Source organism: Varanus komodoensis, unplaced genomic scaffold (assembly GCF_004798865.1).
Source record: "Varanus komodoensis strain SLA01 unplaced genomic scaffold, ASM479886v1 scaffold45, whole genome shotgun sequence".
In the NCBI taxonomy this organism is placed as follows: Eukaryota; Metazoa; Chordata; class Lepidosauria; order Squamata; family Varanidae; genus Varanus; species Varanus komodoensis.
In genome coordinates this window covers 7,747,514-7,818,897 of record NW_025336011.1, presented here as the reverse complement: position 1 = coordinate 7,818,897, position 71,384 = coordinate 7,747,514, and the positions used below count along the sequence as shown (strand labels likewise).

At 43.5% G+C, this 71,384-nt stretch overlaps 3 protein-coding genes across 3 annotated transcripts; all 3 read right to left on the bottom strand.

Moving 5' to 3' along the window:
* Nucleotides 1–13,354: 13,354 nt before the first annotated feature.
* LOC123030661 (epididymal sperm-binding protein 1-like) lies at nt 13,355–31,433 on the bottom strand. The gene is made up of 12 exons (XM_044444766.1): nt 31,322–31,433; nt 27,334–27,480; nt 23,926–24,090; nt 21,862–22,023; nt 21,134–21,280; nt 19,961–20,125; nt 19,280–19,438; nt 18,131–18,277; nt 16,719–16,928; nt 15,362–15,485; nt 15,172–15,253; nt 13,355–13,767 (listed from the first exon to the last, which is right to left on the bottom strand). Exons 6-12 carry the CDS (start codon nt 20,073–20,075, stop codon nt 13,744–13,746), a joined length of 861 nt encoding a protein of 286 aa, XP_044300701.1. The 5' UTR covers nt 20,076–20,125; nt 21,134–21,280; nt 21,862–22,023; nt 23,926–24,090; nt 27,334–27,480; nt 31,322–31,433; the 3' UTR covers nt 13,355–13,743.
* On the bottom strand, nt 20,206–33,321 carry LOC123030520 (epididymal sperm-binding protein 1-like). The gene is made up of 6 exons (XM_044444533.1): nt 33,243–33,321; nt 27,334–27,480; nt 23,926–24,090; nt 21,862–22,023; nt 21,134–21,280; nt 20,206–20,351 (listed from the first exon to the last, which is right to left on the bottom strand). The coding sequence occupies exons 1-6, from the start codon at nt 33,319–33,321 to the stop codon at nt 20,206–20,208; spliced, it is 846 nt and encodes a 281-aa protein (XP_044300468.1).
* Nucleotides 33,322–51,199: 17,878 nt separating this feature from the next.
* On the bottom strand, nt 51,200–67,944 carry LOC123030660 (epididymal sperm-binding protein 1-like). Its single transcript, XM_044444765.1, has 9 exons — nt 67,881–67,944; nt 65,282–65,440; nt 63,610–63,774; nt 62,469–62,633; nt 59,400–59,546; nt 57,766–57,957; nt 55,197–55,358; nt 53,417–53,478; nt 51,200–51,220 (listed from the first exon to the last, which is right to left on the bottom strand). Exons 1-9 carry the CDS (start codon nt 67,942–67,944, stop codon nt 51,200–51,202), a joined length of 1,137 nt encoding a protein of 378 aa, XP_044300700.1.
* Between the last annotated feature and the right edge of the window lie 3,440 nt (nt 67,945–71,384).

The following is a 71,384-nucleotide window of genomic DNA, read 5'->3' as shown; positions in this document are numbered from 1 at the left end:
TCTATGGCAATTAGTTCTTTTTTTAAAAGGAAGTTATCTGCCTGGCACTGAAAAAAGTAGCATCTCCTCTGCTGTCTGGAAGGACCAGAACCGAGTGTATGAGATTAATGAAAACATATGCTCAACATGCACTTTAAACCAGCTATCTGTCTAGAGAACTCACTTACTGTTCCATCCCTATGCTAATGCATCTCTGGCAGTAAGAATAAGACTTGCTTTCAGTTCCTGATCTTTGCATCAGTCACATCTTGTATAAAAATAAGGATATATTTTGTTAGCTGATTCCCCAGTAACTCCCGTTAGTGAGTTGTACAGTTCCTGCAATGTCACTCATGCTTTAGTGGCAACAGGCTGGGCCCAGATTTAGGTATGTGCAATGGAGCTGATGGAAGCAGCCTTCCTCAGCCCTACTCCAATGGCAACCCAGCCTGTCCCTAAAAATGCCATTCATAGGGGTCCCTGCTGAATGGGGTGAGATGTGGTACAATTCAGGAGTGGGGATCCTAAAAACCTCAATCATTCCATCTGTTCTCAATGGACTGCCTCACCGAGACCACAAAAGGGGCTTCTTGAAACTGACATTTCCTTCCAAGTGGGATGCATATTGCCTCTTTGCAATGGCCTTCTGCGCAGAATAAAATGTTTGGGTTAGGCCATATTCTGCTTCACTCTAACCTTTCTAAAACCTGCTTTTTTGTTTGAATGCTTTTGATGTATACATAGAAAGAGGCACAGGACTGTTTTGGGAGATATACTGAATTTGTACATTTTGAATTTTATTTTTTTCTTGCATACTGTTTTATTTGCATATTGCTTTGAGCTTTTAAAGATGGCAAGATTGATATTTAGTAGTGGTGGCAGTAAAAGTAGTAGTAACAGGAGTAATACAGCATCATGACTATGAGCTGAGATGCTATGTAGTGCAGAAATATATTTGGAGTTTCATCCTCTGCAGTTGATTTTCTGTTGCAATTAATCACACATGGTTCCTGAGCTTAACCACTGCATTTGAGTATTTTAAGTGCATAATCTTATGCATGTTTAGACAGAAGGTCACCCTAAAAACTTTAGACTTCTAAACATACATAGGATTGCATCCAATACATTATCCTACTTTCTAACAATTGCATCAGCAATAATGAAGGTATGAGAAATAAAGATAGACTTTTTGGAATACTTTTAATCTTCCATGCTGCCTATTTGTTTTTGCATATACTTCATCAGAGTCATCTCTTCCTTCTTTCAATACAATTCCTGTCTAGTGAATCATTTCCAAGAGGCTGTAATCAAGTCAGTAATCACATAGCAGAGTTACTTGTTGACATTTAAATGAAGCACCTTAGACTTTTCATCATATATGTTTACACCCTTGCCATAAGAAGTACAGCCATGCTGGATCAAACCAAAAGTCCACCATCCAGAGCCAGTGTGGTTGGGTGGTTGGCATGTTGGACTGGGAACCTGGCAGATCCAGGTTCTAGCCCCCACTCAGCCATGAAGCTCCCTGGGGTGTCTTTGAGCCAGTCATTCACTCTCAGCCTAACCTAACTCACAGGGTTGTTGCTGGGAAGATAAAATGGATAAGCCTTGAGTTCCTCACAAGGGGAAAAGGAAGGATATACATGCAACATAATAGATGCAGTATAAAAATAATTCTCTTCACACAGGGATGTAGCAGATGTCCCAGTGGGAAACCCTCATGCAGGCGATTAGGGCAACAGCACTGCCTGCTCATATTCCCCAGCAACTGGTGTGCATGGGCATCCTTCCTCTGGGACGTGAGTGAGCACAGAGCCATTAGGACTGGTACCATGACCCTCTCACATTGTATTCAATGAGTAGCAGGGAGAAACATGCAGAATGGTGTGCCTGTACCTTTTTACTCTTCCATTCCTGTGGGCCTTTACTGCTGTCATCACGTAGAATGCTTTATTTATCTGGCTGCCTCTCCACATTTTTAACACACATTTGAATATAAGCTCTGGGTTTGTATGATTCAGAAGTACCTGCTGTGCATGGAAGGGTTCTCTGTTATGGGTAGAGCAGTAAGGATCAAGATGCAGGGAAGGAATTCAATTCCAGGCATACTTGGGAATAATTCTACTGAACCCAGGATTTATCTTTGAGTGCAGGTCCGTCTCTTTCAGTTTTCCTAGTTTTGCTGAAGATGCTTTTACCTTTCTCATAGCAACGCTTCCACTTGTGGTCTCTGTCATAGCTGTTAGTTGTGGCACACCACAACCATCCAACTTCAGATCCATCCTTGGTGCAGGTAGAATATGTCTTGTTGTTATAGATAAATGGGAAGACACATGCAGAAAAGTCTGAAGAAGGAGAAGAGCAAGTCAGGAATTAGGCGTAGCTCTTTGAGCTTCAAATGTGGTAGCATGCATCAGTTTCACTTGATTAATACTTTCTACAGTGCTGCTCCACTATACAAAAGACCCAGTAGAAAAGAGACATTCATAAAGCTTCTTTGAATCCCTGATAAGTTATTTTTAAAACTGGTCCTTGAACTACAGAATCATAAATGCTCTTATTGTGCCATGTCAAAGAAGAATGTTTCCTTCTGCAAAAATTGGGACATCCAAACTAAACTTATAAAGTTGAAACTGTATTTGGAAAAAAAACGACTGTTCATTCTCCTTGCATTTACTTAACTACTGGAGCTGCAGGACATAAGGAGGGATTTTGCACACAAATCATTTTGCAAAAAGGCAGTGGTTTGCCTATGTAAATTGGAGCTTTCTGCCCCCATGAAGAAACAGAGACTATAAACAAGTAAGTCTGAAGATAAATATATAAACTACAAAGTTCAGAGACTGCTTAATTCAAGGAAAAAACTGTGCTTTTTTTTTTTTTTTTTTTGCCTTCTTCATGTCCAAGAAGTCTCTAAAACTTAAATCTGTTAGAGCAGGGGTGTCGAATCTTAGGCCTCTGGGAAAATCTAATTTCTAGGGTTACTTAGATAGTCACATCACATTCACCTGACCTCAGTCCTTTCTTTCAACAATCTGTTACTTGGTGGTTTCCTATCTTTCATGCAGGTTCTTTTTCTGATCTGGGCACAGTGATCCTGTTGTGCCTGGACAGCATCAAGGGGCCCCTAGGATTTTTTGGATTCCTAGATCCAAGCCAGAAAAAGAGCTCTGGCCTTGGAGATCACCCCTTGGAATCCCTTTCACCCATCCCAGCTGGAGCCAAAAGAGGTGCACTAGCCCCATCTCCAGGACTGTAAAAGCAACCTTGGAGCGGGAGTTAAGGGAGCGTTCCATGAGGCGAATAGGGGAAGACCCTGGAGTCTGGGTGATGCTCCCACCTCCTTCCATCCTTCTTTGGATCTGCTCAGCTAGACAGCCATATCCACCACTTAGCTGACTCGGAGGGCAGCAGGAATGGGAAGGCAGAGGTTGTCTTTACCACTTAATCCATCCTGTAATCCTCCAAATCTGGAGTCCATTGGATTGTGTTCTAAAAAGTTGAAATAACTCTCTCCTAAGGCTTAGTTATAGGCAGCAAGAGCTTTAAGCTAACAGATATTGCTATTTTGAGATGTCTGCCCTATCCCTTTTGCCTTTGGCACACCACTGGAATGTGTTCCACTAGAGTTTCTCCTAAATTGAACTGAGCCTGTGGGTTTAAAAAGATGTGAAAGCCTTGTTTTGCAGTCTGGGAGTGGATAGGACACAAAGAGTTGTGCCCTGTGCCATATAAACAGCACAGTGAGGCATCTGGGTCTGTTGCCGATGGCAAGAAAATAGAAAGTCCATCCCAGATATTTCATTTCATTCTTTCATTCTGTCAATTATGTCTGCACTCCCTGTAAAACAACTACTTGTTATTCCTAACCAAGAAAAGGGATGAATATTACAAAAGTCACAACCCACTCCCAGAGTTCCTATGTTTTCAATATGAGACCTTCCTCCCAGTTCGGGGAGTATGGGCAGCCCAGTGCAAACTTATCTGAAAGCAAGTCCAACTGAACTCTGTGTCCTATAGCAGACGTATATAGCATTGAACTGCTAGGCTGCAACCCTGAATGCACCCATTAAGGAATAAGACCCCTTAAACCCAATAGGACTTGCTTCTGAGTAAACATGCATTGGGTAGCAGTGAACCTTTTCAAGCATCTGTAGTCTAGCTATAGATTCCAGTCTAATCAAGCAGAAAAGCCAAAATACCGAAAGGAAAGGGGTTGCCTATTTGCAAGACGTCCTGAAGGCAGAAGGAAGATCTTACCTAGAAACGCTGCACTGGGGGGCAGTAAGAGCCAGGCACAGATTAGAAGCTGCCTGAAGGACCACATCCTTGCCATTTGCGTTTGAAGAATCCAGTGCTTCCTCTTGGTGTTCTTTGTGGAACACTCACCACACGTCCTTAATTAAAATGTTAATACGCTTGGATATGCAGGCAGCACATACGTAATCAAGGCATTCCAACCAGTCAAGGGACTCTCACCTACCTCATACTGTGACTGAAACTGGAAGCAGTGTGGCTAGGAATTTATGAGGTATCTAATGGTAGGAAGGGTGTGAAAACCTGATGGATTTTCTTAACTCATCCATTCTGTTCCAACAAAATTTTGCTAGTGTTGACTTGAGTTGAACCCTCATGTGGGCTTCTGTTTTCAAGACTGGCTGCAATGTGTATGCACAATTTTAAAGCCATGCAAATTTGCACAAAATCCAAGCTTCCTCTCTGAAATGGGCATATATTCAAGCAAATTGCAGAGCAGAGGCTTAAATTTTGCACATATCTGAAATCAAGTGACAGAAAATTTGAGGTGAGCACGACATCTGCAGGTAGAGAAGGATGCTTCTGTACTAATTGTGTTGAATGCTTGCAAGAACAACTGCAAGGATAACAATGGCTGAACTCCAACAAGCCCAGTCTGAATTGTGCAAATTGTGCTAGAAATATGCTGTTCTTGGCTCCAAATTTGCACAAATGTTTTGAGCAATTTTGTGAAAGCCACCTGCCCCCAGCTCAGCCTGGTTTTAGTCATCGCGGCAGAAATACATTGGAAGTCTGTTGAATTCAAACAAGACAAATTTCCCAGTGTTGCACAATCCTAGATGCATCAGTACCAAAATTCTACTTTACCTCAGTTGACCTAAATCATAACAGGCTGGGCTGCAGAGTTTTCCTGTATATATACTTCTGCGCAGCTTTAGTACAGGTTTCCCCATTCAGAGCCCTTCTGGAATTATACCAAGCTAATAAAGGTTAGGTCTGGCTTGTAATCCATTGCTCCCTGTCAAATTCCAGGCACTGTTCCTCAGCTTGAGAAACAATTCCATGTCATTCTGAATGACTGCTCCTAAAAGCAGTCTTTCATTCCTGATAAACCTGTTTTCATCTTTTCTCCTCCCACCACTGCTGAGAATAGTTAGCAAGGCCCAAACATGCAGCTGCATCTCTGCATCCTAACTGGCTGGAAGGACAAGATTCTTCTTAAGGAAAACCCAATGTCATGTCTGCAGCAAGCTCAAAACAATGGCATGAATCCAATTCCCTTAGTCATTAACTGCAAATGGGAACAGGGCCTCATAGTAAAAGGGATGTGACGTTCAGAGCAGTGAACAACTAATTTGCACATGTGGTTGAAGACAGGGCTGGAAATAAATGAACTATGATTTGAATTAATTCGCAATTTGCGAGCTCTGGAATTAAGCTTTCCTGTATCTGGCCCATTTATTATTTTAAGTATTATTTCAATTTATATGCTACTACAGTAACCTATGCCTGGGCTCTCTGTATAGCTCACAACAATTATAATAGTAGAACATTCTAAAATCAATAATACTAACTCAACATATTCAAAGCATATTAACAACATATTCAAAATTTAAAAACATAATACATAAAAACTAAAATATTACATTAAACATTTGTATAAAATAATTTAAACTAAAATTAACTATAAACTAAAAATGGGGTCAATTTATATCAAGTTACCTCTAAAATCAAACATTAAAATAGCTGGAAACCCTTGTTGATCTACCTAAGCAATGATAATTATTATTCCTTAAGGACTACGCCACACAATATTTTTTGTGGGTTTTTTTGTTGTTTTTGTTTTTTGTTTTTGTTTTTGCTTTTTAGATGCACACTCAAAATATTTTACTCATAAACCTACAAACAAAAAATAGAAATGTGACACAGCATTTGACCTGTGCAGACCAATGCCAAGAAAACTACACCAGCCACTGAATGTGTAATTTGCCACAGAACAAGTTGCTGTTTGTGATTCTCAGTTGTAAATACAGTCCAATGGGAGAATCTTGGCCATGGCTTTGTTGTGTTTGTTTTACCTCAAGATTGAACAATAAAATGCAGCAGCATACAATGAAATTGTAGCCGTTACAGAATAAAGCAAAACTTGAAACAGATTTAAAGGTCCCTCCTCAAGTGAATGGCAGAGGATTTGTTTTACTAGCGAAGCAAAAAAGACTTCTGGTAAGACAAGTCACAATAACATAATGGGGGTGGGTGGGAGAGAGGTTATTTCTCACCAGTACATACCATAGCTGAGGCTTCTTGCTATTAAAAAAAAGATTTCCAGGCACATTTTTGACATTCTCCAATTGCAGAGGAAACTGAGAGTCAGTGGATGTGGTGGTTAGTGTGTTGGACCGGGACTGGGACTGGGAGATCTGAATTCTAGTCCCTACTTCATTATGAAATGTCCTGGGTACCTCTGGACCAGTCAGTGAGAACAAAGTGGAGAGAAAGAGAACAATGTAAGCCAACTTGTGTTCCTTGCAGGAAAAAAAATGGGATATCAATATAATAAATGTAATAGGTAAATAAATAATGAGCATATTTCTAGACATTTGAGAATGCTAATGCATACAAATTATACCATTTGGATTCTAACTCAAGCTGAGCTTAACAAAACCAGCAGGCAAAAACAGACCTGAGAGCAACTTTGCCCACATCCTACCTGAAACTTATTTATTAGTACAGTTCTGCATTTAACAATCTGGTTGCCATAAAAAATAAGGAATCCCATGCAGGTAAGTTTGTTGGGAGGCCCACTGAGGATGAATCAATACCATTCTTAGTTTCTATGGCTGCTGAGAAGGGGAAAAAATGATCCTTGAGCTGTCCCCTTCTCTGCCAGCCCATTGGATTGAATGCCCCAAAATTTTACCTGTCTGCTAAATGGCTGGGTATTCCAGGCTTCCATGCAGGACGTGGCTAGCAGCATGTTGGTTAATCCAACATTGTAGGCTAGCAACTTCCATGACCTAATTTCAGGGCTGTGTGTTCATGTCGGAAGCTGTAAATAGAGAAAAAGGATCTGAATGAGTTTCAAAGGGAGTCATTGGTGTTGAACATATAAAGCTGGGAGGGTCAGTGTGTAAAAACTTTTAAGTACTGGATCTAACCCATACTTTAGATCACACCCATAGCCTTCCATGGGAGTGAGCCTACATAGAAGGTTTAAAATATCAAGGGATGCATTTGAAGGGAAGAAGACAGTTGAGGAATTAAAAGAGAAGGAAAATATACATGAGGGGAGCTGTTTAAGTTAAATTTAGTGACTGACAACTCTGAGAGATCTGTCACGTTCATTTTGTGCCTATTGCCTTCCTACAGATTTCTGGTTGGATTGAAATCAATGCATTACTAAAATGGACTTTTAAGAAAAGCAGCAGCAGCAAATCTGGTCCAAAAAGTCAGGTCAAGAGACCCAATCAAGAGATCCAGGTTCAATTTCTGAAAATAACCTGTGGGAGATGAATGTTGAGAAAAATCACAGAATCAAGGCTTCCTTTGGTCCACATTGAAACTCAGAGTAACCGTGGTCACCCCAAGTGCCTCCTCGGAAGTAGAACTTGCACAGCTCCATGGTGTACCCTCGAATTGAAAGGGATAAAACAGAACAGGAGGTGGCTTGAGGCCTCCTACTGGATACAGTCAAGCCTTGATAAGAGCCTATAATCAGGTATACATAGGGTGGTGAGAGCAGCAAAGAAACAGCATCGCACTGCCTCTGTTCAGTCCTGTATTTGCCACTCAACAGCAATCTTCAGGCTCATCCAGGTCCTACTACTTTTTGACCCTAAAAAGGTGTTAGATTCATCTGAGGCCCAGTGAAACATACTTGCTAGATGCTGGTAAGACAAAATGTCTTGCATCCATTTGACTTAGAACCAGCTTTCAAGAAGTTGAATCTGTTAGTTCATAGACATAACCTGGTCTAGTTTTCTTATCCTGAGTTTCATTTGGTACAGCTCAAGAATGTTGACAAGGTGCTTGGACAGGTTTGGGCAACCATCTCTGTTCTGGATCCTTGCTCCTCTTGGCTAATAAAAACCAGCAATCAGGGAACAGCTGGCTGTGCCAGGGAGGTGATCAACATCTCCTTTGATTGGGAGTAGTTTCATGCTGCCAGAAAAAGGTGATGGGGATACCACATTTCAAGAAAACTTCCTTGGACCTAGAAGATCCTGACAACTTCAGGCCACTGACAAATGTTCCCTTCCTGGGCAAGGTTCTTGAGCAGGAAGTGGCAAACCAACTCCTGGCACTCTTGGATGAGACTGATTGTCTGGATTCACTGAGGTTCTGGCTGGGTTTTAGATGCCCTATATGATAACCTATGCCAGAGAGAGACAAGAGGAGTGGGACCCTGTTGTTACTCCTGAATTCTTCAGCAGCTTGACCCATGGTATCTCTGTGGAGCAACGATCTGAGCTAGGAATGGATGGTGCTGCATTGCAGTGTTCGACATGGATAAATAGCTCCAGAGAATGGTACTTGGGGACTGTTGTTCAGCCCTGTGGATTCTCCAGCATGGGGTCCCTCAGAGGTCAGTCTTATCCCCCATGCGGTTTAATATCTACATGAACTCTGGAGTTTTGGGGTGCACTGCCATCAGGACACTGATGACAAACAGCTCTGTTTCCCTTTTACATCCTTAACAGCTGAGCTTGTAGATGTGCTAAAAGGGTGCCTGGGGTTTGCTTGGTTCATAGCCCATTTCTTGCAATCCTTCCAAGCAGTTTTCTTCCTCTTCTCTGGTGCCTAATCTATGTTTCTAGAAACAGAGTCCACCCCCCCCCCCGCCTCCTGCCTGCACTATCTCGTGACCTTTTCTGCCCAGATGAATTTGTTGCTTTGCTATCTAAATAGAGCTTCAATTCCTGTAAATAAAGAAGTGCCTTGTGGTTTTCCAGCTGTAGGGAGGGACAAGACTGTCAAACTTCACATTGTTTTTCCATTGCCAGCCTTCTTCCATTCTAGTTGCAAATGAGATCCTGAACCCCATGGACAATAATTTATACAAACTTATATGCACACTTTTTAAAAATTGAGGATTTTTATGTGCATGATTCAAATCATGCTCACTCACATTTTATAAATGAACACCTATTTGTTAAGTATTTCTTTTTCCCCAGATGAGTGCCTGCTGCTGCATACATTTTGAGATAGTCTGATGGAATACAAGGTCAGAAATGTATTCTGGTCTGCTTTTTGTTCTTGGATGTACAAATGGATGTATAAAATCCTAAAAATCTTGTAGAAAAATGAAAAGTGGGAAGATTTCTCACCCACCCCTCATTGGGAGGAAAGCGACTGGTGGCATGGTAGGGGCAGGGAGAATACAGGAGAGATTTGAAGAGCGGGGTGAAAATACAGTCCTTTCTTCCTATGTGCTCCTTCACTACTATCAATTGCACCACTCAGCCCAGTTTTCATATTTTCAGCTGGGATTCTGGAAGCTGTGCTTCTTCAGATATTGTGCAACTCTATGTACCATCAGCAGTCAGCATTGGTCAAGCTAGAGACAGGAGTCGGACTCCAAGGCTTGGACTCTCCGGAGTCCAAGAAGAGCTCAGGAGTCATAGTTTCTCCATCCCTGGTTTAAACAGAATGCCATAACATGCCAACCTATAGACACATGTACAGGTTTCCTCCAATTGCAGTGACCTAAACAAAAATTCCATCTCAAAGCACATTCCAACATGAATCTGTGTCAGACTGCAAACTATTTTTCCTTTTCTCAAGAAATCCTGTGCATATTTCTATGAATATTTTCCAATATACACATCAATTGTGTGCGTCTTTGAAAAGTGCATATTCTTTTCCCATTAGTTCAAGCATGTTATGGGAGGTTTTTTAAATGAATACATGCTGTAAAATGCATTTTGGTTTCGATCCATAAATCCCATTGCAAGCTTAGAAAGACACAGATTTCAACCACAGTCTGTGGCATAAAGCCACTTTTATTACATATCCTATTGGCATATCCTACAGTGATCTAAACAAATTTCAAAGCAGTTACTGCTTTTAACCAAACATGCAAACCACTAATAAAATAATGTAAATGCAATTGTGTTTTGTGGGCATGACTGTTAATCCTATTCAGAGTTAACAAGAAGTAAGCTGTTGAGTGATGATTGCTTCTTAGGTTCAACTTGAAAACCCACTAAGTGCTGGATTGCTTGAGCCATGATTTGTCCTGATAAGATCAAAACCATAGAAAGAGTTTTCTCAGAAAAGGCTTTAGAAACTCAGAAACGCTTGTAGAAATCCAGTCCAAGTTAATCCCATATTTAAAAAATAATAATAACCTTACTCATGTCACATCACAGAGTGTTTTTTTTTTTTAACTCCAGCAAATAGTGCCTGAGGCTACAAAAATGCAAAATCCTAAAAATCTTTGTTCTGGCTGGAACTTTTCCTCCAGGGATTGCAATCAGCATAAGAATGGTTTTCAGCTCTCAGCAAGTACAGACAATTAAAGGTTTAATTCTTCCTGAGGCTTTGCAAAAGGAGAAAATCTGCATAAAAATAGAAGGTCCATTGACTTTTTATCTGCTTGACAAGTTTGGCCTACTAATTTAAAAAATACTCATAGCATTCAACTTTCCCTGAATAGACTTTCATTACGTTTGCTGGAGGTTTTAGCTAAGAATCTTAGCCTTAAAATGAGATAAAGATGATCAGAATTGAACCTTACTTTATAGCTTCTTGGTGAGCCTTTGTTAATAGGGTAACAAAAGCACCCAGCACAGCTATTGCTCTGGAGCGTAAACTCTGGGCATGTTTCCTTTTTCTTAAACCATATACAACAGGTAGGAAGCTGAAATGCAGCAGTGTTTTAGAGAATGCACTTCCTGTCAGTGTCCTAAAAGAATGAGTCAGGAATGTTTCTTGTTGTTTAGTCGCAAAGTCATGTCCTAAACTTCACGACCGCAAAGACAATATTCCTGAGGCTCTCCTGTCTTCCACCATCCCCCAGAGTCCACCCAACCCCACACTGGCCTCCTCAGTGAACAACCTCAGTCTCTGCTGTCTCCTTCTCCTTTTGCCTTCAATCATTCCCATCATCAGCATCTTCTCATCAGCATCTTCTCCAATGAGTCCTTCCTTCTCATTAGGCGGCCAAAGTATGAGTCAGGAATATTCATGTTTAAATTACAGTACAGAATGTGAGTCTGAAGTACTACAGTCATCCCAGAATGCAGGATGAAGCTTGGCTGCCCATCCAGAGCTGCCGTTTGTTGAATTGAGATGGGTGTTATTGTTAGTCACGACCCTCCTGGCACTAGATTAGCATAACAGGATTAGCACATCAGGATTAGTATAACAGGATGTTTATTAGCTTGTCAAAGGCATAATGGGCAAAGCTTGTAAAAGGCATAAAACTTAAGAAAATAGACTAACTGCTAAACCATTCTGCTTCTGTATCTCGCTTGCTCAACTTGATAGACCACTGCCTACGTGACTTTGTAATTTTCTATTGTTCGCTCACTTGACTGTAAGTTGATTGCAAAGGTATAAAACCACCATTGTTCTTCTGCCAGGCCACTGCATTCTTACTAGAATGTTGGTCCCTGCAGGTAATAAACTTCTCTTTAATACTACCAACTGGTCTCTGGTCTCATCTGCAAAACCGTGGGACACAACAGTTATCACAGGGTTATTACATATGAACAGTATGAGCACTACCAAGATTTATTTTGAATCAGGGTTCATCCCAGAGGAATCAATGTTTCTTGCCAGGAATCTGTGGTGTGCCTCTGAGTATGTGAAGGCTGATTTTTCTTCACCAGTGAAAAGCCTCTCTCTCACAAATGCATGGACTGAGGAAGGTCGTTCAAAGCAAAAGTGTTCAACCTGGCACCACCATCTTACCCTTTCCTTTTACCCAGGTTCATCCATGAAGCCAGTGCCAGGAAGGGCTATACCAGCCTTCCCAACTTGGTGCCCTTCTACTGAGCATAAGGGCTGGGAATTCTGGAACCCCTGGTCCAGTATTTGATCTTCAGCCAGCTTTCCATATCTGCTCATGCAACCTTCACTGATTTCCCACACAAGTCATGTTGTATTATGCATGGACCCTTTCAGGCCAGAGTGATGGTCCAAAAGCTCTTGAATGAAGCTGAGCTATGGAAACTAAGAAGGGGTGGGTCAATGAAATACCTGAACAGAAGACCACCTGAACATCCCATGGATTCACCTTTGAGTTCTACAGAAGGATGAAAGGATGTAAATAAATTGCTGCTTGTTTGAATTTTAAGTGCCGTGGGCAGGACTGCCATGTTCTTTTCCCAAACCTAGAGCCGCGAAGAGGCCCTGAGAGCCAATGTGGAGGGATGCTTTGTTGTGCTATTGTGACAACACATCGACAATATTGCACCGTACAACTGTGCTGATGGCCACGCAGCATAGGAATCCATGCAAGAGCCAACATGCAGACAAGAAGGGGGCATATCAGGATGAGACAATTGCCCTCTCTACCCTTGGGCAGTAAGCAGGGCTGCAGTGCTAGTGGTGATGCCACAAAGTACACAACCAGGCTGCAGAACATCATGGCAGCTTCAGACCCACTTGCCATTGCTCAGCAGCTCCCTTGAAACTGCTGTGCTTGGACAGTGGAGAGACCTGCAGCCTGAAAGGGAAGGGAGGATATCCTACTCCAGGAAAATATCCTCAGGCAGAGGGAGTAAAGGCAGTCCCAAGGCTAATGACTGGGTTCATATGACCACCAGCATAGTTAGCAAGTCACAGGGGCTTGCAAGTCACACTGCAATTGCCTGGCACACACTGGCCAGATTTGCTGAATTACTTTTGCCAGAGCAGCTCCCTGTGCAAATCAAAGCACAAGAGGGCAGGTTGCTGCCATGATTAATAGGCAACCCTAACTGTGTGTTAAATACCAAAAGAGGCCACAGCATAATTGATATTTTCACTGCATTGCACAGCAGTAGCCCAAGATCTCTTTCCTGGTTGGCCCCTCTCCTGTTGCAAACCTATCAGCATACAAGTAGATTTTGCACTAGTGAGCATATGGTATGATCATCAGACATAAATCCACAAATCCACCCCACAGATCAAGATCAGAATAGTTTATTTTTGTATAAACTGTGAGACATTCCTCTGTTAAACAAATATACTTTCCAGTTCAGAAGAATAAACTCCTGTTAGACTGTGTACTTTGGCATCCTTTGTATGTTCAAAGTCCTTTGGCCTCACAGCCGGTAGAAAACAGAATTGGCGAATTGATAGATGGCGATTCCTAGTCATTACAAAGTGCAGTTTCAAGATTATCATATTACATAATAGCGCAAAGAGCTATTGCACTGATTGAGAATTCAGCTTTTAAGGGCATCCAGAGCTACTCATTCTTCCACCTTTATGCTGTCTGGTATCTCCTCCTCTCTCTTCATTATTAAACAGCAGCATCTTCTACTACAGTCCACGCAGAAGATCGTTTTCGGCAGACTACTGATGAGTCTGATAAAGATTCTGCAAAACCCAGAAAGAGAGTGTGAAACGGCAAAGTACTAAGCAATGAAGCTTCATGGCTGCCAGGGTGTGAGAGGGGGGACTCAGCTCCAGCTGATGAAACGAGGTCAAACAGCTGCATGATTCTCTGTGCAAGTGCAGAGGGACCAGGATCAGACCTGCAGCTGCATGGAAGGACCACAGCCTGCAGTACAGATGGGCAATCTGGGAGGGTCCCCAAAAGGCTTTCCTGCGCTGCTCAGCATGGACACAGCATCAGGGGCCTGTGTGCTGGTTATTTCGTCTCCCTAGTCCTGCCTCCATCCTTGCCTCGTGCCTTCGGCCTAGCCTTGTCTCTGCCTGACCCTTGCCTGCTCCTGGTCGTGCCTTTGCCACCACACCTGCCATGCCCTGGCGGTATCTGACATTCCTTGTGCATGGCTCTGCCGCTGCCTTTCCACCTGCCAAGCCTTGCTGGCCAGCAAGTGGGTGCCGCACTTGTTCCTGACTCTGCCTGCGCCTCTGGTCCTCCTGTGTTCCACTGAGATCCACATCCACCAGCAGCACCCCTGTCCTGCTACACCAGACAATCAGCCCTGTTGTGGAGGCCCTGAATCTGGCAATTTGGCCCTGGGTTGTCTTAGTCTGAGAGTCCAACCACTGTTCCACTACTGCGAATTAGAAACAAAATAAATAAAACCCTATTTTCCTGTTCACCTTAATGGCCACTGCTTACAGTAGCCCTGGTTGAATAACAGCACTTCTAGGAATTGATTGTCTTTACACCTAATGATTAATCCAGGTATCCTGGATTAATACATGTATTAATTAATAACTAATGAATCGAGGGAAATTACTGGGCTAATGTGACTGAGCTGTGTGTTGATCACAATACCGCTATTTTGCATCATTCTTGTACCAAGCCTCTAAATAAACTAGGAAGGGAACAGCTTCATGCAATGTCCAAAGAAAAGATTATGATTCAGTGTGCCCAAGAAAGCCAGGTTTCAATGCGGGTTTCCTGCTAGCTCAGGAATGACTTGGGTGGGAGGCACTTATCCATAATCCCAGGTTTCACAGGAAGCTCTCTTCCAGCACTCCCTACTGAAGACAACGCTGTGACCATGCATAGGCTGCTTACATTTTCTTCTGGGGAAAAAGCAAAACAACCCTACTCTGTATCAAGCCAATTGGAGAGTGAATGTGGCACACTATCTTCTATTCTGACTGGCAGCAGCACTCCTGGAAGTTAGAGAGGGGTGGTGCAGAGCTCTCTGGATGCAAAGACTTGAGTCTCTTGTGCCAAAGGAGATGCTCCTTTCCTTGTATCTCAGTTACGAGTGAACTCTGCACAGTGTTATTTCAACTGGGCTCTCTCTAACCACTCTTGTTCAGCCAGCTTCTCACAACAGTTGATGTAAATACCTTCTTCCTCATGGCCATCACCTTCCGGACCCATGCTGCCGTGGGGTCCAGGCAGATTTCCCTCCCACTCTTTAGGGTGGCTCTGTCCAAGAAGAAAGAGAAAGTAGCTGGAGTGATAAGGAGCTTCCACACAGCCAAAGGCTAATACAATTGATTTCTCCAATGAACAGGCTTGGTTGGGGTTGCTTACATGACTTCAGGAACAGAACACTGAGGACCCTCAGGGTAGATAGTAACTTTGCTGATTTGCCTTGGTGGAACCATCCAGGATAACGTCTGGATGCACAAGCAAGGTTTTTCAGACCAAGGGGCAGCTGCGGAGGGACCAGAAGTGAGATTCACTTAGTAAAATGCGCACCTCTCTCCCCTGGACACCACCCTCTGGGATGCAGATCTTCACATGGCAAGGGAGGTCTTCAGAGAAGTCAAGAAAAATGCCACCACAAAGTCAGGCTCTCTCACCCCCTGGCTTCTTAGCAGGGTCACCCAAGGTGGAGTGATCAAGGGTGAGAAACCACACTAAGAGCCATCTACCTCTTCAGAAGGAATGGTCACATCAGCAGGAGAGAAGGCAGATCTCTACTAGTGACGGGGCAGAGAAACTGCTGAAGGGCATCTAATGGGAAGGAGGCAGAGTTGAAGATGACACTGGTGGAGGATCTTTCACAGACAACAGCAGTGACACTCCAGCAATCTCTTGCTTGTGTTGCACAGAAGGAGGCATTGATAAGCCACTTTTGAATATCCTTACCTATGATGAAACACTCCAAAATGAAGCAAGACATAGTACCAGAGGATGGGACTCCCAGTTTGGGAGGCATTCATTGAGCAACTGGGGAAGAGCAATGGAGAGATACAAATTCAAGGGGTATTTCAACCTAGGTTGGGGAGGCTGAAAGACCAACAGGGGAACTTCTATCTAAGCAGGGTGTAATAAAGAAAAACAGCACACAGAATAGATAAAAGGATGAAAGATTCCTTTGATGAGGAAGAACCTGCAGTATTCCACCAGCCTCCCTGGAATCATTCCCTCCTCATACACATTCCATCCCACAACCATCCCAGGGGTTTCCCCCTGCAACAAAGTTGGCAAGGAGGTGCACACAATTTCCCTAGCCTCTCTCCGGACATACCACCACTCCTTTCCTCTGGGATGCTCTCTCAGGTCATCCGCTCACCACCAGTTCTTCTCTGGTATGCATTTCTTGAGTTTCTAAGAGAAAATGGTTGTTCCTCACCACTTCCTATGCAAGATGCTGTAGAGATGGGTAAGATGCCCAAAGGGCCAACCAAAAGGACCAGGGGACTGAAGTAGCTGCTTAATGCAGAAAAGTTCCTACATTTGGGTTTTCTGGTTTATACAAAAGAAACGTAATAGATCAGAGGGTTTTTATATTGTGCATGGTATACAGAGGGTAGACCCTGAGTGGAGAGAGAGGGGTTTTCTCATTTTCTTATAGTACCGCATCCTGTGATCACCCACCAAAGCTGAATTTTGAGAGGCACAAGGTTGCCTGAATTTTGTCTAGCATCTATCCGCTACTTACACTCTCCGGACAAGGATGGCAAATGAAGGGGAGGCAGGTTATAGTTCTCATCAGGACAGTAGCTCCACTCCTTATCCTGGTTGTAGTTTGCTGTTGTGGCACACCAGAATAGCCCATTCTCTGAGTTCTCAGTTGTGCAGTTGTAGTATGTTTCATTGCGGTATATGAAGGGGAAGATACAGGGCTTGCCATTGGAGCTCCCTCCATACTCTGAAAAGATGACAGGAGAAAAGGGTGATCTATCAAGGTTGGTCAGAAGTGGAAGCTCAACAGCCTGCATTCAACGACTGGCAGGAAGCTACGGAGACCACTGGCAGCATCCATCAGCTTACAGCACCTGCTATAGCTGCTGAGGCCCATCAGGGCTGCTAGCATTGAAGCCTGCCTTCGACTGGAGCCCTTCCACTTGCCAACCCCCTCAAGCCTTGGCTTCCTGAGCAGCAAGGGGTGGGCAGTTGGGAAGCCATCCAGGATGCCCCCAAACTTTGTGGAAATCTCAAAATGACTGGCAGCTCATGGGCACCACCACAAGCCACAGTGATCTTTCTGTTCACTGTGACTTACAACCCACCTAGGTGGGAAAGGGACTCTGGTGCCAGGTGGAGCCTGAGAGGCAGAACCATGCTGGTGGGGCAGTTCACATCACAGGTGGGCCTTGCACCTGGGTAAAAACCAAGCAACACCAGTTTCTATACTTGGATTTCTCATATTTCCAGTTCCCATTCTGCTGCCAGAATTGGTTGTAAAGCTGTGATTCATCAGGAAAGTGCTTTTGTTCAAATGGAGGCTTTATATCATTTGGATTTTATTGGAAGTGTTTTTTGTGAACGGTCCTGGGATATGCCAATTGGATTGACATGAATCCCTGGAGCGGGTTACTGTGCCTTCCAACTGGACCTGGATAACATGACACTTCAGAAGACAGCCACTAAAGAGCTGCTTGGCAGGAATGGTAAAACCTGTTGATTCTTTTTTCAAGTGGCTAGCAGGCAAATATCAGTGCCAGCCACCCCGAGGTGCCCAGTTGGCACTCCAGAGTCACTGGCATGTGTTTTCACCCTTCCCTGCTAGGACCCATTTTCTGCTCACTGTGCCTTGATTTTCACTGGATTTCTTTTTTAGGTATTATGAAAGCAACTCTTGTGATCCCAATTTCCCCAGTTCCGAGCATTCCTTCCTAGGGTCACCAGCCATACCACGCAAGAGCCACCCAGTCTGACTATATGAGTGTGTGTGTGAAAGCATGTGTATTTTTTCCAAAATCCATGTGTGCAAATACTATCGTAATGGATTTAGAAGAAATGCAGATCATTGGTACCCCTCTGGATACAGAGGGAAAGGACTGCAGTCAGCACATGCACTGAAGATCACAGCTGCCTGATGGAGAGCGTTGCCATCTTATGATCTCCTACCTTCAAGAGCGCACACCTTCCATTTAGTGTCCCTGTCATAGTCATCTGTGGTGGCACACCACAGTGCATTGTCACCAGCTCCCTCTCTGGTACATGCAAAGTAGGCATTGTTCTCGAAAATGAAGGGGAAGGTGCATGGGCGATGTTCTGAAAAGCAAGCAGAGTATGAAAAGGAATGAAATGAAAGCAACATAAAATAAAACAAAACAGAATTAAGAAGATGGAATATAGTCATCCCCGAAGTTTGCGGGGGTTACGTTCCTACAGAACCCGCGAATATAAAAAACCGTGAATTTGTTGCTGGCGATGGCGCTGGCCGCCAAGGCAGTGCAGGCGGGAGGCCCGGGCTGTGCTGGGCTGGGGGATGGGCTCTCGAGCATGGTGAGGCAGGGGCAGGGATGAGTGTGCGTAGAGATCCCTTTTCTCGGAGCGAATCCAAACTCGGAGGAAATGATCTCCTTGTGAGTACGACAAGGCACCAGCTTACTCACAAGGAGATTGGCTTGAACTCACCCGGAGAAAAATCCTGCGAGAGACTGAAGCCACAAACACTGAACCGCGACTTCACAGGGGTGCACTGTACTTGCCTGGGGTACAGGTTCTACTGCCTTCCACCTACATGCCATGTATGCCTGACAGCAGGGATAAGGAAGCACATGGCCCTCCAGGTACATTCAGAACCAAATATCCACCATCCCTCACCACTGGCTCTGCTCCCTAGGGCTAATGAGAGTTGTTAACAAGACTTATGTTTAAGCAGAGACTGTTGGCAAAGGGGAGGCTTCCCTCTCTTGTACCTGGGTAAGATGGTCTGACCACATCAGGCTGACGACAATGGCCAGCTCCTGCTCTTTACCCTTTCCATGGGTAGTAGATGAGGCTGGGTGGCTGTGACAGGAAGCCTCTGCTCTGAGGAAGGTCCCTGTGGCAGGAACGTCTTTCCTTGGGACCCTGCGACATCCTTCCACGTGTCACCTCCACCCAGGACATGTGCTCCACAGTTGGAGAACCATTAACATGGCTGTACATGAGCACCCCGATAGGTTCCTGTCGCAGCAGCCCTTTAACTCTCCATGCCAGCCATCCTCAGGACAGTCACCCCAACTTCCTAGAGCTCAGTTTAGCCTTACCTCCCTTAGTTTCTCCTACCTGAGGGATCGCAGTATCTCCACTGTCGGTCCTCATCATAGTTGCTCGTGAGAGAACACCAGAGCTTGCCTCCTTTTTTATCTGTTTTGCAAGTTGAGTAGGACTCACCCTGGTAGATAAAAGGGAAGGCACAGGGGCCTGTGGGCCTGTCATCTAGCCCTGGAAGATCCAAGAAAAGAGACGGAGGAGCAATAACTCCATGACAATAATATTTCCTGGATTCTACCAAACTTGCCTAACAGTCAGACGATTTCACTTATCAGCTCTTCCGCCAAATTTAATTTAGAGAAAGGACAGGTTCTTGACTGGGCTGTGTTGGGACCTGTAAGCCATTTTGCTGCCTAAACATGCATAGGATTGTGTCTTTAGAGAATTTTACACCCCTTGAAGATTCTTTGATGCACCACACCCCCAGGCTAAATGTTAGGTCCAGGTATTTTAGACGGAACCATCCAAGAGTGAGGTCAGATTCCATAGTCATCCACTGCTTCCAACCCAATGAAAAACGTGCTGAATCTATCCATGCTGAATAGGCCTACATTGTACAGCCTCTTTTCACATTTCCCATCTGTTGCAGCTCCTGTAGCAATTGCTGTAAACTGGCTTGAACTACAACTGACCCCCTTCCTAAAGCCCTACTCATTGTCTGTCTCCCAACACAGCAGCCTTCAGTGATTGTACTTGTGTCTGCGCAGTAGCTCCACTTCTTGCTCAAATCGTAGCTCCCCGTTGTGGCACACCAGAATCTGGAGTCTTCAGTATTTTCATTGGTGCAGGTAAAGAATGTCCGGCCCATGTAGCTGAAGGGGAAGACACAGGGCTGCCCCTTGGAATTCCCTTCATATTCTGAAGATGCACAAAATTAAGAGCATAGACTATGATATGGTTCGGAAGAAGGGAAGTGGCTGAAGTTTCTACCTCAAAGTTCAAGCAGGAACAGAATTCTCAAGCACACTTTTGAAATTTCTTGAACTTGGGCTTCCATCTGAAAGTCTAACATCACAGAGATGTGCACTTCCAAAAGTCTCTATAGGTACCTTTGTGAATTTGCACCTATTTGCCCAAAATTTCCCTGCATCAGTCGAAGGGAGAAACTGCACATTTCTGGTCAGGGGAAATATGCATTTTTTAAAAATGCTTATTTTCAAATGGAAATGGATCATGTCGTTTTAAAAATGCCTTTTTCCCAATTTGCAAGAGGAGTATTATTTTAAATATGTATATTCCACTGTTCCTCACATAGTTCAAAGCAGGTAGCAAACCAAGTAACGCCATATGATTAAAAGTAATACTTGGTCCCCTCTGTCTCCCCACCCTTTGTTTAACCTGGAAATTCAGTTACAAGCCAATATCACGGCTTTGAATGGACAGGTCTGTCTTGTTTCCAACCTTAATCTGACCAATCCATGCATCCACAGTGGAGGCTCCCATGGCACCGGGGCAGTAGTGGTGGGAATGTAGTCCATGATACATCTGAGGGAAAAATTATCCCCCAGACCACCAAAATTTGTTCACCCCTGTTCTAGACTGTATGACTGAAAGTAAATAGAGAAGAGAGAAAAGTCACCTTCCTGGGCAGGCAGTTCTAAAATAGGAGCAGGGCATGAGAGGAGAGCCTTCTCCTCTGTTCCAAACAGAAGGATATTTCGAACGGATGAGAAAGCCTCCCTAGATCAGTGCAATATGTGGGTCTAGGTTAGCATCAGATGTGGGGAAGTTCATATGGGATGAGGTGAGCCTTCTGTCATCTTGATTGCCCTAAGCTGTACACTTCCTTTAAACCCTTTCCAAGGGAGGTTTATGGCCCAGATGGGGAGTTTCCAAGAAGATTTTTGCCGCCCCCATGACTCTTACCTTGAGTGGAACACGCCTTCCATTTACCATCCACGTCATAGTTAGAGGTTGTGCTACACCAAAGGGTGTTATCAGCAGCTCCTTCACGCGTACATTTGAAGTACAATTTCTCCTTGTAAATGAAAGGAAAGATGCAGGGACGGTGTTCTGAAGAGGGAACAAAATGTAGGGTTGGGTGGAATAAATAGAAGCTACATCAAGAGGGATTGGTGGAAAGCATGAGGATGAATTTGTTTAATTCATTTCTGATAAGCATTCATAAAGATTCTCTGCTGTCTTCGTAATAAAGAGAAGTGAGTCTTCTTAGTGGTGAAGCACTTCCTCTACAAAACCCTTCCCCATTCAGTTTGGGGGCAAAAAAGGTGCAATGTTGCAAGTATCTCCAAATAATCATCCATACCTCCTCTGGCTTGTCAATAGAGGCAATTGATGATATGGTGTTCTTCTTACCATCCTTGTATCACTTGCTATTCCAATTTTTCAACAGTGCATTTCATACGCTTCTTAGCATTTAGATATGAATTGCTTAGTAGATCAAGATGTATATAAGCATTACTAATAAATGATCAATACATAACATATCAAGACAATACGTATCAATACATAACCAATACATTATGTATAGCTCCATAATATTTTCTCATGCTTCCTGCCTGAGTAGCACCAACAACACTAACCGGTAGCACTCCTCCTAGAATTGCCTCCTCTTCTCCCGTATTTCCACCTACCTGAAGGATTACAGTATGCCCATTTGCGGTCTACATCATAGTTGCTCGTGAGAGAGCACCAAAGTTTTCCCCCAGAGTCCCCAGCTGTTGTGCATGAAGAGTATTGCTTTTCCCGGTAGCGGAAAGGGAAGACACATGGCCCCTGGGAATTTGCCCTTAATCCTGGAAGAACAGACCAAAAAAGGAAAGGGGGAGAAGGTCAGAATCGTGCATAAGAGAACTTCCAAGATCATATCTCTGATAATCAACCGCATTTAGAAGATCAGTATTCACAACCAGTGGAGCAAAAAGGTTCCATGGAATCCATCCGTCTAGCATGCTTCTCATGCTTGGCTCCATCTTAGAAGTGACCCCAGAGGAAGTCCACCAGGATTCACAGAAGAAAGGCTGGGCAACCAAGCAGCACAATCAAGGCTGCAAGTGCATGCATGGAAGAGAGACGCTGCTTGTGTGGTATTCTCACAGGGCTTGATCCTTGCAAGCACCACATCCACGCTGGGTGCCCTGGCCAGGAACATAGTCTGATGGCTGTAACAAAGCAGACTAGAGCCAAGGCCAGGGACTCTGACTGATTCCAACATGCAAAACACGTTCCTCACTCAGCTTGCCACTTTCTCCTCTCTTGGGAGGCATCAGCGACTGTCTCCCCCAACTAGGGACAAGATTCGTAAATTGAGGGTAAAGTGGAGACTCAAGAGTAACTCAAATATCGGTTGTAAGGACAGGCTCACTGTACTGAAGGCTTCTCCATATAAAAAATACTTTCTCTGTGTAGATAGCTAACTTGTCAAGCAATGAAATGTCTTTCTTGAGGAATTTTTAATTGGGTTTGGATTGGTGTGATATCGTATAAAACCATGTGAGCCCCCACCTGCATTCAAAAGTGGTACAGGCCAGGCAGAGGGTCACAACCTAAATGAGGCCCCAAGAAATGCACATCATCATTGGAGTTTGTGGTGCACCACCATCATTCCTTAGAAGAACCATCCCTGGTGCCTGAACAATAGATTCCGGTCTGGTGTCTTTCTGCACATACATCCCTCATGAACTGCTAGGAACACAGGGAGTTGCCTTGTAGCAAGTCATGCCCTTGGTTCATCCAGCCCAGCACTGTCCACCCTGACTAGCAGCAGCTCCCTAGGGTCTTCAGTGGGATGCTTTCATAACCCTGTGAGGAGGTGCCAGCGGTTGAACCTGGGACCTTCCACATGCCAAGCAGGGCTGTACTACTGAGCTACAGCCCAAGCCTTCTCTTGGGTATATCTTGCAGCCTGGACCATTTAGATTGACCCATGGGAGTGGAGAGAAATCAGGGGCGGTGGCCAGCTCCATCTAGTTCTGTATCATGTCTCACATTCATAAGGCTCATGTTACTTAATAAGCAAATGGAGCTGCCAAGCAACACATCAGATCACTGGTTCCCTAAGCCCAGTTGACTACTCTGAGTACCCATGATTCCCCACCTTTTTTCCTAATGCTGCACCTCAGAGCCAAACAACACGTTACACTAATCATGTAGCATGTAGCTGAAGGTTAGCTTTTTCTTTGGAAGTGTGTCATGCACTGAGATGGGGAGATTAAACTTCTCCCTCTGCCACTCTTTTCTTCCTGAAATCTACTCCTCCCCTAAAGGTAATACAAAAAGAGAAATCTCCATTGACGGCAGTGGAAACTTTTTTTTTCTTTTGTTGATTTTATTGGAGGGGGGATTTCAGAAAACAAATAAGGGTTGAGCTTCAATCCCCCTCTCCTATAGCACAGTGGTGCCATTCCAAACAAGGGCCATGCATACCAACCTGCCTTAAAGAAGAAGTTAATTCTCCACCTTACACTATGTCTTTAGCTAACATGTAGTTTTGCTCTAATAGCTTTTAACTGGAGATGCCAAAGACTGAACCTGGCATATTAAGCATGTAAAATATGCATTCTACCATTGAGTTATGCTTCCTCCACTTTTCTGCACAGCATCTTTTCCACAACCTCCTCACTACCTTTGGTCTACCAATATGCATGCTTTGCCAATCACAACACTGCTTTTAACTGAAGTCCACATGATTTTCCTACTAGTATCGGCACAGTAGCTCCATTCTTTATCATTGTCAAAGCTCCCCGTTGTGGCACACCAAAATCTCCCAAGTTCAGCATCTTCGTTTGTACAAGTGTAGAAGGTCCGAGACTTGTAGACGAAGGGAAACACACAGACTTTCCCACCAGAATTGCCACCATACTCTAGATGAAGAGAAAATAAGAAATGGCATGCAGCAATGCATGTTGGCAATACGCTTCACTTATCAGAATCTTTTCCCAATATCCCCCAAGCCTTTTCCTACCAGGTAAATTTCCAGATGTTCAGTTACATGGCAATTCCCATGTCATGGTGCCATTGGCTAAACTGGCAGGATAAGGTGGGAGTTTTACCACTCCACATTTAGAAGTCACCAGGGCAGGGAATGCCATGAACCCTTTGCAAGGACAATAATGTTTCCAGCAAGATCAGAGCAGAACTGGAGAGTCCAAGGTGAAAATGGAACCCCGGTTATTCTGTTTGCCTCCATGCAGTGGTAGGAGGCAATTGCAGGGAAGATTCGGTCATTCAGATTCAGGGGAGTTCTCTAGCTTTCCCCATTTGCTTATTTCCCCAGCTCTCAAACCCTTAAAAAGAATGTGGTAAGAGTCTAGATGATGACCTTGAGGTGGAGGTAAGTATGGCGGAGTGGAAGTATGACGTCGGGACGAGACAGATGTGATTAACGGGGCTCCGTTATCACGCTGGTAACTGTCCAGTGGTGGGCTGTGGGGGCCCAATCTAAGCCCTGTAGGGGTGAAGATAGATTGCTTGGCAAAGTTCCCAGCAGGTGTTTGAATGGCAATTCTGCGCTTACTGGGAGAAAATCAAGCTTTTCTCAGCTGGATGGTACAGGAGAGATCTCAGCTCTCTGTAAGTCCTCAGCATTTTTGTTTTGTTTGTTTAGTCTACTTTAGCTATTAGCATCAGATCTACTGGGAACTATTTTTATTTCTTTTCTTTTTTTTTCTTTTTCTTTTTTGCAATGATACCCGTGCAAAAAGCTGGATTATTTGCTAATTGATATAAAAGAGGAAACAGAAAGCCCTTCGGATGGAGGAGGGAAAGAATTCTCCCCCCGACTCCACAGAATTGAAAGGTGGCAAATTACATGAGACAGAGAGAGACAGAGCTCTTTGTGAGTAAGGAAAAGATCTTTTTTTTCTTCAATCTCTCCAAGGGCAAGAACTAAAACAATAAATTAATGTTGAATTGAACGATAGAAGTAATCTTCTTGTGTGTTGGGCTACTTCCAAAATAACGGCCATCTTTGCGCTTTTGTTCCTGGGACTCTTGGACCCCTGACAAGGCTGCGAAATCACTGCCAGTATGGAAGAAATTAATATGGAAGAAATTCAAAAAACACTTTTGGAAATACAGACCTCTTTAGCAGCCTTGCAACGATCTCAACAGGCAATAATACTGCAACAGAAGACTGTTTTAATTAAGCAACTCGACTGTTTCCTAATTGAATCAAAAGTTGGCTTTGATAGGTTAGTTTTTTCTTTTAATCAAGCTTTGGCCAAACGATTTGTACCTGAGCAGAATATGCAAAATATCCAGCAAGCAGAAGAAAAATTTGAAACTGAGAAGATAACAAGTGAATTATTATGGGATGGACCTATAAATAGACAACAAGCAGATGGATATTTGGGGAGTAAATTATTATGGGATGGGCTTGTAAATAGACAACAAGCAGATGGATATTTGGAAACATCAGGAATAAATAAGCCTCCATGTGATTTGCTTTTAAGCTGGAAAAAGAGAAGATAGCTGGGCTAAAGTCTAAGACACATGATCTACTGCAGACACTACAATATTCTAATGTAAACAAAGAAGCAACGGGCGGACACGATCTATTAAATGATTTAATTCAGGCATGTTTTTTTGTACGAGTGGAAAAGTTGGCACAATCTGTGGAGCTAATCAGCATGAAGTTATTGGATTTGCTTGCTATGTTGGAGAAGGAGGAAACAGTTAACTATTTAAGAGAGGCTTTGTTTATGTGGCTACATTTGAAAATTCTACTACAGATATTACGATGTTATAATGTAAAGAAAACAGAAAGGTTTGGTAGAGGTGTAAAAAAAATCAAAGGGAAGATAAGAGAACTTTCTTTCTTGTTATTTCAAAAAGGGGTGACGCATAGAGGTTGGCATGCTCATATGTAATGTAGAAAAGCTAAGCTACTGTTCTGGGTGAAGCTTTAGTAATTTACTTTAAAGAAATTTCGGCTGAAAGACACTATAGGTATTAGTTATCACCAAATAGATAAATTAATGGTGCTTTTAAACATGCTAAGTGGATGTTTTTGATTTTATCTGTATTTGAAAATAAGAGAATTCATTATAGGTATTAATAGTCACCAAACAGAGTTGTTAAGCCATTTTTGGAGATGATAAATGGATGCTTTTGATGTTATTTGTAACTGTAAAGATTTTTCTCTTTCTTTCTCCTTGTTTCTCTTTTCATCTTAAAAAGGGATGATTTAAATAGGCTGGTATGTGCACATGAGATACAGAAAGGCTAATTTAATGTGATTGGTGAAAACTTAACAACTTAGCTTAATGAAACAGTGTTAAATGGATATCTCTGATTATATCTGAAATTGAAAATAGAACTTACTATTTAAAAAAATATGAATGATTTATATGGGTTGGTAAGTTTATATGTGATACTGTATGGAGTTAACCATATTTGATTAAATGGAGTTTAAGTTAGATGAAACATTAGTGAGTTTAAAGAAAATTGGCTTAAAGTTCTCACTAAGCAGAGTAGTTAGGATGCCCTTTGAGATGTCAAATAGACCCTTTTGAAGTTACTAGTAATCATGGTAGTGAGGAAGTTATTTTTTATTAGAAAAATGGATAGATTTTGAATTGTTCAGAAATGTTTAGATGAAATCTATTACTGAAGAAGAAAGAAGATGTTGCAATTTCACCCAACCTGGAAAAGCTTCCCTTAAATAATGGTAAAGAGAAACAGGATTTTGCAAGAAAAGATGGGATTGATTTTACCAATACAGAAGATGGAAGAAGGAAGATAGTGACTTCTATCAAATTTGGAATTACATTTTTCTTTGGCTGGAGAAACGGGACTTGGTTTTGATCTAAAGATGTTTCCATGTTATTATAAAAGGATTATAGTATGATCATAGAATGTTAAAAGACATGTTGTAGGGGCTGACCCAGTAAATCTGATGTGTGTGATGATTGATATGTGTAGTTTTAGTTTAAAATCTTAATAAAAAAAAATTAAAAAAGACCCTAAGCCCACTGGAGTGCACTCCTAGGGGACTTGCAAATGCAATCTCAGCAAGAAAATTGGGGATAGAGGGAAACTCTAAAGGAATATACAGCTAAGCATGTGTGCATGGTAGGATTCTAGTTGGATTCCACATGTCTTACCATTAAGGACACAAGACCTCCATTGCTGATCTTCATCATAATTGGAGGTTGTGGCACACCACGGTTGTCCATCAGAAGAATCATCCTTAGTGCATGAAGAGTAGACTTTCTGTTTGTAAGTAAATGGGAAAACACAGGGCAATGGAACTGAAATGGAAAAGGAAAGAAGAGGTCAAGAACAGGCGCTACAAAGAATTAGGTATGCATATATCAGCCATATATCAGTCATAGCAAACACTCTTTTCCAACAACCCAAGAGATGACTCTATACATGGACATCACCAGACGGTCAACACAGAAATCAGATAGACTATGTGCTCTGCAGCCAAAGATGGAGAAGCTCTATACCAGGGGTCTCAAACTCGTGGCGTGTGGGCCAATTGCGGCCCGTGGGACGATATTTTGTGGCCCCCACTTGATATCAAAGTTTAGTGATAGTGCAGCCCGTGTGTTTTTCTCACAAGCACCTGCGTGAGTCTTTACCCTGGGTGCAATGTTCCCTCTAAGCTGTGCACCGGGATGGGCGGGGCACAGGGAAGGGGCCCTGCGGCCTTCAAAGCGCCGGCGGCACCTGGGCCAGGCTCCGGGAGTGATGCAGGATGAGCGGCCCACCACCACCGCGGTGGAATACTTGATGCGGCCCAGTCTCACCCAGACTCTACTTCCAGCGGCCCCCAGGCAAGTTGAGTTTGAGACCCCTGCTCTATACAGTCAGTAAAAACTAGACCAGGAGCTGACTGTGGCTCAGATCATGAGCTTCTCATTGCAAAATTTAGGCTTAAGCTGAAGAAAGTAGGGAAAAGCACTAGGCCACTCAGGTATGACCTAAATCATATCCCTGATGAATATACAGTAGAGGTGACAAATAGATTTAAGGAAGTAGATCTGATAGACAGAGTGCCTGAAGAACTATGGACGGAGGTTCGCAACGTTGTACAAGAGGCAGCAACTAAAACCATCCCAAAGAAAAAGAAATGCAAGAAAGCAAAATGGCTGTCTGAGGAAGCTTTACAAATAGCTGAGGAAAGAAGGGGAGAGAAAGGCAAGGGAGAAAGAGAAAGATACAAACGATTGAATGCAGAATTCCAGAGAATAGCTAGAAAAGATAAGAATGCCTTCTTAAATGAACAGCGAAAAGAAATAGAAGAAAACAATAGAATAGGGAGGACCAGAGATCTCTTCAAGAAAATTGGAGACACGAAGGGAACATTTCATGCAAAGATGGGCATGATAAAGGACTAAAATGGCAGGGACCTAACGGAGGCAGAAGAGATTAAGAAGAGATGGCAAGATTACACAGAAGAACTATACAAGAAAGAGCTTAACGTCCCTGACAACCACAATGGGGTGGTCACTGACCTCAAGCCAGACATCCTGGAAATGGGCCTTAGGAAGTCTGAGCAACAACAAAGCTAGTGGAGGCGACAATATTCCAGTTGAGCTATTCAAAATTCTAAAAGATGATGCAGTAAAAGTGCTACACTCAATATGTCAGCAATCTTGGAAAATTCAACAGTGGCCACAGGATTGGAAAAAGTCAGTTTACATTCCGATCCCAAAGAAGGGCAATGCCAAAGAATGTTCAAACTACCACACCATTGCACTCATTTCACGTGCTAGCAAAGTTATGCTCAAAATCCTACAAGCTAGGCTCCAGCAGTATGGGGACTGAGAACTACCAGAAGTACAGGCAGGATTTCAGAGAGGGAGAGGAACTAGAGATCAAATTGCCAACATACGCTGGATCATGGAGAAAGCTAGGGAGTTCCAGAAAAAATCTACTTCTGCTTCATTGACTATGCTAAAGTCTTTGATTGTGTGGATCACAACAAATTGTGGCAAGTTCTTAAAGAGATGGGAGTACCAGACCATCTTATTTGTCTCTTGAGCAACCTATATGCGGGTCAAGAAGCAACAGTGAGAACTGGACACGGAACCACTGATTGGTTCACAATTGAGAAAGGAGTTTGGCAAGGCTGTATACTGTCACCCTGCCTATTTAACTTATATGCAGAGCACATCATGAGAAAGGCATGGCTAGATGAATCACCAGTTGGAATTGAGATTGTTGGGAGAAATATCAACAACCTCAGATATACAGATGATACCACTCTCAGGGCAGAAAGTGAAGAGGAACTAAAGAGCCTCTTGATGCGGGTGAAGGAGGAGAGCGCAAAAGTTGGCTTGAAACTCAACATTAAGAAAACTAAGATCATGGCAGCCGGTCCTCTCACTTCCTGGCAAATAGATGGGGAGGAAATGGAGGTAGTGACAGATTTTATTTTCCTGGGCTCCAAGATCACCGCAGACGGGGACTGCAGCCAAGAAATTAAAAGATGCTTGCTCCTGGGGAGGAAAGCTATGGTAAATCTAGACAGCATACTAAAAAGCAGAGACATCACCCTGCCAACAAAAGTGCATATAGTCAAGGCTATGGTTTTCCCAGTTGCAATGTATGGCTGTGCAAGCTGGACCATAAGGAAGACTGAGTGCAAAAGGATTGAAGCCTTTGAATTGTGGTGCTGGAGGAGACTCCTGCAAGTCCCTTGGACCGCAAGGCGATCAGACTGGTCAGTCCTAGAGGAGATCAACCCTGACTGCTCTTTAGAAGGCCAGATCCTGGAGATGAAACTCAAATACTTTGGCCACCTAATGAGAAGGAAGGACCCCCTGGAGAAGAGTCTAATGCTGGGAACAATAGATGGCAAAAGAAGAAAGGGACGGCAGAGGATGAAGTGGCTAGATGGAGTCACTGAAGCAGTTGGTGTGAGCTTAAGTGGACTCCGGGAGATGGTGGAGGACAGGAAGGCCTGGAGGAGTGTTGTGCATGGGGTCGCGTTGGGTCAGACACAACTTCGCGGCTAACAAGAACAACATGTCAGCAAAGCTCAAGCTTGCCAGAATTGCTCTAATTCCATCTCAAAGCTCTTTCCAACTTGAATCCACATCAGATTGCTAGCTATTTTCCCTTTTCTCATCAAAGCCTGTGCATATTTCCATGCTTCTTTCCTATATGAACACATTCATCCTGTTCAGAGTTAACACGATGTAAGCTCCACTGGACTGAGTGACGGTTGCTTCAAGGGATCAGCTTGCAAAACCTACTGAGTGGAAACAGAAGTTGGAAGGCAGCCATTAGCTTGTTATTTAAAATAGCAAGGATCATTCAAAGAACTGCTACCAGATAGACTGCAAACAGCCTGATATGAAAGAGTCAGCATCCGCCCAGTTCTCTCATCTCCTTTAAGCGACAGCACAACCTGACTGTCCCACTTTATTCACTTCTCAGAGGAAGGAGGGTCCATCCATTTCCCCGGCAGCCCAGCAGTTTACATCGCACAGCTTGCTTGACTATCATGACCATTGCGGGAGGGTTGTCTTGTCTCCCAACCCTGCCCCTGCCCCTGCCCCTGCAGCACAACCCGGTCACCCTGTGTCCATGAAATAGGAAATATTTCTTACAACTGTATCAGATTAATCATATGAGAACACTACAGCTCCATCTCATTACTACCATGGTAATTCCAGCATCACGGTGAGTGTGTATCCACTCTAAGTTATACGCTGAGATTTTAAGGCGCTCTCCATGTCACGGAGTGACTGCCTCTGCCCCCAAAAATAGAGTTTCAGCCACCAGCCACTGCAGATGGAGCCATCAGCTCCATGGCACACTTGTGCAAAGAATTATTCTTCTTGGTTTAGTTCATTCTGGTGGACGCCAGTTCATCTCTGCGGCTGATTGCAGCCCTTTACAATTCAAGAGAGGCATGTATAGATTTTCCACACTCCTTGTTTTACAAGCTTTGGTATATGGCCCTTATGTTTGCTGCTTTTTTCCTTTTCTTTTTTTTTTCCTTTTCCAAATTGGTCATTAAGAAAATGTCTATGTAAGCTGCAGTCAACTTTCAGAAAGCCTCTGGAAACTGAGAATGGTGATGTGGAAGCCTAGGTGAAATAACAGCAGTAATACATGGTGAACCTTCCTTACCGTCCCTGCTGTGAACAAAGGTAGGAGAGCCCAGACGTACAAAAGAGAGATCATGATGGAGGCCATGTTCCTCATCAGACAGTCTGTCAGATGTGAGGAACACTGCATTGACTCCCCACTTCTTCCTCCCACAATTATGAACTCTTGATGTTTGCACAGTGACCAGGGACTAAGCAAATACTGTGCTTTTACCTAATCTTCCAAGAGCAGAGGACGTTTTTGAAATAAAGCTATATTGAGCATAATCCAATACAGATTTGGGCAGAAGAAAAGTTGGCTGGGGAATGGGTGAGAGTTGGACAGCTCTTTTTCCTGGTTAAACATGTATAGGATAAACCATTTAAACAGCCAGATAAATGCATAGGAAAACTCCACATTGAGCAGTGCAAGGAGAAATTTGGAGCCTACACACTTCTCCCACATTCCCACAGGCCTTCCATGTGATGAGATTCTTTGCAAGGCAGCTAAAGGAAACCTTTCTTTCAGAAGGAATGAAGATAGGCTTTCTTTCCCAAAGATAACCTTCACAAAACCTTAACCTTTATTCTGGAGATAGAAAAGGTATCTGAAGCAGGTAGCAGCTTATTTTGAAGGCAAATGCAAAGATGAGATTCAGGGTGACTCTGAGTTCTGCCACTCTCCTCAAAGTTTCACTGAGTGTTTCTGGAGATAAGTTTCAAAAGAAGAACTGAAAAATTATTCCAGAGAAACAGGAATAGGTAAACAAAACATCCATCGCCCTTGTAGTTTCCAGAGAACTTGGATGATGTATTTCCGCTGCAATTGGTCCGACCAATTAGGTCAATGTCATGGGCAAAATATTAGGAAAGAAATGTTTGCAAGATGCTTGAGGAATATGAGATTTAGGGATGCAGTCAGGTGTATCTTGGCTGTATGCCTGGTGCTGCTGTTTGTTGTCTTTCTGTGATGTTGTGAAATGTCATTACTTTCTCTGTGCATCATGGCTGTGTTCATACAAGCCATAAAATAAGACAAGCCCTGCTGAAGCACACCAATGCACCATCCAGTCCAGCATCCAGTTTCTCACAAGATCTCGCAAGCAGGATATAAGTACAACATCATCATTCTCCCAAGCTCCGCAGCAACTCATGTACGCCACTGATGCTGGAGACAACATGAAGTCACCAGATTAGTAGCCATAAATAGGCTTCACCTCTGTGAATTCGTCCTATCCCTTTTAAAGTCAGCTCAGTGGATGGTCACCATTACATATCGTGGAACTGATTTCCTAATGTTGTGCTGTGTGGAGAAGTTCCTCCTCTTTTCTGTCCTGAATTTCCCACCAAGCAGCTTAATGAGGCACTCCAGGCTCTAGTACTATGGGAAAAGGAGAACAAAATCTCACCCCACCCTCTCTAGCCCATGCATAATTCTAGCCCTCTTTGATCACTCTGCTTATCCAGGTTTCTAAGAAACAATTTCAACTGTTGTGACCTTCCACATACAGAAGTTCTTCCAATGCATTAATCATTCTAGCTGTCCTTTTCTGCATTTTTCCAGCTATACAATATCTGTTTTTGTGTGCAATGACTAAAATTGTACACAATATTTTAAGTGCAGCCACAGCATAGATTTGTACCATCTTTGCCGGCACAGCTTCCTGTGCCAGTGCAGTCAGGTTGCCGCCATGATTAATACCAAACCCTAACTGTGCGTTAAATACCAAAAGTGGCCACTGTATAATTGATATTTTCACTGCATTGCACAACAGTAGCCCAAGATCTCGTTCCTGGTTGGTCCCTCTCCTGTTACAAACCTATCAGCACACAAGTAGATTCTGCACTAGTGAGCATATGGTTTGATCGTCAGACATTAATGCACAAATCCACCCCACAGATCAAGATCAGAATAGTTTATTTTCATATAAACTGTGAGACGTTCCTCTGTTGAACAAATATACTTTCCAATTCAGAAGAATAAGCTCCTGCTAGACTGTGTCCTTTGGCATCCTTTGTATGTTCAAAGTCCTTTGGCCCCATAGCCGGTGGAAAACAGAATTGTCAAATAGATAGATGGCCATTCCTAGTCATTACAAAGTGCAGTTTCGAGGTTTTCATATTACATAATAGTGCAAAGTGCTATTGCACTGATTGAGAATTCAGCTTTTAAGGTCATCCAGAGCTACTCATTTTTCAAGCTATATGCTGCTTTGTTAAAAACTGGTTATCTCCTCTTGACTCTTCATTATTCTACAGCAGCATGTTTCACTAGAGTCCAAGCTCCTCCAAGGTTTGTTCCACCTTGCTGATGATTCTAACGGGGATTCTGCAAAAGTCAACAAGAGAATGTGAGAAACTGGAAAGAATGTGGGCACAATTGGTTATCAAATTCCCTTTAAATCTGGGCACAAAATTTTGGATATAATATTGAGTTACAGAATGGCAAAAGTTGTGGAAAAGAAATATCAGGGTAACTTTAGCAACCTCATATAAAGAAAATCTTTATAAAATGTTTTATAGATGGTACCTATTGCCAAATAGACTAGCAAAGATGTTTCCAAATATGTCAAATGGATGTTGGAAATGCAAACATAAACCGGGTACTTTTTACCATATGTGGTGGACTTGTGATAAGGCAAACAAATATTGAGCTAAAATACATAAATGGCTTGAGGAAATTTTACAAACATCTTTATTATTTAAACCTGAAGTCTTCTTACTAGGCACTGTACCTGAAGATGTCGATAAACAAGCAACGTATTTGATTTTACATGGAATTACTGCGGCAAGGATTGTATTTTGGAGGAGTGAAGAACCACCCACTGATGAACTGATTTTGAAAAAGATTCTGGACTATGCTGAAATGGACAGACTGACTTTGTTTCTGAAGGAGAAAGAGGATACATACTTCTATCAATCTTGGAACTCTTTCTATTATTGGCTAGAGAAACGGGACTATGCAAAGATTTGAATATGTCTACGGAATGCTATTAAAAATAATAGGGGGCTGACCCAGTAGGTCTGATGTTTCTGGTGATTAATGTTTTTTAGTTTGTAGAAAATAATAATAACATTTACTTTAAAAATCCCTCTAAATCATGCAGCTAACTAGACTCACAACTGTACCTCATAAGCTGTACCTTGCCTCCTTATTGAAAAAGGGAGCAGTGCCATTAAATGGTAAGCACTTTTAAATGTGTAAGGAGGTATTCTGGCTTGGTAAACATTGTGTTTGCCTATAAAACTGTATTTATATATACCTGCACATCCATTGTTAGTTGATCTGCAGATCAATTAATAAAGCTCCCACGGTATGGTCTGAAGGCATGCAACTCAGAAACCATGCCGAAACTAACCTGGTGTGGCCCTGATCAGTGCCAGTCTTTTGTCACTACTTCTATTAGAAAAAGGAGCTGCTAATAGCCTGCTAAAAAAGACCATGAGTGCCAGCCTGGGGAAGAGGAGGCTCCGGGGCAATCTGTTGGCGACATATATGTACGTGAGGGGTGCCACACGGAGGTGGGTAGAGAGCTGTTCTGCCCTGCAGAGGAAGGCAGGAGGTGCTCCAGTGGAGCCAAACTCAAGGAACGAAGGTTCAATTTGGATGCCAGGCAGTACTTCCTGACAGTTAGGACCCCGAGGGTGTGGCATGGACTTCCACAGGAGGTGGTTGAAGCCCCACTGGTGAGGGTGTTCAAGGATAGACTGGACAGCCACATGGTAGGCATGTCATGAGCGTAGCCAGCTGGAGCCGTGGGTCCGACTAGATAGCTTGAGAGGCCCCTTCTGACTTGCTCAGTTTCTATGTTTCTCTGTTTCTCTCGGGTAAGCACCTGAAGAGTGGCACTTCTGTTAGGAACTGAGAACACCATGCAAAATTATGCTACAAGTTTCTGCTTGTCCATGTTTATTTCTATTCCAGCCTTCCACTATGGAACTTGGCACGGTTTGCCTATTGAAAAGAGGTGGAAGCGATTTTCTTTTTAACCACCACCATCCCTTTTTGTTCTCATTGCCTAGTGTGGTAAGTTGGGCTGAGACAGAGAGGAAGCCCCCACCTCAGAAGGATAAGCCAAGGCAACAAATGGAGCTTCATGGCTTTGGGTAGGGGGCGGGGAGGGGCAGGATATGAAGTCTCAACAAGCTCCAGCTGATGACACGAGGTCAAACAGCTGCATGATCCTCTGTGCAAGTGCAGGGGGACCAGGATCAGACCTGCAGCTGCATGGAAGGACCACGGCCTGCAGTACAGATGGGCAATCTGGGAGGGTCCCCAAAAGGCTTTCCTGCGCTGCTCAGCATGGACACAGCATCAGGGGCCTGTGTGCTGGTTATTTCGTCTCCCTAGTCCTGCCTCCATCCTTGCCTCGTGCCTTCGGCCTAGCCTTGTCTCTGCCTGACCCTTGCCTGCTCCTGGTCGTGCCTTTGCCACCACACCTGCCATGCCCCGGCGGTATCTGACATTCCTTGTGCATGGCTCTGCCGCTGCCTTTCCACCTGCCAAGCCTTGCTGGCCAGCAAGTGGGTGCCCCACTTGTTCCTGACTCTGCCTGCGCCTCTGGTCCTCCTGTGTTCCACTGAGATCCACATCCACCAGCAGCACCCCTGTCCTGCTACGCCAGACAATCAGCCCTGTTGTGGAGGCCCTGAGTCTGGCAATTTGGCCCTGGGTTGTCTTAGTCTGAGAGTCCAACCACTGTTCCACTGCTGCGAATTAGAAACAAAATAAATAAAACCCTATTTTCCTGATCACCTTAATTGCCACTGCTTACAGTAGACCTGGCTGACTAAGAGCACTTTGAGGAATTGATTGTATTTGCACCTAATGGTTAATCCAGGTATCCTGAATTAATACATGAATTAATTTATAATTGAAGAATTGGACTAATGTGACTGAGCTGTGTACTGATCACAAAACCTCTACTTTGCATCGTTCTTGTACCAAGCCTCTAAATAACTAGGAAGGGAATGGCAAACCTGCAATCATATACGCATGTCCAAAATTTTCTTCTAGAAAAAAAAGTTACTCTATATTAAGCCAAATGGAGAGTGTATTTGGCACACTATTTTCTACTCTCACTGGTGGCAGCACTCCTGGAAGTTAGGGAGGGGTGTTGCAGAGCTCTCTCTGGATGTGAGGGCTTGAGTCTCTTGTGCCAAAGGAGGTGCTCCTTTCCTTGTATCTCAGTTACGAGTGAACTCTGCACAGTGTTATTTCAACTGGGCTCTCTCTAACCACTCTTGTTCAGCCAGCTTCTCACAACAGTTGATGTAAATACCTTCTTCCTTGTGGCCATCACCTTCCGGACCCATGCTGCTGTGGGGTCCAGGCAGATTTCCCTCCCACTCTTTAGGGTGGCTCTGTCCGAGAAGAAAGAGAAAGTAGCTGGAGTGATAAGGAGCTTCCACACAGCCAAGGGCTAATAAAAATGATTTCTCCAATAAACTGGCTTGGTTGGGGTCGCTTACATGACTTCAGGAACAGCACACTGAGGACTCTCAGGGTAGATAGTAACTTTGCTGATTTGCCTTGGTGGGACCATCCAGGATACCTTCTGGATGCACAAGCAACGTTTTTCAGGCCCAGGGGCAGCTGTGGAGGAACCAGAAGTGAGATTCACTTAGTATAATGTGTACTTTCCTCTGTTAGACACCTCCCTCTGGGATGCAGATCTTCACATGGCAAGGGAGATCTTCAGAGAAGTCAAGAAAAATGCCACCACAAAGACAGACTCTCTCACCACCCTGGTCTCTTAGCAGGGTCACCCAAGCTGGAATCGTCAAGGGTGAGGCACCAGACCAAGAGCCGTCTACCTCTTCCAAAGGAATGGTCACATCAGCAGGAAAGAATGGAGATCTCTACTAGTGACGGGGCAGAGAAACTGCTGAAAGGCCTCTAATAAGAAGAAGGCAGATTTGAAGATGACACTGGTGGAGGATCTTTCACAGACAACAGCAGTGACACTCTAGCGAACTGTGACTTGTGCTGCACAGAAGGAGGCAATGATAAGCCACTTCTGAATATTCTTACGTACACTCCAAAATGAAGCAAGAGATAGTACCAGAGGATGAAACTCCCAGGTTGGGAGGCACTCCTTGGACAACTGGGGAAGAGCAATGAAGAGATATGAATTCAAGGGAAATTCAAACCTAGATGAGGGAGGCTGAAAGATCAACAGGAGAACATAAGATCTAAACAGGGCAAAATAAAGAGAAACAATATATGGAAGCACCATACAGAAGAGATAAAAGGATGACAGATTCTTTTGAAGAGGAAGAACTTGCAGCATTAGAAAATTATGCAAAAGTTGCTCTGAAAGCTGTAAGAAGGAATAAAATACCTAGAGTAGATAGGGTATCAATATAACTATTCCAAGCTTCAGAGACTGAATTGGTCCAAATCCTAACAAGAAAATGCTAGCCAATATGGAAAGCAAAACAACGATCCATGGACTGGAAATGGTCACTGTACATTACAGTCTCCATACAATCCCCTGGAGATGCTCAGGGGTGCAACAATGATAGGACTATTGCATTCGTTTTCTATGTAAGCAATGTGATGCTCAAATAAATTTACCCTAACAGAAGCAAGAATGCCTGATGTTCAAGGTGGATTTTGAAAAGGAATAGTCCCTCAAACTCATATTGCCAATATAGGTTACCTAAGAGAACACACCAAATAATTTCAAAAGAAAATCATTCTATGTTGTAAAGACTACAGCAAAGCCTTTGTCACAAGAAGCTATGGGTGGGCTTGAAAGAAATGGCCTTTCCTCAGCATTTGATTGTCCTTATATATAACCTGTATTATGGACAAGGCACTACAGTTAGGACAAAATATGGGGAAATGGAATGGTTGGTATAGGCAAAGTCTTCAGGCAAGGGTGTATTTTATCTTCCTGTCTGTTCTGTTTGCATGCAGAACATATAACAAGCTGAATTGGGATCAGAGGAAGAAGTGAAAATTGGCAGAAGATTCATCGGTAATTTAAGTTATACCGATCACATCATATTATTCATGGAAAGCTGCAATTTATCAAATAATTCATAATAAAAGTGAATGAAGAAATTGAAATTGCAGGACTGCAGATGAACATTAGGAAAACAAAAATCATGACTTCAGGATTACAGAATTTTGATGTCAGCAGTGAAGAAATTGAGATTATGAAAGATTTTGCATACTTTGGATCAGTCATCAATTCAAAGGGATACTGCAGCCAAGAGATTAGAAAAAGATTGAGACTTGGAAGGGTAGCCATGAAGGAACTAGAAAAGATAATCAAATGTAAAGCTGTTTCAAGATCATCCACAGCATCACATTTCTGATCACTGTGCATGGATATAAAAGCAGGGCAGTGAAGACAGCTGACAGGAAGAAAATTGATGTGCTCAAAACAAACAACTGGAGGAGTGCTTTGTAAATACCCTGGCTTCCCAGAAAGATGAACAAATGGTCCTAGAGCAGATCAAGCCAGAACTTTTCCTGGAATCCGAAATGATGAAATGGAGGCTGCCATACTTTGGGTAAATCACGAGAAGGCAAGACTTACTGGAGAAGACTATCATGCTAGAGGAAGTTGAAGGCGGATGAAGAGGAGGAAGGCCAAATATGAGATGGGTTGACACTGTAAGTCCTGTCGTTTAGTTAGGAAAACAAGCAATCAGAAAACATTCACACCATTGCTGATTTTGCAAAGGGTGCCACCTCTGCTTTGCCTCTCAGCCTAAAGCTATGGCACAATTGGGCGGCATACAAATGTTTTAAATAAGTAAATAAAGCATGACTTCACAGAGTTGGTCTGAAGCTATGAAAGGTAAGAATAAGACTCTCAGCCCAACCCTCCTCACAGGGTTGTTGTTGTTAGGATGACAAGAAGAGAATAATGCAAGTCACCTTGAGTTCCTTGGAAGGAAAAAGGCAAGATATAAATTAAATAAATAAACAGGTTTGCTCCTGCCACTGAATCCTCACAACCCTGTGAGATAAAGAATAATGTCATGGCTGGAAGGTGGTATGGGGAGGATATTATTAGTAGTCTTATTATTTATGACATTTCTATACTCCCCAATAGTCAAAATCCTCTGGGTGGTTCATAATAATAAAACAATAAGACATATAAACCTTAAAAGTTTAAAGTGGAAGAAACATAGAAACATAGAAACTGAGCGAGTCAGAAGGGGTCTCCCAGGCCAACTAGTCTGAACCCCAGCTCTAGCCGGCTCCACGCATGACATGCCTACCATGTGCATGTCCAGCCTATCCTTGAACACCCTCACCAGTGGGCCTGCAACCACCTCCCATGGAAGCCCATACGCTAGGGGTCCTAACTGTCAGGAAGTACTTCCAGGGAACCAAATTGAACCTTGGTTCCTTGAGCTTGGCTCCGTTGGAGTGCATCCTGCCTTTCTCAGCAGGGGAGAACAAGTGTCTACCCACCTCCATGTGACACCCCCTCACATACCTATATGTCACCAACAGATCCCCTTGGAGTCTCTTCTCCAGGCTGAAAAGACCCAGTTCCCTCAGTCTTGCCTCATACGGCTTTCCCTGCAATCCAGCCACCAACCTTGTGGCCCTACGCTGCACTGACTCTAACCTGGCTATATCCTTCCTTTAATGTGGAGCCCAGAACTGAACAGAATACTCCAGTTATGGGCACACCAGAGTCGTACAGAGTGGTAGTAATACCTCTCTTGATCTAGAAGTCACACATCTGGTTATGCAACCAAGGGTGGGTTCACTCTCTTGACCACCGCATCACACTGCTGACTCATGTTTAGCCTGCAGTCAAGCAGTACCCCAAGATCCCTTTCACAAGTGCTACTCTCCAGCCGCTTGTCCCCTAACCTGTACTTATGACACCCATTCCTATGCCCTAGGTGCAAGACCTTGCGCATGTCCACATTGAACACCATCCTATTGTCCCCTGACCACTTCCACAGTCTGTCCAGATCCTTCTGGCTCTTCATTTGTGGCCACTGCCCCCATTTGAGTATCATCTGCTAATTTGATCAGCAGACTGGTCACCCCACCATCCTGATGATTTCCCACTAATGGTTACCCTCTGCTTTTGGTTGGTCAACCATGCCCTAATCCATCTGACAGTGCATTAGTCTATCCCAAACCTCCTCAATTTCTCAACCAAAGTAAAAGAGAGGTGAGGAGGAGGAGGAGGAGGAGGAGGAGGAGGAGGAGGAGGAGGAGGAGGAAAAGAATGACGAAGGAAGGAAAGAAGGAAGGAACAGGAGAAGGAAGTAAAAGAACAAAATCAGTAGGAAGAAAAGGAGGGGAAAGAAGAAAGAGGAAAGAAACCAAAAGAATAAGAAATGGGGAAGAGTTTGCTAGCCTCGTCAGCACCTCTGTTTAGAAACCCCAAAGCTCAGCAGGACAGGATGGGCAGAGAGCGGCTGCATCCTGCACACTCGTGCCGCGCACCTGCCAGAGAGCGGGCCGAAGGGAAGGGGGGGACACTGCCCCGGTCCCGAAGGCGAAAGAGGCTCGCCCCGGTGCAATCGCTGAGCGGGCTTACCCAGGCTGCCCAAGCCATCCCCGGACAAGATTGGAAGGACGAGGAGAAGCAGGACGGACGCGCTCGGCTCTCGGCGGTACCGGCTCATCTCGATCTCCGATTCGGGGCTGCAGGACGAGGCTCCATCCCGCCGCGGGAGTTTTTATCTGCCCTCGGCAAGGAGGAGAGACCCCCAGGAGCGAGGGTGACTCAGGGCCTCGTGGGCGGCGTGGGCTGCCTTCCGGGGGGGGGCGGGGGCAAGGCGTTGCAGCACCCAGGAAAGACCCAAAGCCCTTCGCTGAAACCAAGAAGGGGAGAACGGAATAGCAGTGCAAAGTCCCTTGACTGGTAGTGCTAGGAGTCCTCTGTGAGTGCGGGGACGGGTAAAGGCAGAAGCGGTGCTTCGAGGGACAGAGCTTCGAGGGCTCTCACGCAAACGCACGGTGCGGATATTCAGCCGTTCTTCAACAGACTTTCTCTGCCAGGAAAGAAGACACAAGTAGTACTGCGAAAATGCAGGGCTCTAACTGGAAGACAACATTGTGCGGATCCTGTGCAAAATGAGACAGGGTGGTGGGTGCTGAAAATCATTTCTGGAGTCCCCTTTTGCCTTTCACATTTGTGCATAACATTTTGAAGTGTGCTGGCATTGCTCCAATCATCAGCCAGAGAAGGAGCAGCTGCTCCAACATTTCTTTTCCTCTTTCCTCTCTTTAGTCTTACGTATTATGTCTATTGGTTTGCAGGCCTGTGACAGCAACTGCCATACCTTTCAATATTTGTATAGCAATAAGAAAAAATCAGGTGCTTTCCACATGTTCACTCATTAACATCATCATCTGCTGTTTTTGAAAAACATTTTCTCACAAAATCTAAGAAATGAAACCAAAATGACAGAAAACCCCCCAAAGTTTAGAAAATAAATTTTCTAATAACAGTTTTCAATGGATGCATAATAAATTGTTTTTAGTAGATGTATAATCAATTGTCTATGTCCTGCCCAACTCTTTGAAAGGTGTCTTGAATCCAGATTCATGCAGAATCAGTTCCACAGACAGAAGTGAACATCCCCATTTCCTCTTTCCCATGTCAACTAGTTTCCTGTGCAGTTCTGTGACCCCAGACAGCATCTGCAGGGGCATCATATTTTTCAGATACCAAATTCTAAGGACAGAAAATTGCTTTGTCCTCAGTGTTGGGGATCTGCCTTGGAATCCCCCACAGCCAAAAGAGCCACACTTCCTGCTCCTCTTGAGATTGTAAAAGGGACCTCAGAAAGTTTTTAGTGCATGCAGGGAGAGGAGAAGACCAGGGGCACTGAGATAGGATGCATCGTGACAACACTTCAGCTTCCTTCACTCCCCCTACAAAAATACATCCTTAAACAGTCCAAATCATGCTGTTTTTCAGAGTAGGAGAAGTTTGGAAGTGACCTTCTCCATTCTTCTCCTATTCTATATAGGATGCCTGTCATACTACAAGTTTGAAGGATTCCAGGAATCCTCACAAGATCACATGCTCAAGAAAGTACCAAAAGCAACAGCAGTAAAATACAGCAGCTGAAACACAGTAGTCATTCTATGTTCTCAAAGCAACATGCAAGGAAATATTCAAACCAAGAAGACTCATTGCAGGAGGCCCACAATTTCAGGCTCTTTGGCTGCTTCTTGTGATGCTGGGCAATCCCGTCCATGTACTCATAGGAATGTCTGCTGCTGCTCCTACCAAGCTCCCCACCACCAGCACAAGGTCAGGCTTCTTGAACCCCTTTCTTAGGTGGTGCTCCTGGTCATGGAGCTGTGGCAAGGAGTCTGAACCACTTCTGACTTTAACCAAAAACAGTTTTCAGTCGATGTATAATGAATTGTCCATATCCTGACCAACTCTATAGAGGAGCCATTGAATCTAGATTCATGTAGAATCACTTCCATGGATGGAAGCGGACTTCCCCATCTCCTCTCTCCTGTGGCCTCACCTCCAGCTCCCTGAAAATGCCGCAGTCAGGGGGCCCTGCTGAATGTGGGGTATGGGGAAATCCCGCCCGCCAAGTGGGCTAAAGGGACATTCCATGAGTAGCACCCTTCTTCTCACAGAAGACAAATGGCAAATCCAATGTAATATATATATATTGTGGGGAGGGGGGCAGGTATGCAATCCAATTAAGATTTGAGTGTGGCGACAATAAACATATATGGAAAGACTTTGGTGAAGCCATTAAAAGGAGGAAATAATGTTCAAACAAGTGAATAAAGCTGGGGCAATAGTAACAATGAACAACAAAAGGAAAATCAGTACTTATTGGAGATGTGGCAGTGGCTAGGAAGTAGGAGGAGGCGGAAGAACCTTGACTGGCATAACAATACAAACCTGCATAAATCCACACAGTCCCACAGAGATTCTCCAAACACAATATTTCTAATGGGCACTAGACCAACTCTTAACAATCTCCCACAAAAGGCTGCCGTTCTCTCCACTGTGCCAGCCAACTCTGTGAATAGGACAAATTGGGGCTTTTCCCGGTCTGACCAAGCTCTTGTATGGATCAGAATCGAACTTAGATGCTTGGTGCGCAACTCCTCAAAAAGTGATCAGCCCAGAGGATGTGAGATATTGTTTCCACACCTCAGCCACATTAGCAGTGCCTTTCAATATATGGCATCCCCTTGAATCTACATAACATTGGGGCAGATGGCATGGCATTGCATCTTGCCAAAGAATACACCCTGCACTCTTGTGGACCTTTAAGAATAAAAAAAAAAAAAAAAAAAGCAGTCATTTTCCCTTTTTTGATTGAAATATGCAGGGACAGAGGGGTACTTGTTTCATTGGCAGCACTCATTCTGGAATTCTGTATCCAAGATTCTCCTTTTAATCATTTGGAAAGCTTGCTTTTTGAACCTAATTGATCAGGTTCTATACCCCACAGCTTTACTTCTTAACAAGTGAGGAGATCCCTGTTGGAAGTATGGAGTCTGACACAAAATGATGTGCCAAGCTGTCACAATAGAATATATGCACAGCCAAAACCTAATGGAGTTCAGCCAGATCATTGTCTCCAGCCAGGACTGTCCATTCTCCAAGCACAGTACTGAATAGGGGGCTCACTCTGGCAATCCCAAGATTTTCCACAGGAATGAGGATTGTGTCTGTTCAATTGTTTGATTCGATACATTTAGCCAAGCAGGGACACCATATCATACTTGGTGTATTATTTTTGCCCTGAAAACTTGAAATGCAGCTGGCACATAGCTATTCCCTCTGTTGAAACAGAACCTTATAATGGACTGAGCTGAAAGCCTAGCCACACCTACAGCCTTCTGATGATAGACCCAGGAGTTCTTATAATTAAAATTAATTTCTAACTAGTTGAATTGTTAACCTGTTCTACAGTGTTCCACTTAAATTTCCAAGATTTTTTCCCCATGTTTCGGCAAAGACCGTTACTTTGGATTTGCTGTAATTTAGTCGCAGCCCATTTTTATCCAAATATTCTGCATAGCTGTTAATCAAACAATTCAAAACTATGCGCAATTCTAACAGAATTAATGCATCATCTGCATAAAGCAGTAGTATGACCTTGCACAACTCAAGTCTAGGACTATGACGTTCTACACTAGTCAGATGGGATGCTACATCATTTATGGAGAGATTAAACATGTTCAGTGTTCAATGGCTAGGAGATGCTACGCAGAACCAGAGTGATAATGTGGAATTCTGCAGTTTTTAAAGGATATAAAAATTTTGGAGGAGTGTCTGAACCAAATGACTGAAAGAATACAAAGCTGGGGCTTTTTTGAGGGGGTAGAATAATTAGTTGCATTTGTTTAGGAATGCTTGTTTAATTAGACCTCTCAGCCTTTCTTAGCTGAAAGGTACTGACTATTGTACAGTGCACCTTTTTTGTATGCAACTTTCTGTAGTTTCCAGGATCAATCTGGCTTGAATACAGTGGGGAAGGAGAACAAATCTAAGGATTTGCAGTTCAGTGGCAAACTTGGGAAAGCTTCAAGGTTAGACTATTTGTGAGAGACTTGGTACTGCTTAAAAGATTGCCATTGCCCTAGCCTGCTTACTTCCCTTTTCTTGGGATGTGGTCTTCTCTAGAAAATGTGATCACAAAACTGTAAATGTTGCTCCTGAGGGAGACATGTAACAAGCTGGAACTTCTTGGAAGCTTGATGAAATATTTTGGTTTTTTTTGGTTTGGTTGGTCGGTTTTTGTTTCTTTGTTTTTGGGTTATTTTGCGTTTGAAGGAACTACTGCCAATAGCAGTTAGCATGGAAATACCTTTTGTGGTCTTTGATTATTTCCTCTGTACCACAGAATTAAGAAATGACATCCACGTCAGTCATGCAGCTAACAGCAAAGGTCACTTTTATTTAAACACCACACTCTGTGCCCTTGTGTTGACTTGTCTGAACACAAGTTCTTCATTAATATGAATTGCCAGGGAAGTCAGAATACAGTTCTCAGCATTTCTATGCATGGGAGCAGACAGGCTATTTTTCTGCATGGCTGGGCAGTGAACATATATGGCATGGAGGGATCTCCCCTTGTGATCCCATGGAAAGAACCCTCTCACCTTGCACTTGTGTAATCAGAGAAGGCACGGGAGCCCTTTCAAGCATTAGGCATAAATGTTGGGCATTCACCATCCTCTCTCTCAGTTCATTTAACATCTACCCAGGTGCCTAGAGGCATAGACCAGCACAGGCAAAGACCCCCTTTACGTGACTGTATTCCCGTGCCTTTTCAGGCCTTTGGTCCTTGTACAAGTGAGCATGTGGAGGGCGAAACGCCTTTCTGAGCTGTCCTCCAGCCTCTGCAGGTTCATTTAAACTTCTGCACAGAGGCTGTGTAGGCATAACCAAACACAGTGAGGTGCTTGCATGCATGATCTACAGCAAGGACCATTTATTTTATTTTATTTTATTTTATTTATTTAGATATTTGTATGCTGTCCTTTGTGAGACCCTCAGGACAGCTTACACAAATAAAATAACAAAATACTTAACAATAAATAAATTGACAACCCACTCTGGCTGCAATTAAAATACAGTAATAAAATTCAATATTAAAACTTATTAAAATATTGATTAAATAAAAATCAATATTTTAAATATTGATTAAATCTTGACCTGGCACTGAAAAACATATAATGACGGCACCAGGCAGACCTCTCTGGGGAGTGCATTCCATAGTCGGGGCACCACCACAGAGAAGGCCCTCCTCTGGGTACTCTGTCTCCTAACATCTTAGGAGTTCCCGGAAGAGGGCTTCTGCTGCTGAACTCAGGGGGCAGGAGGGCAAATAGGGAAGAAGGCATTCCTTTAGGTAACCTGATCCCAAGCCATTTAGGGCTTTATAGGTAATAGCCAGCACCTTGAATTGAGCCCAGACTTCGATGGGAAGCCAATGGAGCTGATACAGGACTGGGGTTATATGAGAATAACGCCCAGTCCCTGACAGCATCCTGGCAGCTCTGTTTTGAACCATCTGAAGTATCCCGACTGTCTTCAAGGGTAGCCCCACATAAAGCACGTTACAGAAATCTAACCAGGAAGTAACCAATGCATGTGTTACTGCTGCTTGGCAATCTTCCTCCAGGTAGGGACGCAGCTGATGGATTAGCCGAAGCTGAAGGAAAGCGCTCCTCACCACTGCTGTCACCTGAGCTTCCAGGGACAGGTCTGGGTTGAGGAGCACTCCCAAGCTGCAGACCCTGTCCTTTACAGGGAGTGCAACCCTGTCCAGGACAAGGCCCAAGTCACCTACCCAGAAGTTCAAATCACCCACTAACAGAACCTCCATCTTATCTGGATTGAGTTTCAGTTTATTGGCCCTCATCCAGTCCATTACCTCGGCCAGGCACTGGTTCAGTTCAGCCACTGCCTCACCTGGATTGGTTGAAAAAGAGAGGTAGAGTTGGGTATCATCAGCATACTGATGACTCCGCAGCCCAAACCTCCTGATGACCTCTCCCAGCAGTTTCATGTAGATGTTAAATAGCAAGGGGGACAAAATGGAACCCTGCAGTACTCCATGGCAAAGTTGCCATGGCGCAGAACCAAAGTCCCCCAGCACCACTTTCTGGAATCAGCCATCAAGGTAGGAGTGGAACAACTACCAAGCAGTGCCTCCTACTCCCAGTCCCACCAGCCTATCCAGGAGGATACCATGGTCAATGGTATTGAAAGCTGCTGAGAGGTCCAGGAGAACCAACAGGGATGCACTCTCCCTGTCTCTCTCCCTGCACAGGTCATCGTACAGGGTGACCAAGGCAGATTCAGTACCATACCCAGGTCTGAAGCCAGACTGAAATGGGTCCAGATAATCAGTTTCATCCAAGAATACTTGGAGTTGTCCCACCACCACCCATTCCAACACCTTGCCCAAAAACAGGATGTTGGCTAACAGTCAGTAATTGGCAGCCATCTCTGGATCCAGAGACGCCTTCTTTCGGACAGGCCTGATTACCGCCTCCTTTAAAGGAGCGGGCACCCAGCCATCCCTCAGAGAGGTGTTAATAACCTCCAGGATCCAATCCAACACAGGAACCAATCCCGGGTTTGGCTTTGGTCAGCGGCTATGAAGGCAAGTGTCGAGTAAGCAGGTGGTAGGACATACTTGTCCGAGCACCTTATCCACATCATTGGGCCACATTAACTGAAATTCATCCATTAATAACTGACCACATGGAGTCACTGTTGTCTCCCCTAAAGATCTGAATCAATTGTGGAGTCCAGCTCATGACGAATCTGAGCAATTTTCTCCTTGAAGTGCTGGGCAAAGTCATCACAGCAGGCCACCAATGGTGGTACAGGAACTTTCTTAGGGCCAGGGTATATCAGCCCATGTACCACTCGAAAAAGCTCTGCTGGACAGCACTGTGAGGAGGCAATGGAAGTGGAGAAGAATTTCTTCTTCACTGCCCTCACCGCCACAGCATAGGCTCAATAATGAGCACGTAGGCATGTTCAGTCAGATTCATCCCATGATTTCCTGCACCTATGCTCTAGACGTCTCCCAACCCGCTTCATTGCCTGTAATTCAGATGTGTACCGTGGAGATGGACGGGCTCTGCTTGGCAGGAGAGGACGCTTAGGGGCGATCATGTCAATTTCTCTGGCCATTTCCCCATTCCACAGTTCAACCAAAGCATCAACAGGAGCGCCAGATTTATCAACCAGAAAATCCCCCAGAGCCCTCAGGAATCCATCCGGATCCATCCAGCTCTGAGGGCAGACCATCACAATAGGATCTGCACTCTTACAGAGGGAAAGGCCAGCTCCAAGCTCAAACCTCATGAGGAAGTGATCTGACCATTACTAGGGAGTCAGACGCAAATTCCTCACCCACAAATCACCCTCTTCCTGCCCCGTTGAGAAAACCAGGTCCAGCATGTGACCACATTCATGGGTTGGACCTATGACATGTTGAGACAGCCCCATGGCTGTCATGGAGGCCATGAAGTCCTGAGCCGCCCCATTTAAAATTCCAGAGAGTTATAGATAAGATTCCTGCTTGACCAGACTCTTGCATTTGACCTTTGCCTCAGGCCTTCCTTTGGGGCAATCCCTACTTGCCTGGTGCAACTATTTGCCTGCTAAATTGATTTCCTGTAAGGAAATGCTGTAAGCATTCATCCCTGCATTTGCCTGATGGGTACGGTTTTGTTAGCCCTTTCGCAGTATCTCACTTCCTTCTGAATGATGACAGCCTCCCTTTGCTAGATACAAATCTCATGAAAAGCATCATAAGAAGCTGCCTCCTATTAAGTTAGACATTGGTCCATCTAGCACCCTGGATAACAGGAAGATGCCTCCAAGATGTTAGGCTCTGAGAGAGAATGTGCTTTACCAAGAGCCTTCATCCTTGTGGAACTGAGACTTGCTTCCTTTCCCCTAACTGTCTCCCATTCTTCTTTGCCTTTTCTTCCTAAGAACCATAGAAAGTAGCCATGTCTTACATCTTTCACTCATGCACACACCTTTAGAGGGTTCTTGTCATTAAATAGTGTTAGTCTTCCTTGTGCGTAGAAATGTTAATATATACACTGATTTGAAGTCCCAAGCCTGCTGTAGCTGTATTTATTCCCTCTAATAGTAAAGCTTAGATTACCATGCTTTTGTGGATAGTCACACCAGATTTTCTAACATAGTCCAGAGGTGCAAGAAGTGTAGTAGGGCTGGCAATGCATGGAGTCCCCTGCACTAACAAGGGAATCCCCCGCTTTGTGAGCATGAATGGAGCCCCTTGGTACTTCCTTGGGGCTAAAAAGGTCGTGTGCCCCTGGTCTATGATCAATGTCAGAACTTCTCCAAACTTTCTAAACAGGAGTTTTTCCCAACCTCACTTAGGTCGAACCTGGGACATTTTGCACATGTCCTTCCACTAAGTTCCAGCCTTTTCTTCTGTGCCCTCCTCACTTAAGCCTGCCCTATGCAGTTTTTTTTTAACCTCCTGTACTGGATCTGTCCAGGAAGCAGCCTGTAGGAGAGATTAAAGGGTGCATTTCATCCACTGAGCCAGGCCTGAGTGCTCTCTGGTGATGCAAGTCCTCATTTCGCCCCTCAGCTCCTTATTTGTCGTGGTTGTACTGCTTCTCTTCCTGCAGCCATATGAATGTATGGATACATATACAACTGAAAGCAAGATATCCTTGCATTTGAAAAGGGATGGAGAAAAGTGTCTGCAGTGGACTTCTCTCCATGATGCTTTCAGCCCAATACTTTACTCAGTCTTCTGCTTTCATTTTCTTTGCTGGATTAAGAAAAAGTCCTTTAGACATTTTTTTCTGGATTTTTCTCCCTCTCTGCCTTTCTGTTTATTCCATGAGTCCCTGGTAGTGCTGTCCTATTGTTGTGATATAACAGAACTGCAAAAATGCAGGCAATGCATACAAGAGATTAGGAAATTCCTGACTTTTCTTGCTCTCAAAAAAAAGAATGCAGCTCCAAACCATGGGAAAGTCCCGAGTAAATGATGAAATTGTGCAAAACTTCTGCAAACTTTCAGAAGTGGGGTCATGGGAGGTCACATGGACACAAAAAATGTCTTGTATGGAGCATCTCTTATTTCACAAGTCAGCAGTGCAGACTACTAGCAGTGTATGGGCCAGCACAGAAGGGAAAGTGCTGGGCTGGCTGCAGATCATTATGGCCCTCAGCCTGATGCTAACTGATGTCTTGTTCAAATAGCTGGCTAGCTCCTTCCCTGGACATATCTGCCGGCACTGCCAATATCACCGTAAAGATTGCCATGGTCTCATTCTCAGGAAGCTGTGAGAAAGCACTGACCAGTTCCCAAGAAGAGAGGAGTAGGCATTGTGAGTAATCAACGTGGAGATAAAGAGTGTCTGTAGGTACATTGCCAAAAACATATTTCATTCTTCATTCATAACTGAGATAAAGCAAACAATTTCTTCATTTCTTTGGTTTACAGTTTACAAAGTCATCCTCTTGTACAAGCAAATATGAGCTTTATTAAGTATGAAGCTGAGATTAGTTTCTTCATTTCCAAACCGCAGAAGTTCGCGGAAATCCTCCCAGTGGGATGTCATTAGCAATCAATGCTTCTCAAAAAAGCCCACAAAGTTCATCCAATTATATCAGCCACCAAGTATTATGTGAGGATGCCATTCCTACCATTCAGTCACAGCCATCTGCCACATATTTTGGTAGGTATCAACTTCACTCATGTTCCAAGGAAGTTAATTTTATTGGTATCCCAAATAACACAATCACATCTTGATGACTAGTTTCAGTCTGGTTTGCAGATCATTGCTCATAGCAACAATGAAGTATTTCAGTTTTGAGCATTCTAGTAGTTTACCCCAACAAGTAGAGACTGTAAGTGCATGATACTCCCTCCTCTTTTACAGTGAACGATTTGCACTACACTGGCATCTAACAAAGCAATGCTGCCCACTCCGATTAAGCTTTTCTGCAAGGTCATAAGGACTGGAAACTTGGTGACCTTTTAGGTCTTTGACAATTAATGATGCACCTAATATAAAAATAGTACTCATTAAGGTACTGAAATAATGGTTGCACAGAATACACACAGCTGTAGAACTGCACAGGCATCTGAAGTATGAGGAATAGAGTTGATTTTAATAGCAATATTTGTATGTGACATCTGGTGCTAATGCATAATGAATGTCTGCTGTAGCTGGCCAGGCATGGCACCATCAGATTGATGAACATTTGAGCGCAGGGCAGTTCTTCTTTCCTTCCATACTGCAAGTGATGCGTCCCCAGAGGGCAGAGCCCAAGTAGAATCCAAAGGAAGAGATGAAGAACTACCATGGTGTGCATAAAGGGGTTTATTCCTAGGGGAGGATAAAGGGAACCAGGATGAAGCTGGAGGCGCATCCCATCCCACAGGTGAATTGGCCCAGTGGCAATCACAGGTGTCCAGAACCAATCTGGAAAGGGAGGAAAACTGGTGAGGCAAACACTTCTGAAGGGCATGGGTCAGGTTCAATCAAGCCAGTGGCTCCAAGGGTGATGAACTGTTTGAATGAGTGCTCCAGTGGCAGTGTCCAGGCTGCAGCCAGGGCTGTGGGGAGATGAGTGGGAAGCAGAGCCATTGCACTGGCACTGCTGCAAGACTTCACTTTCCTCTTCCTTCCCCTTTCCTTTCTCCTTGTGTGTTATTGCAAAGCTCAGGGAACCGAGGTTCAAGTTTGGATGCCAAACTGAAGCACTTCCTGACAGTTAAGACCCCAAGGGTATGGAATGGTCTTCCACAGGAGGTGGTTGAGGTCCCATCAGTGAGGGTGTTTGAGGATAGGCTGGACATGCACATGGTAGGCATGTCATGAACAGAGCCGGGGGACAGATTAGATGGCCTGGGAGGTCCCTTCTGATTCAGTCTGTTTCTATGTTTCTATGTATTTTAGGATGTAAGCCCATAACAAGGTCTGCCTTGTTTTAGTGATTATATGTACGCTGCTCCTGCAGCTTTTTTAGCTGAGGAAGCTGACTAAAAATGCTTTAAGCAAAATATATAATGAAGTGTCTTCCAGTGAGATCTCCCAGCTAGCATCACTTTCAATAAATAGATAAAAAAGGGAGTACAGGGACAGGGCTCAGGATCTATTGTAGGGAGGCATTCAGACCCTGCTTCTGCTGCTGGGAGAATGATATTAATTTAATTTGATTATTTAAAAAGCTTGCTTGCTCAGCCCAATATCAAGGGAAGCCAGGCGCAGTGTGTTCATCACTGGTTTCTTATTCATTCTGCACAGGAAGTAATCCTGGGTATCTGTAGTCTTTCGAAGGAGACAGTATATACACTTAACAATTTGAATCCTGGCCTCACCTAGGAATGTTGGAGAAACGAACTCAAATGAGTTCATATTTCTCCAAGCCCATCCTGCAGCTTCTGAAGCAGAGCAACTTTTCTAGCCCTCTCTTCAGGGCTTGTGAACCGTTATTATTATTTTGCACATTTTGGCACAAATTTAGCTGCAAAAACTATGCAAAAAGAGACTAAATTGCAGAAATCCCCCATAGACTAAAGTGTGAAAACATGCATGGAAGGTATTTGCATACATTTGTGACCACACATTTTTCAAATGTCAGTTTGCACAAACACATACAGATGCATTTGAGCAAGTTCCTAGCCTGTCAATTGATAGATGATGGCAAAAACCAACTGAAAAATTGCAGAATGCATGCAGAGTGATTGTTAGATCATTTGTACATCCTTGGTCTTACTTTTTATACTACCACTCTATACGACTCTGGTGTGCCCACAACTGGAGTACTGTGCTCAGTATTGGGCCCCTCATAACAGAAAGGATATAGCCAGGTTAGAGTCAGTGCAGCGTAGGGCCACAAGGATGGTGGCCATTTTGCAGGGGATGGGGTATGAGGCGAGACTGAGGGAACTGGGTCTCTTCAGCCTGGAGGAGAGGAGACTCAGAGGGGATATGTTGGCGACATACAGGTATGTCAGGGGATGCCACATGGAGATGGGTAGAGACCTGTTCTCCCCTGCAGAGGAAGGAAGGAAGGATGCGCTCCAACGGAGCAAAGTTCAGGGAACCAAGGTTCCATTTAGATGCCAGGAAGCACTTCCTGACAGTTAGGACCCCGAGGGTGTGGAATGGGCTTCCACGGGAGGTTTTTGAGGCCCCATCAGTGCAGGTGTTCAAAGATAGGCTGGACATGCACATGGTGGGCATGTTGTGAGCGGAGCTGGCTGGAGCCAGGGGTCAGACTAGATGGCCCAAGAGGCCCCTTCTGACTCGCTCTGTTTCTCTGTTTCTATGTTTCCTTAAGTTTTGCTCCCTATCAGACAAATATCCACACACTTGACACAGGAGCCATGGAGCTCCATTGGTATTTATGTTCATAGGATCTGTATTTAATGTGGAACTCCATAGGATTGGGGCTCCTAATGACATTGGTATCCTAGATATGTGCAACCACACATGTGTAAGTTTCCTCTTTCTGATGTCACACAGATTCCAGTGGAAAGGTGAGATGTGGTATGAATTGAACTTACCTGTGGAAGAGGGTTTTCTGAACAGTGCTCATATATGTGAATGAAGGTGGGAGGGCGCGGGGGCAAAAGTATCAAATGAAAATGAATGAATAAAATAAACTGTCACCTTGCTGATATTTATTGTTTGCTTCTCTTCATTAGACTGCAACTGATTTTGTGTTTCTAAATCTGTTGAAAAGCAAATAATATGTTAAAGGAATGGATACCTTTATGGTAACCTTTTTTATTACCTTTAGCTTTATTATTACCAAATAACTTTACCTTTATTATTACCAAATAATATATGTTAAAGGTATGGTTATAAGCAAATAATTAGTCCAAATATTAAGACTGTTCAGGAAAAGGTACAAGGAAATATCAGGAAATGATTTTATTTATAATTCCTTTGTTGTTCTTCAAGGATATGGGAAGGAGCTTCCCAAAGATCAGAATGTGATCTTTAATTTTCTAAAGAATTGCAACTGAGTATAAATGGAAGCAAAAATGATGCTATATCAATAAGAAAAATGATAAAGCTCTGGCTGCTGGGATTTATCTTGAATCATATGACCTTTACTAGAATTAAAGAGGACAGATAGAGAAACAAATGTTTTAGTGATAATTGACCTATTTTTAGTGCAATTTTATGATTTATTGAGAAAATTTTAAGAAGAAATGTTCTTGAAAGTCACAAGGCAATATAAATAATGGTCAACCCTGGAATAATATCATCAAAAGCTCTCCAGTAGTAAAAAACATATAATTTTTACTGGTTACCTGAAGGAACGCTTACATCCATATATGCCCGGCCGCCCCTTGAGATTGGCGGGAGAGGCCCTTCTCCGGGAACCCTCCGTGAAAGAAATTACGAGGGTGGGTACTCGGAGGAGGGCTTTCTCTGCGGTGGTGCCTAAGTTATGGAATGCACTCCCCAGAGACGTCTGCCTGGCGCCGTCGTTATTTGTTTTTCGGCGCCAGGCGAAGACCTTTTTATTTAAACGGCATTTTAATTGTTAATATTATTGGATTTTTATCTGGCCAGGGCGGCTTATTTTATATTGGTATTTTTGTATTTTTAACTTAATGTTTATATTTTTTAATTTAATGTTATACTTATTTTTTTAACTTATTGTTGTAAGCCGCCCTGAGGCTTCGGCGAATGGGGCGGCATAAAAATGTTTTAATAAATAAATAAATAAATAAATAAATAAATAAATAAATAAAATTTGACGTGAAATACGTGTGTGATTTTAGGAGCTTTATTAGTCGTAATTTATATTCAAACAGAAAAAAAATTGTTGAAAATGTAGAAAAAGGAAGGAGGGCACTGTGGGAACCTAACTGTTGAAACCAAAGTTGCACTGGTTGGAGAAGCAATCCAGTCAACTGGGGAACAATGAAAACTGTTTTTGTTCAATCATAAATTAATTCCAGACTTGCACTAACCACCAATGTCTATTTCCCCGTTTTTTTATACAGATAGTCCCCAGTTCTGTTCCTAAGAAAATGGAAATTTGTCTTAAAGCCAGATTTGTATGAGAGCCAGATCACTTAGAGTTGGCAGGCATCAGGGGTTCAGGACCCCTGCTAAACTGAAAAAAACACAATTATCTCTAGGATTCCTCCCCACACAAACTTACCCCTGCCTCCTGTTTGCAGCAAGAAAAAGCCAGAGAGATTTCCCTCTTCCTTTCACCCCCACCCCTCTCCTTGGGATGAGATTTCCTGCAGTATTTTTTAAAAAATTAATAGGGTTTATGGCAATTCATTCATAAGTATGGGTTGTTCATAACTCAGATGTTCCTAACTCAGGGACCTCTGTAGGTTCACTGATTGCATTGAAAGCATATGATTTAACACTTAATGAAAACAAGAGCAATCAAAATCCAGCAATGATTCTTTCCTACCTGAAGGCTGACAGTATCTCCATCTCTTATCTCTATCATAGTTGCTGGTGAGAGAGCACCAGAGCTTCCATGTTAAAGTCCCCTTGGAAGTACACTCTGTGTAAGTCTTGCCTTTGTAGATGAAGGGGAAGGAACATGGCGCCTTAGAACTGCCGACATTTCCTGGGGTGATGGGAGAGGGAAGTGTGAGACAGACAAGCCTGGTGTTGAGGGTGAATTGCAGCTAATGGCCAGGACATGTTCAATACCCGATCCAAACATATGACTGACCTACCCAATTTTGGAAAGTAGGTAATAAATCTGTTCATGACTTCCTACTGGGAGACCATGAGTGACACTTTTATTTCCTTCTTTATATCAAGAAACAAGCCTAGCCCAGGAAGTATTTACATTGTTATTTCCTTCTTTATTTACATTCGTTCCTGGATAGCTCACCTGTGGTGTGCGCCAAAGCAGCCATTAGAATATGTGACCTCCAATCAAGATTTTTGTTAAAAGTGCATCAAATACAAACAGCAAATAGACTGGTCTAATGCTACTCTTCAACAAACAAAAGAAGGGTTTTGTAAAAAAAAAAAAAAAGATAATAATAATTATACATTATAGTTCTGATTGTAAAGAAACTTTCCATGGTCGTAAGTAGTATAAGAAATGAGTTAGAAAAAGTTATCTGATAGTGAAGTATAATGTTGCAAGTATTAGTATCTGGACATAGTTAACAAGAACTGAATAGCCCTAAAGCATGTTAAAAGAACTCCTTTATGTTGCATTTATAATTGTTGGAATTAGAGCGTATTCTCTCAGGGGAATGAATTATCTGCTCTTAGAATCATAGAATCATAAAACAATAGAGCTGGAAGGAACCTATAAAGCTATTGAGTCCAACTCCCTGCTCAATGCAGGACCACAAATTGTAGCATCCCAGATAGATGGCCATCCAAACTGCCTTTTGAATTCTTCCAGTGTGGGAGAGTCCACAACCTCCCTAGGTAATTGGTTGCATTGCCATACTGGAATTGTCCTTTGTCCTGGAATTCTACTGTCCTAGAATTGTCAGGAATTTGTCCTTATATTTAACTGGAATCTGGCTTCCTGCAACTTAAGCTCAAAGTCATCCCAAGATGTTCTGTAGGGAATGGGATAGAAAAGCTTTTAATTAATTAATTAATTAAACATTTCATATGTGTGACAGTCTTTCAAGTACTTGAAAAGCACTATCATATCTCCCCTCAATTTTCTCTTCTCAAGACTAAACATGCCCTGCTCTTTCACTCTTTCCTCAACTTTGTCAAGTTTGTCTATATCAGTGTGAATAACTGATTACTAAAATTGTATTCATAGAGCAAGTGTGCCACTGATGATGATCCAGAAAGAAGGAAAAGTATGTTAGAAGACTAATAATTTTTTCCAAAAGGAAAAAAAGAGGGGATTGTTCCGAGATGATTTCTCCTTTGTTCTTACAAATGCAGGGTTAAAGAGCAAACTTGTGTGTGTGTAGCGCTAACAGAACTGGGCCTAGGTCCAGCACTGAGCAGGGAGTTGGACTCGATAGCTTTATCGGTTCCTTCCAGCTCTATAGTTTTATGATTCTATGACTCTAATAGCAGAGAATTCATTCCCCTGTGAAAATACACAGGAACCAGATCAAGCATGAGCGTTTGAGCTGCATCTTGACGGGGTCATCCTTGGGTGGGGTGGGGTGTTAACAGAGGGAGGACAATTCCCAGCCTTGGGAAGCAAGGGACCTACAGGAAAGTCGTCAGAGGATGAAGTAAACTGTAGAAACGTTGTTCTAATTGTGTGCTGTGCAGTTCCAAGGCATTCTGCCTTACATGTGTAATAACATGTTGACAGCCTTGTGTGCTGTTTTCTTAATACATATTGCTGGTTTGCTTTTCTTCAATATTATTTGGCCTGTTCCATGCAAGATCTAACATGAGCATGCCACAGGCCACAAGGTTTGATTGTACTCTTGAACAGGTAAAGGAGAGCATGCTGGCCTTCATTCTTCTGTGCCATTTTTACGCTGGCCAGCTGCTTGATTCCCAGCTAAGCCTCGAATCAAAATCACACCAAGGACCATGATCTAGCAAAGCCAGCATCAGAGGCTGCTTCTGTTTTGCTCCATCCCTTGCGAAGGGAGAAGGGCCCCAACACACCAACCCTGCTGTTCTTCCTTCCTCACTGCTTGGTCACCTGTCCCCTCTGAAGGCCAAATTAGACCCATGGTCAATGTGTCTTTGCATCTAACATGCATGCTTGTTTGCTTCTTTGTTTTCCAAATGCAAGCTGAAGGCTTGGCAGGGGTGTCTGGAGCTGTTAATTGTGGAGATCTCAGGAGGTTGGGAGGAAGGACTTTAATCCCTTCCTCTGCTGGTGTGGAGGAGATACTTCTGAAGCTGGTATTTTCACTGGGAGAAAACACAAGCAGCAGCCTAAGGAACATTTATCCTTAGTTGAACTTGGATAGTTCCTTCCAAGGAAAAATGAACAAGATTGAGTTGCATCTCTGAAAGCAACCTCCCCCCCCCCCCACCCCAACAATCCCATCTAGGCACTGTTATGCTACCTGGCTTGACAATCTCCCCGTTGCTCATTCTTGTGTCAGCACAGAAGCTCCATTTCTTGTCCTTGTCATAGTTTGCCGTAGTGGCACACCAGAATCTCCCATCTGTATCCTCATTGGTGCATGTAGTATATTCCTTGTCCATGTAGGTGAAGGGGAAGACACACTGCCCACCATTCGAGTTTCCTCCATATTCTGAAGACACAAAGAGCACAGACAATAACATGGGGCAAAGCCAGGTTCAGTTACTCGGAATAAGGCAAGAGGCTAACACTTCCAGAACTAGAGGAAAGCAGAGCAGGTAACATTTCCATCAATGAAAGACCATTAGCCAGGTTTTCCTGAACCCAGTGCATCCAAAACTCCCACTCTCACATAGAGAATCCAACCTCAGGATTCCAATCCTTATTTTTAAAGGCCAAAGTATAGCATTGTGTAACTACAATGAGCATGTCTAGTTTTTACAAAAGTTAAATAGCAACTATGGAGGGAAGTGTCTGACAGGTTCAGGACCTTGCTGCAGGGGGTAATATTTCACCCCAACCCCAAATTCATCCCTCCATCTCCTGAAATTGTTATTTACCCTGGGAAGGAAACTTCTATTAGTACCATTGGATTGTCCCCACTTGTGGCAATGAAGAAGGGGAGGCATTCCCTGGGAGTGCAGTGAATGGGAAGGGTTAAACACCTCCCTGGACATACCCTGGTCCCAATCCCTGACCACCCTCCCAACAAACTGAACATCACATCCAGTTTAGCTTTAAATCACTCTCCTCTTTGTCTCTGGGTACTTTCCCTTCCAGCCAAGCTTATCTACTGTTCTTTCCCACTGATGACCCTTCCCACTCACATATCTACAGTTTCTTCCTCTAAAAGAAGCATTCCCTTCTCTACCCAACAAGCTACATCCCCCTTTTCCTCTTATCCCTACCAAAATTTGTTTCATCTGTAAAACTTCCCCTATCCCCTAATTTTGCCTTCTTCTATCTTGTGTTCCCCTCAATGCCACCTGATTCCCCACCAACCTATGTTCACTGCTATCCCATCGATGCTTGGCATCCCCAGCACAGCCAAGGGTTCACAGCTTCAGGTTGTGCCCACCCATGTTTCCCCACTGCCCAGCTGATCAGTTAAGCTGTGGGAAAAGACTGCAGAAAGGGGAGACAACAGAAAGAATGAAGAAAGGCAACTGCCTTCAGTGCCTTCAGGATAAACTCCATTCTTATATCCAATCAGGGATCAGAGATCTACAGAAAGAGATTTTAAACATGAAATACTTGACCCACAATATAAAATTGCAATACTTTTATGGTTTAGAATTGAGCTGTGCTTTGCTTGCCTGAAAGTTGTTACACTGAGATCTGCATCTCAAATTGTCCAAATGCATGTCCAACTTGGCTAGAATTACATTTGTGTATGTGAACATAATTATGTGTGCATGCATGCAGACCCTTGGTGCCAAAAGGTCGTGCAGTCCTTTTTTTAGATGTCAAGGGGCATATCTGCAAAATATCCAGCCCATTATTGGTAGCAGACCCGGTAACCGAAGCAGCGGCATTCTTAAACGATTTGTTGTTTTCCAAGTGGGGTGGGGTTTTTCCCACTTGCACAGCCTGGTCGCCAGCAGAACCTCCTACCTTCAGTAATACATGCCTTCCACTTGCTGTCCTTGTCATAATCTGCGGTTGTGGCACACCACAAATGCCCATCAAAACTCCCATTCATGGTGCAGTCAGAGTAGGATTTTTTCTTGTATTTGAAAGGAAAGTAGCAGGGGGCTGGATCTGAAGAGGAAACACAGCAAAGCAGGGAAAGTGTCCAAGAGGGGATTGGAATGGTAAGATGAGCAGTAACTGAAGGCCCTGATTCTGTTGCATTCTGTAGTGAGGAGCACTGGAAAACTTAGCATGCCAACCAATTACATGGAGAACTAAGTAAACTCTACATAAAGAAATACAAAAAGGCTTGGATCTAGATTAAGGTCCTATCTACATGTGATGCTAACATGCTTAGCCATCCCAAACTGCTTGCATTCAGATGAAATGCCAGGTGCGTCATTGGCACAGCAGCACATGGGGAGGGGAGAAGCAAGCATTCCCTCCCCACCTGCGTTCTCAGTTTGAAAAGAGAAAAATCCAGACACAATCCAGGCCAGTCATTAGCATTAGAGGGAAAAAACTTTTTGACACCACTGGCAAGTGCTCCTACTGCTAAATGTCATATGGAGAGTTGTCCTTACTGAGAACGAGGCTGCTTGGAAAGAATGCTTGTACCTGCGCCCTCCACCCTGCCGCCGCTCTGGGTGCTACAGTGTTGAGAACAGCCTCCCCTTGTGCCTGACATTTTATTTAAAGGAAACAGCAGTGTGATGACTAATCACAAAGTCAGGCATGTTACTGCATTAAGATTGCTTTGAACTGCCCAGAGAAGACTGAAATGGGATTCTCAGAATGCTTCTCTGGAGCATTCTGTTCCAGTAGCTACTTTTCCACCTTTAACAGCTCCTGTTCACACAGAGCTGTTAAAGGAGCTACACATGGCAATTATTGTGCTCTTGTGATTTTCAATCACTGAAGTTTGTGGGGTCTTTTCATGACATCACTTTTGTCCTTCACCATTTCTCCCATGTTTTCCTGCTTTTTAAGTACCTTGTGGGGTCAGGAGAGCTGCCTTTCTGTTTGTTTTCTTTTCCAACAAGGAAAGTCAGGTATTAAATTTTAAACCACAACATACAGGGAGAAAAGCCTGGTAAGCCATCACAAATTTACCATAGAACATCTGGACCACAACACCATTCTTGGTTGGTTCATAAAATATATTAAACAACAGAAAAATACAAAACCCTGGGGGAAGAAGTTTGCAAAGTTTGCACTTCCTACAGTGAAAACAGAAGAAGCTGCCTCAGTAATGCTGCAGGTTAAAGCCTGTATGTAGGGAAGCTCTCAGACATTTCGGCCATGGCAGCTTTCCAGGGGTGGTCAGCAGGTAGATATCCAGATGATTCCAGCTCCCATGAAGCATAGAAACATAACGAGTCAGAAGGGGTCTCCCAGGCCATCTAGTCTGACCCCTGAATCTAGCCAGCTCCACTTATGTAATACCCAACATGTGATTGTATATATTTTCTTGAACACCCTCGCAGATGGACCCCACCACCTCCTATGGAAGCACATTCCATATCGTCGGGGTCCTAACCATCAAGAAGTCTTCCTGACATTCAACCTGAAGGCTGGTTCCTTGAGCTTTGCCCCAATGGACCATACCCTTTCCTCTACCACAGAGGAGAACAGGTCACAACCCTCTACTGTTTTGACACCCCTTCATATACCTGCAAGATCCCCTCTGAGTCTCCACTTCTCCAGGCTGAAAAGTCCCAGCTCCCTCAATCTCATCTCAGATGTCATCCTCTCCATTTTCACTATCATGCTTGTGACCCTGCACTGAACTGATTCTAACCAAGTTGTCTTTCTTATAATGTGGAGCCCAGAATTGGACACAATACTCCAGTTGTGGATGCACCAGAGTCTTATAGAGCAGTACTAACACCTCTCTCAGTCTGGAAGCCACACTTCTCCGAGGGTGGTGTTCACCTTCTTAACCACCACATCACTCTGCTAGCTGATGTTTAACCTGCTGTTGACGAGTACCCTGAGATCCCTTTCACAAGTGCTTCTCTCTAGCACTTGTCCCCTGTCCTGTACCTATGACACCTATTCCTGAGTCCCAAGTGCAAGACCTTGCACTTCTCTGCATTGAACCCTATCCTATTGTCCCCCACTCTCTTCCACAGCCTGCCCAGATCCTTTTGGATCTGGAGTACCTGCTCCCCAGTTGTGCCTACCACCCCCACTTTGATATTGTCTATGAATTTGGTAGGCAGATTGGTCACCCCGTCCTCCAGGTCATTGATAAAGAGGTTGAACAGAATCAGTGCCAAAACTGAGCCCTGGGGAACTCGGCTCACTGGTTGCCATCCTGATGATTCCCCACTGATAGTCACCTTCTGCTTGCAGTCTGTCAACCATACCCTAATCCACCAGACAGTGCATCAATCTGTCCCAAAGCTCATCATTTTCTCAACCAGGATATCATGTGGCACGTTGTCAAAGGTCCTGCTGAAATCCAGATAAACCACATCCACCTCATCCCCTCCATCCATCCACCTTGAAACTTTGTCATAAAATTCCACAAGTTTCGCCCGGCAGGAGTTATTTTTGCAGAAGCCATGTTGCATGACTGCCAACCCATCAAGTTGTCTAATGGGCAAGAATGCAGTGAGCTGAAGCCAGAAACATCTGGAACTCTATCTTCTGCATACCCCTGCTCTGTTCCATACACTTCCCAAACTGATGCCCTCCAGAAATTTTGCAGTCTGACTTTCATCAGTCAAAGCCAACATGACCAATGGTCAGAAATGTGGGAAATTGTAGTCCAAAACATCTAGAGGATGCCAGGCTGCAGAAGGCCCCTCTCATTCGAGTACTGGCTCCCCACTCCTACCCTTCCCACCGCCCCCGCAACACACACACACACACTTTCTGGAATAAACCAGTTGCTAATTCTTTGAATAGTAGTTTTCATCTAACGAGAAGAAAAGTGAGACCTTTCTAGTCTGCAATACTGCACATCCTTCCACACATCCTCCTAGTCTTACATCGGTCTAAGTCCTTCCCAAGACAATACCATTTTGATCCCATTCTCCTTACCTGAAGGCTCACAGAATACCAATTGTGAGTTGTCATCATGATTTTTGCTGATAGAGCACCAAAGCTTCCCATCCTCTCTCCCAGCTCCTGTACAACCAGAGTAAGTCTTGCCTTTGTAGGTGAAAGGAAATCTACATGGATCTTCAGGGTAGTTGACACTCAGTTCTGGAAGAGATAGAGAAAAGTGAGGGGGAAGAACTATTCCTCTGAGGAGAACACTTGTTTGTTTGTTTGTTTGTTTGTTTAAAACTTTTCTACATCATCTCTTCACAGACATCTTGGGACAGTTTACAACAAATAAAATAAAGAAAAATAGAAATAAAAGTAGCAGTTGCACAGCATCCAATGTAAATATAAAACCACCAATTAAAACAGGTTAACAATTAAAATATTGGGAAAATAAAAAGGGTTTTGCCTGACACCAAAAGGAAAGATGTGTTGGCGCCAGGCAAACCTCTTCCCGTGCTCTCAGTGAACACAGCCCTATCTCTGATTCGTCACAGAATGTGCACCCTTGCCTTGATCCATTCAAAGAAGTCTTCTCCAACCCATTGCCGCCCAGGAAGTATTCCCCAGGTGCACAAAACTAAGCTAATTTCTCATAGCCTGAACAGCATCATGTCTGACTTGGAAAGAGAAATGAGACATTTCTAGTCCATCATGCGGTGCACCTTTTCCCATATTCTCCAACTCGGAGATGATCGCCACCTATCAACTGTCCACGAATTGATCCATATACAGGTGGCTCGCTTTGGCAATGTCGATGGACTTTGTCATCAGGCACCTTCCAAGCAAGACTTTAGAATCTGGACAGCCATAAGCATTACCAGCTGAGAAAGACTGGGGAAAATATGATCTAAGTTGTGCATTTTTCAGCCAATCATTTTTCAGCAAACCACCCAGACTACTAAGCTTATCCAAACAGTGGGCTGTCATCTGTCTAATGCATCTTTAAGCCCCTCTCATTTCTGCTCTTTCTGTAAAGGCCTTATAATGGTCAAAGCTACACATAAATATGGGCATAGAGAAATATTCTGTGTAACATTTGCTGTGCACTTAAGATTCTGCCACACATCTTTCCACAGCCCATCCAGACCACCCAGTCCTTGCTTGTGATCCAGCAGTCCCCCTGTTCACATACTGATGTCTGCACAGAAACTCCACTTCCGGTCCTTATCATAGCTCCCTGTTGTGGCGCACCAGTACCGTCCTTTATGCTCAAATTTGTTGGTGCAGGTGTAGTAAGTACGACCAAGGTAAATGAAGGGAAAGGTGCATGGCGCTCCATTGGAATTACCTCCATACTCTGCACAAAGACAAAAGCAGAACTTATGTATATTTATACTAATATTTTGCCTGTTTAATTCCTATATTACCCGTGTGTGTTTGTGTGTGTGGAGAGAGAGACTGCCTCTGTTTAGAAGAGGATGGGATGGGCACAAAGTAGATTCCAGATGTTTTAGATTGCAGATTACAGCATTCCTTACCACTGGCCTAACTGGCAGGGGCTTCTGGGAATTGAAGTCCAAAATATACAGAGATTTACCTTCAGCCCATCATGCCATAGAGGAGAATTAGGCTTGTTTCCCTCCTAAAATGGAGCTGTCAGGGTCTAACCACATGTTGTTATACATAAATGAATGTGTTAGATTGTTAGTGTCGCTTACAAAGGGAAAAGAGGGGAAAATAGTGTTGTAGGAATGAACATGCTGATCTTTACCTCCCAATTGTTCTATTCCTCAAGGTTTCAAACACACCCACATGGAAAACATGCAGTTTGAACAAAGGCTGAGCCAGAAAGAGAGAGAGAGAGAGAGAGAGAGAGAGAGAGAGAGAGAGAGAGAGAGAGAGAGAGAGAGAGAGAGAGAGAGAGAGAGAGAGAAAGAAAGAAAGAAAGAAAGAAAGAAAGAAAGAAAGAAAGAAAGAAAGAAAGAAAGAAAGAAAATGTCATTGTTACTGAGTGAGTAGAGGGCAAACTCCCTTACCCCACCAAACAGAGGAGAGTTTTTTTCTGAAATTTTCTTTGGGAAGCCAGACTGCCCCTACCTTACCCTTTTGAGTTTTTGGTTTTACCCTTTCCTTTTGTTGTTGCTGCTTTTGTTTTAAAGCACTACTCATGGTAGCTAGAGGATCTTTCTGCAACTTCCCAGGGACAGCACTGTCTAGAATACCTCAGGAGCAAGACAACCTTTTGTGAGGCTGTTCCAATTGTATTTTAGAAAATATGACTGAGGGGAAGTTGTGTGAAGTTTTCTCCAGAAGTTCCCACTCTATACTTCCTGGGATGTCATGGGAGCAAAATGACATTACCTGGCATTGCTCCCAAAGAAATTCAGGAAACATAGACAGTGGAAACCTACTTAGAGAACCTCACACCTCTGCAAGTGGCATGGACGTTTAAAAAACAAAGACATTTTTAAGAAAGAGAGAACCCACCCCCAAAAAACCTCATCGGCTTTGCAAATGGTATAAAATAACTACAGTCCCAGTCCTAGTGTTCCAGTCACTAAGAATACGTAGGATATCATCACCATCACCATCATCATGACCCAAGAAAGACAGACTAAAACAAGGAAACAAAAAAAAAAAAAAATCAGCTCCTATTTCCTCTTCTCTATTCCACCCCCCATTTTAGCATAACAACCTACATTGATAGTGACGCCAAATTCAGTGCAGGAACTCTCTGGACCAGCCATCAGAATTGGAACCTATTTCTTTTATTAAAAATAAACAGTGTAGACCTAATTAAATTCTGTAAGCCAACTAATTTTATTCATAGGCTGGCAGTTTCCATGGGGCTCTACCCCTCTTACCTTTGACAGCACACGGCTTCCATTTACGATCCCTGTCATAGTTTGAGGTTGTGGCACACCATGGAGTTTTGTCAGTAGAACCATATTCCGTGCATGTAGTGAAGGCTTTGCCCTCATAAATGAAGGGAAACTTACAGGCTGGAGATTCTGGATAGGTAACTGTGGAGGGTTTGGATGCAAAGGATAGAAAAGGAATTAAAATAAAGCTGACAATATCATGCTGTTCTTGTACAAATCTACAGTACAATCATACTTCAGATACAACATACAGTTCTGGTCAGTACACCCTAAAAACAGTAATGTAAAGTTAGGAAAAAGTATCAAAAAAGCAAATAAAATGATGAAGGCGCTGAAGCAACTCCCCTCTGGGGAAAGGTTATAATAGAAGGTTATTAGCAAAGAAGGGCCTTGTCTGTCATTGTGGTCCAATTATGGAATTCCTTCCCAGGATAGTTCTGTTCAGGGTCTGCACTGTTATTCACTAGGCAATAAGCAAATTCTGCCCTATTCATCCAGGCTTTTGACAATTTGAATACAAACTATAATAAAAAGTGGCACATATAACATTTACATAAAATAGAAAGGAAATAAAAGTATGTTCAGTATTATTGTTCTTTAGCAGAAGCTTCAGTAGAAATTCACTGGACTCCCAAGCTGAGTTCTGGAATTCAGACAAACTCTTGTATTACCAACAAGTTTCACAGAACGCTCACCTTGTAAAACTATCTTGCAGTAATGGCAACAGACTTTGCCCTTGCTGGCTTGTGACATCACAAGAATGAGCTCAGGCCTGGCATCTCCTGATTGGCCGCAGTGGCCATTTATGAGATCCTGAGTGATCATAATGTACTACACAAGGATAAAGGGTGCCTAGATAGCTCCTGAGGAAAATGGCGATTGGCTGGTGTTTATTTAGTCTACAGTTTATCAGCATGATGAACAAGGTACTGCACCTGCCAAGATGCTGTTTTCTGTGCTACCCTCCAATTCTGTACTTGCACTGATTTCCACTTCTGGTCCCTGTGCTTCATTCTTCCTTCCTAAGATGCTGTTGTCCATGGTGATCCAGGTCATTTCACCCTTCTTTCTAGCTTTGTTGCTCTGTTTTTTCACTTTCTTTCTTTCTTTCTTTCTTTCTTTCTTTCTTTCTTTCTTTCATTCATTCATTCATTCATTCATTCATTCATTCATTATGTGTTTCAATCAAGTCACTATCAGTTGTTTCACTCTAGTCCAGCTTTTTCCACTTTTGTCCCAACTCTCCCCAGTTGCATTTGCAGCCTTCTGTTTCTGGACCTTTGCCTCCATTCTCCATGCACATATACACTGTTTCCATGCCCTGCTGCTACCCTTTCAGGGGTCCAAAAAGAAATTTGGGATGAAATGGAAAGACATTCAGAGTGAAGAAGAGCTGCTAATGATCAGCAGACCATGCTTAACATTCTTCTCCATCTCTAGCCATATTTAAGAGGTAATCTGGGAGAGGCATTAGTTTGATTCATCATCCACATCATCAAAAGGACAGAAGATCATGAATGCCAGGGGAGATTTTTCCTGCTTAGCCTACCACTCCAGTTGTCCTCAATCATTCACATATGAACTGACTGATCTGGAGAACAGAATATCAATAATTTATTTATTTATTTATATTGTGCTTTATATCCTGCCTTTTTCCTACAAAGGGCTCAAGGCAGCTTACATCTCCTCCATCTTATCCCCACAACGACAACCCTGTGAGGTAGGTTGGGCTGAGAATCTGTGACTGGCCCAAAGTCACCCACTTGGCTCCATGGCTGAGCGGGGACTAGAACCCAGATCCTCTGAGCCCCAGTCCCATGCTCTTAACCACTACACCACACTGGCTTATAAATAGGAATTAACAATGACCATCTAGTTCAGCTTCTTGTCTTATATGTGATTCATTAAGGATCAGAAGATGGAAAACATGACTACCCTCCCTCAACAAACCAAAAGTCACCTCTGACTCTTGCTCCCTCTCCCCAGACAGCAATCCAGATGAGTCGGATCACACTGAGCAAATGGTGAATTATTAATCCAATGCAACATGGCTGCATTTGCCTGTACTAGAATCAAGCGAAGCGCTGCTCATCACGTAGCTAAAATGGCACTATCCATACGCAAGATGGAGAGGGATAGCAGCAGGTTTGCAGGGACCCCAAAGCTTAGAGAAATTTTAAAAAATGAAGATGGGGAATACTTGAGAGGGGAGAAACCCCAAAAGTAGCCCAACGTAGACTACTTCAGTGTTCACAGGACACTAACTTATTGTTGGTGGAGGAAAAAAATGGGAAACCAGCTGGGGATGAGAATGGAATGCAGGACCTTGAACAGAGGTGCTCAATGCAGAAACATGTTGTTACAAATCTCACTCATAAAATAATACATTTTATTATATTTGTGTGCCAATTGTTAAGTCTCTCTCTTGTGGGTTTTAATATATTTTTAAAAGCAACAAGCAGGTGAAAAATATATATTTAAAAAGCCAGAATAGTCAAGTTAATGATCAATTACAAGACAGCAAAAGAAGCAATCCAAGATTTGCTAACCCAGCTTAAAGGATAGGTGGGATGGTTCTTACCTTGACCTGCTGCAAGCGATAGGAGAACCCAGCTGTACACAAGGAAAGCTATGAAAGATGCCATCTGGACTCTCAGTAAGAGAATCTGAAGAAAGGTCTGAAGAAAGTGCATGATGCTTGCTTTTTTTATAAGTGCTGCTTGGCCACATCTTCCTCTCACAGAAGGAGATGTTCCAGCTCTGCCATCACTGGGAGATGAGTAAATAAACAACATGTTAACCTTTTCAACCCAAACTAGACTGCTGCTCCCTGATTAACCCTAGCAGTCAAAACCTGCACTTCTGTACAGCCTGCACTATGGATAGGCTGAGACTTCCTAAAAGGCCATGGCACCTAAGAGAGATTCCATATTCACAGAAATCAGTAGGTGAAGTTTTCCAGGGTTTGCCACTTACACATGATCACCTGATAATTGCTTGAAGATCTAGCTGTTGTTGAAAGGACTGGGTCATTTCCTAGAGTAAAGCTGATGGGTGAACATCCCCATCAGGAACACTTGTTCACCCTTGAATTTTATATTAAAACTCTAGCATTTGTTGCATTTGGGGTCATTTTTGACCCCACATAAAATGTCTCAGCTATGAAAGGCTTTTGTTCTGGCTGAATGTCTTTCAGTCTTTCAGCTCTCATCAAGTACAAGTAATGCAAGGCTTAAATCTTTATACTATATATAACAAGAAAATCTATATAAAATGGTTGGCCTATTGACCTTTTCTTTGCATAACAGTAGTTTGGCCTACCAGTATTTAAAAAATGTAGTGGAGCTTTCTGCTAATAGTTTTTAATTCTGTTTGCATAGCTTTCAAAAGAGACCAAGATGATATTTATTGAACCTTCTCACGTTCCTTTGCTTGGAACCTGTTGTACTACACATTACCATTTATAGATGGATTTGGCAGTACTTTTGGTTCCCAGACAAGTTTTGGTTTATAGAGAGAAAAAAAGCAAAAGGTAGGAGGTTGAAATCTGGGGATCTTTTAAACTAGGTACTTTATGACAAATCTAAAGCAGAAGTCTTTAGGAATACTTCTGTGTAAATCATAGTACAGAATATGAGCTGGTGGGGGATGCCAGTTATCCCACAATGAAGAATGGGTTAAAGAAGGAGAACTTCTTAGAAGATGGGCATGTCAAGGTCGGTTGGGTGGTTGAAGTCACTGGTGGTTTCTTCCCTCTAAAAATAGGGTTGCTCTAAACTCCAATTACCTAGGCTTCCCTCTGGTTTAGAGTAGAGTACTCACAATCATCAACAGTCACCTTGATCAGACATAAGAGTGTTGGTTTGGCTTGGTTTGGTTTCTGGCAGAGGGACTGTATAGTTGCTATGCTGATGATGAGTAATGTGTTTGAAGCAGGTGAGATACACTAAGCAAAGACTGCCAACATATCCAGCTTCATTCTCCCCATATCATGATGTCCTTCCTCCCTCTCTTCCACGCATATGATGAAAGATGTCCATTGCATTCCATTCCCTTCCACCACCACCACCCCTGATGAAGAATCCTCCCAATCTAAGTAAGAGGGTGTCAGAGGAAGGCAGGGATTAGTGTTAAGGTGGCCCAATGGAAAAGAAGAAAGGAAGTCCTGCACTTGTAACAGATGTGTAGAAAAGACATTTCCAGCAGATGCATACTTGCACTACTGCACATTAGTGCAAAAGGAATTGGCACTATTTAGTTATTTAGAAAATTTCTATGCCGCCCCATTCGCCGAAGCCTTGGGACGGCTCACAAATAAATCAATTAAAATATTATACATTAACAATATAAAACAAGTTAACAATATAAAAAATGCACTAATGCACCTTAGCACAATGGGAACCAAATTCTCATGCATCCTTAAAACCAGTTCCATCAATCAGCAGACAACAAAATGAAAGGAGATGCCATGCATAAGGGAAAGCATATAAAAGTTTTATATAAAACTTATAAATAAAATATTGCACTGATGACCAATGTAGAATGGGTGGAGTGGATATGGCCAAATCTATGGCATCACTAGGATGGAATGGCATCTATTTGAAGGGACAGAAAACATCTACTTGAGAGGGAAAGGATGCTTGATCTGCCTTCTCAACACTTTGCATCTTTGAGTCCCTCAGAGCTGAACTCAGTAACTGACTTTCATTTGGCTAACTTTGACACAGGAATTCAGGGCTGATTCTTACACTGTGTGGAGTGAGGTGGCCATCTTAGGAGGCAGGGCAGGCAGAAATACCAAGGAGTTTAGAGGACAGAGTAGTGTGAGCCAAGCAGCATTCTCTGTGCCCTTAGCTAGCTGGCTGTCCTGAGGTGATGTGGAGCACATTTTGTGAGGAGGGCAGCATCATGACCTTCACCACAGGCTGAAGTGTGTTTTGGCCCAGCTCTGTCCAATGCTGCTATTAGCTTTTGTTTCAACAGCTGCTACTTGTAGGGGCCCTTTCGTGAAACCAGCCAAGCTAGGATAGTGCCAAAACAGACATTACTTTAAATCTATGTCTAGTAGCCATGTCTTCCCTGAAATTTTACTCTGAAGTAAGCATGGGGGGTGGGGCTAACTCAGATCTTAAAAGCCCCTCTACTCCTACTCAGGACCTAATCCAGACCCTTCTCCACCTACTCCAGTGTAAAAATGAGAGCAGAGGGAGGAAGGTACCTGGTAGGCAGGGATTTAAAATAGTTTTGCTTTTTGGTCAACTAAAACACTAGTAGTCAAAAACTACTATCTCTGGTCCCTGTTAAACTTACTTTCTATATATTGTAGACTGATTTCCATGTATTTATACTCCATTCTTCAATTCAGTGATCATTTTGACTCAGTACTTTGCTTTCAATATTTTTTTGCAACCCATGCCTAGTTCTCACTTTCTGGGTGGGTTCGTATGACACAACAAACCACCGTGATTTCTAGCACAAGGTTTTCTTTCATGTCATCCAAACCCTGCCAGATATTTCACCACACTATGTTTGGATTTTAGAAAGCACAATAAGAAACAATGGCTTGTTCTATGATTTCCAGGCTTCAACATAGTTATTCTGATAATTCTAACCCAGCATTGTTGTCTCTGTGGTTCTACCATGCAGCTACCACAGAGGACCCCGGCAAGAGTGGCAGCTGGGGCAGGAGCTGCTCCAGCCATCCAGTGTGGGATTGAATTTCAAGTAGAGTGCCTGATAGGAAACACACCAACAACAGGAGGACTCAGCAAAGAGGGTAGAAACCACACCAGCTCAGAAACCACTTAATCATCTATCAGGCACATCCAAGCCAAAAACCACACACACTGGAAGCCACACACGGTTGTTAGTTATGACATGTGAACCTAGCCTGTCTCTTCTCAACTGCTCCTTAAACCTTTCCTTTCTCCCTCTTACAATTGAGGGGGGGGGGGGGGGGGGTGCTATTGACACAATCTCTTAAAATATCCCTCCATGACCACATTACCTTTCTTTTCATAGCCCTTCCATATGCCTCACCATGTTGTAGCCCATCTCCAATGATGCCCAGTCCTATCATAAGGCA

Excerpts from the sequence above, each read along its gene's own strand:
- LOC123030660 (XM_044444765.1), bottom strand. The coding sequence starts at position 67,944 with ATGGCATCTTTCATAGCTTTCCTTGTGTACAGCTGGGTTCTCCTATCG. Across the intron at positions 62,634-63,609 it reads GAGTTTCTGTGCAGACATCA|AACTGAGTGTCAACTACCCT; the intron begins GTATGTGAACAG and ends TATCTCTTCCAG. Across the intron at positions 59,547-62,468 it reads GGTATTCTGTGAGCCTTCAG|ATCCAGCCCCCTGCTACTTT; the intron begins GTAAGGAGAATG and ends TTTCCTCTTCAG.
- LOC123030661 (XM_044444766.1), bottom strand. The coding sequence starts at position 20,075 with ATGGGCCGGACATTCTTTACCTGCACCAATGAAAATACTGAAGACTCC. Across the intron at positions 18,278-19,279 it reads GAGATACTGCGATCCCTCAG|AACATCGCCCATGCACCTTC; the intron begins GTAGGAGAAACT and ends CTTGCTTTTCAG. Across the intron at positions 15,486-16,718 it reads GCCATCCTTGTCCGGAGAGT|CTGCCCCTTGGTCTGAAAAA; the intron begins GTAAGTAGCGGA and ends GTCCCTCCGCAG.
- LOC123030520 (XM_044444533.1), bottom strand. The coding sequence starts at position 33,321 with ATGGGGCCAAAGGACTTTGAACATACAAAGGATGCCAAAGGACACAGT. Across the intron at positions 24,091-27,333 it reads GAGGTCTTGTGTCCTTAATG|AGTATGGTGGCAATTCTGGT; the intron begins GTAAGACATGTG and ends CTCTTCATCTAG. Across the intron at positions 21,281-21,861 it reads GGCATACTGTAATCCTTCAG|AACACCGTCCCTGCATCTTT; the intron begins GTAGGTGGAAAT and ends TTCCCTCTTCAG.